Source organism: Microchirus variegatus (genome assembly GCF_963457635.1).
Source record: "Microchirus variegatus genome assembly, chromosome: 1".
NCBI lineage: Eukaryota > Metazoa > Chordata > Actinopteri > Pleuronectiformes > Soleidae > Microchirus > Microchirus variegatus.
This window is the reverse complement of record NC_139802.1, coordinates 9804774-9876862: the sequence shown is the minus strand read 5'-3', so window position 1 is coordinate 9876862 and position 72089 is coordinate 9804774. Positions and strand designations below refer to the sequence as shown.

General features: G+C 43.4%; 1 protein-coding gene across 1 annotated transcript; it reads right to left on the bottom strand.

The window, feature by feature from the left end:
• Positions 1 to 35677: 35677 nt before the first annotated feature.
• On the bottom strand, positions 35678 to 51033 carry LOC310932798 (zinc finger protein 516-like; the record flags this gene model as incomplete). Its single annotated transcript, XM_083896161.1, has 4 exons — positions 35678 to 35865; positions 40974 to 41078; positions 44823 to 46163; positions 49272 to 51033. The coding sequence occupies 4 exons, from the start codon at positions 51031 to 51033 to the stop codon at positions 35678 to 35680; spliced, it is 3396 nt and encodes a 1131-aa protein (XP_083752287.1).
• Between the last annotated feature and the right edge of the window lie 21056 nt (positions 51034 to 72089).

Genomic DNA, 72089 nt, shown 5'->3' with positions numbered 1-72089 from the left:
TTGATAACGTCCCTGTGTGCAGTTATCATTGTTTTGATAATGCTTCATCTCAACTTTTTCTTTTTTTTTTTTTTTTATCTTTCTGGGTGATTATGCAAAACGGAATATCGCCGTAATTATCGCAGACACAGGAGCCATTCTGTTTCACTCTAGTTAGAAAGCAATCTCACTGCAGATGATCAACACAAGTTCTCCGTTTAACATCCAGCGCACTTTTCTCTGCTGCTTTTTTTTAAAGAAACCAACCAATGACAATCCAATTTACAGCATGTTTACTGCGTGTGTCATAAGACAGCGGCCCCGTTTACATTTATTCTCTAATTTAGTGCTCTGCGTGGAGTGAACTTCCCACATGCTACTTCTCCAAATATTTTGGTCCAAATGAGATTTTGTTTGATAGAATGACAATGACTGGTATTAAAGGGAGCCAGATGATTCCCAGACGTCTGGGGTGCTTTGACATTTACTCGAAACACAATTAAAGCGCAGAGTTATGGCTTCTTTAAGATTCCACGCTTTCCCTTTGATCCCATAGTGCCCCCTTTTCAGTCATGGATTAGAAGGCCAAACTGGCTATTTAGGGAAAGGCCAGTCAGGTCCAAATGGGGCTGGTGGAAGAACACAGGCTCCACCGGCCTCAGGGAGAGCTTCGATATGACTGCAACAAATCTAACAGTTGAACTGCCTGCCCTCCAGTTCGTCTCCAACAACCATGTGATGCTTGGTGTCATTCTTTAAAAAATATTGCCGAAAATAACACGACGAACTCGCCAAAATTGATCCAATGATGACCTATGAGGAGACATTTCTGTTTCGGAGCTGCATTTGGGCGCCGGACAACTTGTCCCCCCGCTCTGTTTTGATAGTTGCAATAATTCGGCTCTGGCCTGATTCCCATCACCCCAAAGTTCCATCAAGTCCAAGATGCTGTCTGTGCTCCTCATTGATCCCACCTCTCTGGAGAAATACCACCAGCTCAGGAGGATTTACTATTGATCCCCCACTTCCTACAGGGTGATATACCTTCATCCACACACACATTCAATGTCGATTTTACTGACAAGGTGTGTGGCGCAGATATACTGGGGATATTATGACAAAACAGATAGACTGTAAGAGGAAACTTTCTCCCTGAGAGGCCACTTCCAGGAGAGTTGACCCTTCAGTCAACTAAGATTGAAACGCCTCAATTTAGTTTCCGTTTGAGCTGATCAATGAGTCTTTACGTTGCGCTGCCCTTTACAGTATTGTACTACCAAGCTCTTTATTTCCTTAATGTCTTTCCAGTAATGTCATTCCGAGGTCAGGCTTAGAAACAGAGGCTGTCATTGGAGTTATGATTGGCAGAGGCACAGCTGAGGCTTGGCCAATCGCGGCCCGGTGTGGCAGCTGGTTGTCATGAGAATGGGCAGGCAGGGGAGGGGCTTCGTTAGTGCCTCAGCCATGCAATGGAATCGATATCAGCCCCTGAGGCATCGCTGTGTTCCCTTGGCCAGCCGGCAGAGAGAGAGAGAGAGAGAGAGAGGAAGACGGCAATGCTCACACTCACTCCACAGCTCCAATACTACAGCTCACAGCCGCTAAATGAGGGGGAGGTGGAGGAGGAGGAGGGAGGTGGAGGGAGGTGGAGGGGGTCTGAGGAGAGAAGACAGAGCAGTCAAACATTTCAGGGCCCGCCATTCCGGAGTAATGAAGCATAGCAAGAGAATATACCTCTGCAACATTTGATAAAGATGGGCTGACACACCAGTCCAAATAGGTTCCTCTGTACACCAGCACATGTCTATCCATCACCACTCCACATTAAAGACGGGAAGAAAGGAAGGGAGCGGGAGGGCAGCAAAGGGGAGGGGGTGCGAATAGACAGCAAAAAGAGAGTGAAAATTGACTGACAGTGAGGGAACAGGTGGGGAAGAAAGGGTGGATAGAGAGAGTGAATCTGTGCATCCTTGGCAGCTGGTGGATCCTATCAAGGCCGATTGGTTGGTGAATGAGGCTCGGGAGGCCTGTGTCCTTGTACCCACCGCTTTGTTTTCCATTCACTCCCTCGCGCCGCTCCTGCAGCGAAAGACAATAAAGAAGCGAATGAGTAAACGTTGCAGATTTTACGTCCTCATCATCCCTGCACTCTGTCTCTCCATCTGTTACTCCCTCACCGGTGCCGTTAAAAAAGAAAAGAGGACTTGAAAGAAGTAAAAAAAAAAGAAAAAAAAAAAAGAGAGTACGAGAGAAAGAGCGTGTTTATGTTGTGAGCCTGGAGTCATGTGTCGGTGAAAGTTTTTGCTCAGGTTAAGCTTTGATAATCTGCGATTAGGTTTCACTCCTGAGCTGCAGCTGATACAGTGATTATGACAGCTCTGATGAAAGGAGGGTGACGGCGCATCATTAAGTACATGTGTTTCTCTGACTTTTGTTCCATTCTTATCCTGGTGTTTGTAATATAATTATGTTGAATATCTTAATCCGACTATCTTGACCGAGTATAACAATCTAAAATAAAAAAAGTGTGAAATCTTGAATAACCATCTGCAGGGTTCTCACACGAGTTCCGATCCGCACGCATCAGCACAAAATCATCAGCTTAATCAAAAACTTTGCTCTCTTTTCCCGAGGTCTTTGAAGATCTGCGTCATTATATGCGGCGACGCTGGAGAGAAAGGAACGAGGAGGTGACTTTGGAAATCACTCGGAGACCGACTGTGTCGCCACACAGTATACACTCACAAATACACAGTTATCATCTGCACAGAACGTAAACTGGACATTGATATAATCACAGACTGGGAATAGCGTTTTTTTCAAGGGGATAAAAAACATAACAAGTGAGTGACGTTGTTATAATTCATCACAAAGACATAAATGAATGATCATAGGTAACTGAGGAAACGCTTGGATACTAGTGTGTCCTTTCTTTCATACAGGAAGTGTGACCTCTGAACTTTACAAGCTGGACTAAAGCACTTTCAGATTCAGACCCGTCTTGTTGAGTGCGTTTACATGCACACTAAAAAAAAACGATTACTGGCAATGATCAGGTACCTGGAATAAACCGTTTAAGGCAGGGGTCTCAAACTGGCGGCCCGGGGGCCACATGGGGGCCCCCCAATCGATTACATGCGGCCCCCCCACTTAATATCATGTTATAATGAAAACATGGCCCACGACCTCACCGTCTTTTAAACACAGTGTGCAGCTGAGGCACACATATATGTTTCCTAGCAATGTTTTTTACAACAGTAATAATAAGACATTTGCTCATAATTATCCCATTATTAAATGTATAATTTACAACATTCAATTACATATATAAATACGCTTGTTAGGGCCCGAGCCACGGAATGGCAGTGGTTGAAACTGCTCCTGGTACGAATTTTAAGTAGTTGTCCACACTAGTATTTATGTAATTTAAAATAAATGTCTGTTTTTGATATTAGTACATTACGTACGTAATTTTGCATCATGAATAGTATTATAACGTATACGTGTGATATCATGATGCAATATTGTAAACAGTTGTTTTTTTTCCCCACTTTTTGTTCTCTAGGCCACAATAGATGCGCTTTGGCCCCCTCGGGTCATTTGAGTTTGAGACCCCTGGTTTAAGGTGTATTCATGTCTCTAAGAAATCAGAATATTGACAGAAACCTAGGTGTGTTAAACAGGTTTTTTTTTTCAAACACCGATAACGCCAATAAACCAATAATGAATATTGGTTTATTCCGTTTACATGAGCGCTCGAATAAGCAGATAATAACAAAAAACAGATAATAATAGTTTGTAAATGCACTCATGGTGAAATAAAAAAAAAATCCATGTTTGTTTTACAGAGACGACCATGTTGAGCACTCTCAGCAGCTAAGTGTATATAACTAAGTAAAATTGTTACTCTTAAAAAAAATATTGCCACCCTATAATCTTTTGAAGTTTTCACTTCGGAGCAAGATTTGTAGAACGACGAACGGCATCTCCCGTTTATGGCGCTGGCGTCCGTTATTATGCGGATCAGAATATTGAGTTTTAGAGGCGAAAAAAAAAAAAAAACTCAAACACCTGGCCACATAACGTTCGATATCGAGCCGCAGACACAACATGGTCCCACTGGTTGTTTTTGTGCGACTGGACAGTTCACAACTTTTGTTCCTTTCAGCAAGTTCATTCTTTGTAGTGAAACTGTGTAACTTAGAACAATGTATACAGTTAGACAGCAAGAGAGAGGAAGGAGGGAGGGAGGGAGGGAGGGAGGGAGGGAGGGAGGGGGGACAAATACAACAAATAAGCCTTGCCATAACATAACACAACATGGCTGCACGTCATCCCCTGGAGGTTGTATACAGAGGCCTGCTGCCTGCTGGCCAGCCAGGTATGCTGCTTTGCACTCAAGTCTTGGGGTGATTAATGAAATCTTAACGGCAGGCCAGACACAAATATTCATCACCTGGCTGCCCCTATTGTAATGCATGTGGAGAAGCCCGAGCGTGACAGAGGAGAGGGGAGACGAGAGCCGGCCCAGAGACAAAACACAACATGGGGCACGGGGATTATTACCAGGCCCACGGAAACAACGCTTTTTGTTCTCCGCAACAAAATGGAGGCATGTGATTTATGGACAGCCAGCATCTGTTTGGAGCAAGGGGAGACACAGATTCATGTCTGCTATTATGGGCTGTCCATGTTACCGGGGTGAGGATTTGAAGACGGGCGGGAGAGGGGTGGATTTTGGTTGTTGGCTGGGGTTTGTACGGGGTGGCGGTCGCAGCCGTTAAGAGCAAGACTTTCTGGGAAAGTACACGGTGTCAATTCCTCGTCGTACTGTGAATCTGTGACAATGCAGCGTGTGGGAGAGGTGTCGTATTACACTGTATATCACAAACAGATGTAGGCCTACGAGCCACCCGGGGGTGGTCTTTGGAAAGAGTGAAGTGTATGGTGGGTGGGACTGAGAGCGACACACACTCACACACACACACACACACACACACAAAAGTTTGATACACCAACTGATAATGTGTTACTGAGCAGAGCACAAGGGAGGATGAAATCTATTGTATCATCATTCCTGGCAATAAATACAGTGTTGCGCGCAAGACTGATATGATCACTTTGATTTATGACATGCATGCGAGACTTTTCGGGGATCGCCGAGTGTGTGTGTTTGTGTGTGTGTGTGTGAGCGAGAGAGTGATGATTTTAGAGTCTTTGAGAGGAGCAGAGACAGAGGGACAAAGAGACACACATAAAAACACAGAGACGGAATGAAATCGCCAAGCAGCGGAAGTGAGAAAGAGTGCAGTCGACAGTGAGGGAGATTGTGTGTCGTTGTGCTCACTGTAGCATTGACTCCTGCGTGCTCCCCGTGATAGATAGTGTCAGGTTAGGCTGCTCAGTGGCAGGTCTCACACTGTCAGTGCTGCGGCTGTGGCTGTGGCTGTTGGGGGGAAAAAGCAGAGACCCGAAATGTTTTACACCCATCGCTGATCCCTGTCAACATACACACCAACACACATGACATCGGGTGGCGCCGGCTGATACACGTTGTATATATGTGCACCTGAGTGTGTGAGTGTGTGTATGTGACCCCCCATATACGTGTGTGTGTGTGTGTGTGTAACAGCACACACCTCTCCTTCTTTAGTGCATAGCATTATTGTGTCTCCTCCCTGAAAAAAAACGTACCATTTCCAAATCACAGCCTTAGAAAATAATTATACCAGCCCCCCCCCCCCCTTTTTTTTGTTTGGTAAGGATCCCTCTTCTTTTTTTTTTTCCTCCAGGCAGCAACAGTGAGGGAAGAAAAAAAAAAAGGTCCTCATTGTTCCATTGTTCACATTGTGTCATTCTTTGCTTTGGAACAGCAATTGTTTGCCGCACAGTTAGGAACACAATGGTGTACACATAAAAATGAGCCACTTAGCTCTCACACTAAATTAGCACTGCAGAGGAGAGTCAAGCTTTCCAAATTCGCTTATTCACATTTTCCGCTCCTTACCAGCCCTATAAAAACCCGCCGCTTCTGCTGAGGTGGACAGAAAACGCTTGACAGTCTGAGAAACGTGTCTGTGTCTCCGGGTTTTGATAGAGAAAGAAAAGAGATATTCAATCACATTGAGGGAGGGGGGGGAGGGGGGGGGGGCATGTTATCATTGGCCATAGTTTGGAATCACAATTAATAGCCTGCTGCTTATAGCAAAACATAGAGATTAACACGTGCAGCACGGTACACAAGGTGTTAGGGGGGAAAAGTGTGACACATAAGTCTCCAGTGGGAAATCCTTTTTGTTCAGTTTGAGTCCACCTTTAGCAAAATGCATGCCCCCCCCCCTCGCTTACATAGCAAATGGCATGTTGCACCGCTGCAGCTTTAAATCTGAAAAGTGGCCGTGAGGTGCTCATGGTGACGAGTGACTGGAAAGTATTGTGTCATCTGTAAAGAAGTGAAAAATGTTTCACAGGAGAGGGTGATTTTTCCAGGCGCTGTTAAAAAATAGTTTTGCATGGGTGCCTTTGCTCTCCTGTTAGTAAAACACGTCTCGGAGCCCTCCTGCTGCCGTGACCAAGAATGAAGTACTCTCTTGGGCCAGACAAAATCAATTCCTCACTCGGGCAAATTTCCTCCTACCCTGCTTTTTTTTTTTCTGTTCGGCTATTTGTTTTTAATGCTGGCATAGACTTATGACTTGGGGAAGGCAGTTGTGCCAAACAGTATAAACTACACCTCCTGACAAACATTCAGAGCGGCATTGAACTTTCATTCATTTTTGGTGGTGTCAGCCTCAACTTTCCAAGGCTTTGTTATGAAGAAGTAGTGTTGTGAAGTTCACCGTTCCTCAACTGTGGCACACACCTTTTTTTTTTTTTTTTTTTCAAGAATGCACATCGGTCTTTGTCTGTCCAAAGTCTGCATTTATCATTGAGATCTGTTTATTTGAATGATCCCCCGGACGAATTACCTACGCTGGTACATGCACAGCATTTACAATGGAGCGAGGTTTTTTTTGTCCTGTGGGAAATCAGAGTCACTGACTCAGTACCCAACATCCCCGTTAAATCAAGTATAATCCCATGTTTACAGCCTAACACTTATCCCCAAATACAGCACTTGTTATTAATTGATGCCTCTCACTCAATCACAGTGTACAGGCAGGAAAATGTTTTCTTCTTTTTTTTTTTTACAAGAACGGATCAGTTAAATAGTTGATTCAATAACTGTCATGTGTTTAGGAAATCATTCAGATGTCATTTTACCATGTCGTGTGTAAGATAGTCCCATTCTACATTACATCATGTGCCAGTTTAGAAGCTATAGATTTTAAAATTGGCCTCCCACGAGACCCAAACGTTCTGATAGAATACAAATCCCCCTGTGCGGAGTCCTCGTCTGTATTTGGCCAGAATCTGTTTCACACGGTTTTCTCCCCTCTTTCTTCGTCGACCCGGGGCGATTTCCATGAGAATCAACGTGGCGATTAATCACAGTGTTCTTCCACTCCCAGATGTCATTCAGGGCCTTTTAAAGACATCACGGCTCTGTGATGTTTATGGGAGGAGAGAGATATGGGCTTGGCAGCTCCAGCCCAAAGACCCTTGTGCAATCTCCCTGTGGGACACTCATACAGTCAGTTCAGCAACTACTGTGCTGGATCATCCCAGAGACGGGGAAATGTCCTTCCTCCAGAGATGGAAACAATCAAATCCAGACCTGACCGACAGCTGTACTCACTCTGTGATCGATGGTGTTTATAAAAAAGTAATACAAAAGACTAATCCCATTTAAATCCCAGTATGTAACTGAGATGTGGTCATTTGAAGTGTTTCCCCTTTTCAAACATCAACCACTGATTTACTACAGTTACAGTATTAAAGGGATTATAAAAACACTTAGTTTGAAAGTTTTCAGTGGTTGAATGTAATCAGTATCAGAGTTTTAATCACCGTAACCTTAGTAACTGTATTTAGTGGCAGGAGAAAGCGGTGTTTTCCCACTTGATTTTCACAATCACTGCCTCACTGCTTATAATCAACTTTACATGTTGACATATTTACACATAAACCTTTGAAGTGATGTCTCTTAAACTGTAATGTTTAAAGGAATAATAAGGTTTCAAGTTGTGAATAAACAGTATAAAGGGTAAACAATAGTTAAACTGGTAAATATAATATGTCAAAATCATTGTGTGTGGTGACAGTGTAGAGAACCACCGACCCCGGGCCTGATGTGGCAATTAGTCTAGTTTTATAAGCTTTATTCTCATTTACTTTTCCGCCCAGTTCCTCCTTATAAAAATCACTTTAAACCGATGACATAGTCCCGCATGTTTGAGTACTACACATTATTTGTGTTTAGCAGCACATAATGCATGGTCAGCAGCAATATACCATCCGAAATACCAAACAACTCCAGTGGATTTCTTTTATTGGTCTTTTTATAAAAGTTTATGGAAGGTTTAATATGTTGACCTCTCTGGGATTCAACATACAGTAAATACTGCCACTATTGTGTGTGTGAGTGTGAGAGAGAGTGTGTGTGTGTTACCTCTTTAGGACCTTTTCTGGCATAAATGCTGATGTTGTCAGGACCAAAAGGGAGCAAAACGTGGTCCTAATGAGGCAGAACCTCATTTCTGAGGAACTGGTTAATTTTAGGGGTAAGATTTAAGCTGTGCTTAGGTTACAGTTAGGGTGGGAAATTAACTGGTTTATGTTACATCTGCAACCTTAAGTATTAAAAGAGCTATTTTTGTCCCTCTGCACCCAAATAAATGAAATCTGGAGCCGCAAAAATGCACAAAATGAAGATTAAATCATGTATACAGTTGTATATATATATTTATATAGGAAACTGTTGACATTTCATTACTGTTTTTAGCTCTTTGGAATTATTTGGAATATATAGTTCATGCATTAGGAACCCTGCTTGATGTGTACTTCTTCATGTACAAATGTCTTCATTTAAGTGCTGGGACTGTCTCTCAATATGTCCTGGGACGTTTTCAGAATCGTGTTTGACATATCGAATGTGACGCATATTTTAGGGGACAAAATATGAAACCAGGTTGCAGACATCTGGGTTAGGGATATCACTTTGTTTAGGCTGCCCCATTATTAGAATTTAATGCAGTTTCCCTAAGACAAGCAGATGCACAAACCTTTGTGAGTGTTCAAAAGAAAACAAGGTCTATTTATAAGGAAATACACATATTATTTATACATATACAGCCTTACAGTGACTCCACATAGTACTGAAATAAAGCCAATGTCAACAAAACACAAGAGATTAATCACATAACGTGAACTAAATGCAGCTAATTATGTTGATACGATAGGAAATTGTCCCACCTGCGTTTGGACCAGAAACATCATTAATATACGGCTGTTTCCGCTCCTCATTTAATGGACTGACAAAATGACTGCCTCCGCCGTGCGCAGATGTGAGGGCAACAAAAGCAATTGACAGGAAATTCCCCGACATGAACTGAGCTAAAAGGTTAAGAATCCCGAGCTCTAACAGGTCCCTGATAATGAAAGGGAAGGCGCAGGCTTCAAGTGACGTCTGAGTGAAGGTGGTGGGTGGAGGGGTGAGCTCAGTTTAAAGAGTCTAGTGAAGTCAAAGACGTGTTAATAAACAGTTATGGAGAGCCCCGGGGGTGGGGGGGGGGGGGTGCATGCAAGGATAGTAGAAAGGGTGAAAGGGCTGGTTAGGGCAAAGTAGGGTGGTGTAGGGGATGCTGGGTGCGGGATGAGCGAGGGGGGCAAGGATCATGGTAGTCAAACTGCTGTTTCCTCCTGGGGAGAAGAAAGGAGTTAATGACACCCTAGAGCTTCTCACCCCCACCCACTGCTCCTCCCTCTCCTTTATGGAGGGTGAGCGACACACACAGCCCGTACGGAGGTGAGGAGGCCTTGGAGAGACAGCGATGCCGTCCCACCGCCCCGTTGGCGGGAGGCTCGAACAAAAAAAGGAGGGAGAAGGCGGAGGAGGAGGAGGTGCGATAACTGTGATTATTATTACTAAATATAATATAAAACAGTCAGTGCGGGGGCACGGGGAAAGGGTTCCACCCCTCCGCCCACATGCTCACTATTGAAAACTCTGTTGAAGATGCAGGGACAGGTTTAAAGACAGCGCCTTTTCAATGCCACGGGAAAAGGGAGGGGTTAATGAGGGGCTTGGTGAAGGAGCTTATGGCAGGGTGAGTGAGTGTGTCTCTGTGTGTGTGTGTGTGTGTGTGTTGCGGGGGGTGGTGGTGGTGGTGGATGGGTGGCGAGGAAGGATGCCTAGCTGGCATGGTGTCAGTGGAGGAGATGGCGGAAACAGACCTGGAGACTAAGCTGAGACAAGGCGACAGTGAGCATGTCTTCTCCCCCACAAATGAGGGACAATCAGCAACCAATGTGTCACCATGTTTTGAGCCGTAATTGTAGCATCTTCTTTTTTTCGCCAGGAAGTGTAGAAAGAAAAGGTGAGGCACATCGTTCCTCTCCGTTTTGTCAATATGGGAGCCATATCACACACGTGACGGAAACGGGTAACAAAGCTTTCTCTCCCTGCGCGAATTCTCGAAACAAGACGACGCGGGATCCTGTTCTTTTGTGTCTGTTTATTTACCGTGATTTATCACGAACTGATGCATCATTTCCCCAAGTTTTCATACGAAGTGGAACAGTAGGGGACAAACCAGCGGAACAAACAAAGAAACTGACACAAAGTCTGTCTTTGATATGCTGATAAAAGAAATGTCTCGGTGTGCTGAGGTGGCAGAGCAATTGCAGCAGCCTGATGGCCGCTACGGATGTGATGACCAGCAGAAAGTCAAGCGTAGTCAACACTGACCAAAGTCAAGGTCACGGGAAATCACAAAAAAAAACCACACACAAGTAAAGTGCTGATGTGCTGTGGCAGCAAGGGGACACTAAGTATGGGACAGTCCAGGCTGCAGTCCCAGAGTCATAAATCCCTCCTCTCCTTGTCCAAAATTCATTAATGGCTCCACAAAGTGGCCGCTGCAACCAGATGGAGGGAGAAAACGGGCAGGGTGGGGAGATAGGTGTGAGCGCGCGGGCGGCTGCACGGGTGGGGGTTAGCGTCTATTCTTGAGACGCAGGTCCTGGGATAACTGGTTCCACTCCACTGTGGTGTGAAATTATAAAGCGTTACCTGCTTTAATTTTCCAAATACAAATTAAATCCTCAGTAAGCTGACTTTAAATCAATAGTTTCATTTAAGGGGCCATGTGATTTAACAAAAATGAAAACTAGCTGGTCTGGTCAATGGAGCCAGGTCATAAATCACAGGGCTTTGGGAGGCAAAAAGCCGATTTGACTTGTATATGGAGCGGCTGGTGGCCAGGGGGGAGTGCAGTGGGGAAATGAACTTGCGCTTTATTAGGACTCATATTGACCTGCCTCTCCTCCACCGGCACCACCTCCACTCTGTGGCATCATAGCGTCATGCTGTATAGAAAAAAACTGAAAAACATTCATTCCTAAAATCACATGTAACCCTGAGTGAATTTTCTGTTTTCGCTCTACTCGGGTGACTCTGGTTTGAAAGGAGACAAATAAGAGATAAAACAATAATAGTAATAATAATCAAAAAAAACAAAAAAAAAAACACCTTGGATGGGGTAAAACAAAAGCGGAACAGAAAAAAAACAAGTGTATTGTCAAATCGCGAGAAGAAAAAAAAACATGTCTCACCGGTGAAGTTTGTATTTGTACATCATGCCAACATCAAACATTTAATGTCAGCGTTCTTCAGAGACACAGACGAAAGGAAGAGAGAGATGCAAAGGCTCACATTGTCATCAAACAATCAAACTCTCATCTGCTTCTCTAAACAGCTTGCAGCTCAGCTCAGCTGGCACCAGACACTCACATTAAAATACACGGCTCTCCTAATTTTGTGCTTACAACACGCCATGCTTACATAGACACAATAAACGCAAACATAAAAAAAAAAAACTAGTCAGAGAGCTCGGGGGCGGGGGGAAAAAACGCAGTCAGGACGAGCCAAACCGATCTCTGGATAAAGTTGCACTCGCCATCAATACTTTGCTCCACGGTCACAGGAGGAAGGCCACAAATATTATGCTTGATCGTGAATGAGTGGTTCACAGTGCCACAATAAATCCATTAACAAGTTGTTATGTCATACTCAAATTCTCTCCCCCTCCAAAGTGTTCCCATATATCTTGTCAGCGCTTCATTAGCCGTTTGGACAGGTAAAGCTTTCTGTGTTCGGCCCACAGCTGACCCCACATTCTACCTCTGTGTTCCACTTAAAAATAATGGACATCCCTTGTCCCGCATCCATCAATCACGTGGCAAGAATCCTCGGGAAAATAGTATAAAGGGACAGGAATTACAGTTACAGTGGCTTTCTGACTGGGGATAGATTAGCCAGGCATTAGCAGAGTTTCATTAACCTTGCGTTAAGTGACATCCTCACATGATTAATGGACATTATTAACAAAAGGGAGATTGTATTTCCGAAAAATGAACCTTTTGTGAAATGTCTGCTGCATTGTTAATAGGTTTGTTTATTAATCATTCATGGGAGGGGGCCTTCATTTCTGAGGTAGTGATACATGGAATGGCTATGAGGGAGACTGACAGCAGCTCTGAGTGCGCGCCGTGCCGAAGGCAAGTATTTGTCTGCAAATGCATATACTGTTTGCATTTGAAGTGCTCAGCAGACAGTACATGTACTGCATATAGTGCGATGTCACAGTACTATGTACTTAAGTACTTCCTTGTAATGCTACTTTGTTTTTGTATCCCACTAAAGTACATTCAGTTTCTACTCTACAATTAGATTAAAGCGGACCTAGACCGGAAGTTCAAATCAACGCTGTTTTTTTGGTGTGTATCTGCGACATTATCTCGTTTATGAAGCCCTGGAGGTTCGAAACAAGCAGTTCAGCCACTGCTGAGAACACTGTGTTGTATTGTAATCTTGGGCTCAGCGAGATAAACCCGGTCCGGTTACGTAAACAGCAGTTCTCCTGAACAGCAGATCCTCCTGGTCCGGACGCTAGTTCGGGCAAATCCGGTTTGCGTACATTGAACCGCAGAAGAAGAATAATGTCCGACAGTGTCTTCTAACTCTGGGTCTGACTCTGGGTCAAAGTCATAAAAGAGATCGTGGCGCGGAGTCGTGATGAAGCTATTTTTAAACATTGTTAAAACAATGTTTTGATAATATGTAGCAGTGCATCCACCGTTCCAGAGGGGGGAGCTGCGCTTCTGAGAGCTGGTGTGCTAATTACGTCACTTCCAGGTATTGGCCAATCACAAGACAGTTGGGAAAGCTCTAGCTGGCTTGCAAATCACAACACAGTCTGTCTTCTGGGTGTGAGATTTCAGTCTGAAACAGTGCGACTGACGAGAGCTTCAGTGAGGAGAGATTTCTATTGGCTCATTTACAGCGACTAGGAGGTTTTTGACCATAAAAACAAGTTAATGTATGTAAGTAGACCTCCATAACTCATTATGTGCAACAGGACCACTCTATGTGAGCTTTAACGTGTTGTTACAAAAACACATGATTCATGTTTAGGATGATATATATTTAAAATAAAAATAATAATAATAATGATGATGATAAAAACAACTGTTCCCAGTTCTGATTTGTGACCTCTTACAACAAAAAAAGGATGTTGTGAACAACCTCACCGTTTTCACCTCCAAATTACTCCCACTGTTTCATCTAAATGAGTCTCCGAGGCCCGGTGAATTAAAAACTAACAAATCTAACACAGGTTCTAATCAAGAAAAGTGTAGTGAGTCCTTAGATGAGGCTCAGGTTGGGACTAAGGTCACCAACATATATGAACAGTTGCAGTGTGTATTTTAAAAATAAAAATCAACTCGACCAACCACACTGAAATGCTACAGGCTAATAATGTAGCGCTTAATAATATATTATAATATATTATAATATATTATATATTACTCCCACAGTCACTGTTTTGCAAAATCAGTACTTTTACTTTTGATTCTGTCTACGTACACTGTATGTGATTGACACATGAAACCACAACACAAACACAGGTGGAAAGAGTACTGAACATTTAACTTCAGCACAAGTAAAAGTATGAAGTTAAAGTAAAAAAGTACCTTGTTTAAAAAGTACTTGGGGTTGGGGTTCTTTCTTGGGTCGTGCAAAAAGGACAATGGGACACATACCTCACGTTAATTGTTCTTAATTAAAGGCTTTACAAATTAAAGTGCTGACAAAATAAAATGTGCAAACACATAATTCGTCAGTCAAAGTGGGTCAAAGGTCACGGATGCTTTAACTTTCTCACTCACTCGGGGATCTTAATTAGGGCCAACACAAAGCATAGCAACGTACAGACACGACTCACTTCACAAACTCGAGCATTTCCTCTTCCTGCTGCTCCTTCGTGCCACGGCTGTCTGTCCATGACGTTTGTCCATAGAGGGCGAGAGGTTCACACCAGAGACAATCTGTCCATCATCTGCTCATCCTGCGGGTCTCTTCTGTGGGTTGCTGTCCTGCACAGTGAGAGGGTACAGGTGAGGCTGGGTGGGGGCGGAGGGCGGCAAGACAGGGCAAGGACATGAGGAGCTGCTGCTGCTTCTGCTGCTGCTGCGGCCCAGGCCTCCTGTCCTGCTGTCTGGAAACTCTCAGGGCCACATGGGAGCTTGCAGCTCTGACAGTGCTGTCAGAAGACCTGACAAACCCGGGCTTCAGTCATATCTTCTGTGTGTTTATGGGAAGTATGATGTGCAGAGCGGTTTGCGTGTGGCTGTGTCTGTTTATGTGTCCTTGATTGTCAGGGGCATTTTAAGTGGTCCTTTATCTGCGTTCCTTCTGGCCTGACAAGCGGCGCTCCCCCCCTGCAGCTCTCAGGTTAATATATACATACATATCTATATACAAAAAAAAAAAAAAAAGAAGACGAAGCATGAAACGAAATAAAAATGCAGGACCAGCCATCAGGTCTGACAGGATAAGCAGCTCAATCACCAACTTGCCAGCTGTCAAAATCCCCCAAGCCAGACACAAACACACACTGACACACACTCACAAACACCCGAGCATAATTCAAGAGGTTAGAAAGCCACTTGAGAGTCACTTTAAAGCTTTGGATGAGCAGGAAAATTGTGTGTTTCACACTCCCTCTCTCTCACCTTTTCTATATTTGAATATTAAAAATCAGTACATGTTTGCATATTCCCAGATTCCCGTCTCCATGTTTTGAATTAATGCTGGGCTTTAATCCCATCCTTGCCACCTTCAAGTCAGCCTGTGGTAAAGGTCTAACCCCGGCACACACCCGCGTCGTAACCACCCCTCCCTCCCTCCCTTCTCTTCTATGTCCCACAGCCTGCTGCTGGGCGAGAGGATGACTGACGCTGTCATAATGTCTGGCAGTCAAACAGGCCCTCTCCTGACGGGTGGCGGCAAACGTAATGTGACACAGCCAGCAGTATCTGGTTTCTCCTGCGCTGACTACATTTCATATGGCTCAGAGCGGCTTAGAGCGGCCATGGGAGAGTCTCTCCGTGTGCGTGTGTGTGTGTGTGTGTGGCTGTAGGAGGTAATCGAGCAGATGTCAAAAGAGAGGGGATGTGTACACTGAGGAACGACTGAAACCTGTCACATAGATTTTCACTGGACTTATAGCGTGTGTGTGTGTGGGGGGGGGGTGTGTTTGTGTGTGTGTGTGTGTGTGTATGTATGTGTGCATCTGTATTTGTTATGTTTTAAGGAATTAGGACCCTGCCATAAACCTGGTCCTAATGATCATTGTTTGAGGAGCTGGTTAAGTTTAGGACTAAGATTTAAATTGCGGTTAGGTTGTTGGTCATGTTTTAGATTAGAATAACACAGTGTCCTATGAACAATAGCTGTGCACATGCAAGTCCATCCATCCATCCATCCATTTTCTACCGCTTTATCCTCCACATGAGGGTCGCGGAGGGTGCTGACATAGGGCGATAGGCGAGGGACACCCTGGACAGATCGCCAGTCCATCACAGGGTCACAGACAAACCAGAACCAGAATAGGTTAGTCAGGGTAGTGCTGGGGCTCACATCAAGGGATCATATGGGTAAGTTCCAACAGCTGGGCTGGCTCCCCCTGGAGGCTGGGGCAGTTCAGCTCCAGCTCAGGGTGGTCCATAACGTGTGCAATCACAAGTCACCGGCCTATCTTAAAAAAAAATCACTTCACAAGGAGTAGGGATGCCCATTGCTTTCCACACCAGAGCTGGTAATACAGATTTGTACTTTGTTAAAACAAACCTGGGTAAGTGTACTCTCAAATATAGTGGTGTGGTGAACTGGAATAATTTACCTTTGGGTATTAAGAGCATAGTCAACTATCATTGTTTCAGGTAAAATCCAGGCTCATGGAGAATTTAAATCCCTACTACCACTTCTGCCTCCATGTCAGTTGTTGCCTGTTGGTGATTGTTTTGTTTGCACATTGCATTTTAATACAGAACGTAAGGGTTAGGGAAGATTATGTTATATTTGCCTCTTATAGTCTATTTTTTATGATGTTTAATGTTTGAATGTGGACTTACAGTATGTAAGTCTTGTCTTGTAACATCAGGAACCATGATGGAAATTAGTAATCAAATCTACTCTCACACCCATGGTCCAATTGTCCCAATCCGGAGCCAGAAACTGTAGAACCCGGAGAAACCCCCCCCCCACACACACACGGTGAGAACATGCACACTCCATGTAGAAAGGCCCTTGTTCCAACCGGGCAAGAGTGCTAACCACTACACCAACCATGTGGCCCCTGTGTAAGTCTATGTGTGTCTATATTAAAAACATTGATGTTTGCCACACTGTAGGACTGTGAGACTATAACACTCGTCATATGCTCTAAAAGACAATAAAGGGGATATAATAACATTTCCATTTAAAAAAAGAAAAAAAGGAAAGTGAAATAATAGATCCATATCAGAGTGTGCTTTCAAAATATGTGAGAAGAAAAATTGTATTATTGGCACCTCATGAATCATGAGCCCTTCTTAGAGAACAAATTTCACGTGTATTTTTGTAACAATGATAATGTGATGCTTCCCAATTAACCCCCCCGGAAAAAGAGACGCTCCAATCCCTCATGTCTGGCAAAAAGAAATAGTTTTGGTACAGATTTGAAACAGACTCTTGCTGCACGAGCGTGAGAAAAGAGTGATTAAATGAAATCAGCAACCCCCATAAGAAGACAATTTTTGGCAGAATTAATGAGGATGCATCATGACAAATTTATTTTAGAAATGATGTATGAAGAGATCTTTTTCATTCCCCTTTCATATTTTTGGGGAGCCAAAAATATTAACTCATACGGTGTGTCCTACCTGGTTAGTTGATACATTTATATTCTGCGTGAGGCGCTAAAAACACAAATCATCGGAATAGCTATTATTTTTAGTCGTCTTGTCAGATTGCACAGTAACTCCACATGTTCTTCAGACAAAATGAAGTTGGGAGGGGAGTGGTGGTGGTGGTGGTGGAGGTGGAGGGGGTGGGGGGCTCTCAGATAAAATGTCACAGCTATATATCCTCAGGCTCATTTTAGTGTAAAAGCAGGCAGAGTGTGGCTTGTTGAGCAACATGAGCAGAAGCATGACATCCATTCACCGACCTAGCTCTTTCTTCTCTCTCCCTCCTCCTCCTCCTCCTCCTCCTCTACGAATCCTAGAAGCAGAAGATTCCCAGCAGAGGAAACACAGACGCTCTCCAGGTTCTAGGTTAAGTACAGACACCACAGCCGCCACAATGCTCCTCACAACCTTCCTCCAGCCATACATAGTGTGCCATCTTTTGGCCGTTCCCAGAACTGCTTCCTCTGCCTCGCTTCACCCTCTTTAATTTTTTTTTTTTTTTTTAACACCCTTTGCTGGCAAAGATCATAAAATCAGTGAAATAAAGTGAAATGGTTGTCTAGGGATGGATACGTCTCGTGCAACGTGAAGTGGAACTTGAGGAAATCGACGGATCTCCTGCAGCTTTGCAGAGGATTTTTTTTTTTTTTTTTTTTTGCTGCAGGGCTCCTTTTTTTTTTTTTTCCTGAAAAACCCTTACAATTTATGCAGACTCTCCAGCCGTAAAAACACACATTTCTGCCTGCTGATATCTCACACATGTTCGCCCCTGATGGGAGGATTGGGTGAACGAAGGAGGTGAGCGCGGAAAGTAATTATGGCAGTTAAAAACAATTAGACACATATCGTGTAACTTTGTATAAATTTATGGGGACTTGTGAGCACCGCTTTACGCCTGTATATGCGTGTGTGTGTGTGTGTGTGTGTGTGTGTGTGTGTGAATGGCATTCCAACGCAGCAAAATACCAAGAGAGATAGAGATATTCACCTTCGTAGGGTCATTCTCCTCTTCCTGGCTCATTAAAAACAGCCCCATTAGCAGTGTTCCTTCAGAGCCTGACTGCCGACAGATATGAGTGTGTGTACATGTGTCTCTGTGTGTGTGTGTGTACTGTGGATGATACAGACATGCAGTGTTTTGAGGCCTTTGGGCTCCTGAAGAATACATTAAACAGCAAAGAGCTCCTTTCCTCTTCCTGACTGACTCCTGCTGGGACTACTTAGCATTTCTGGGGTGAAAACTTCGCCAGCAAGGTTGTCAAACACTGTATACAAATTACGGCGGCACTAAATTGCTCCTGTATATAGTTATTTAACTTTTGTGTGTGTTTCTGAGGGTGTTTGTCTTGGCCTGATGAAGGCTGTATTCCCTCGGTACACACGGGGCCAACAACGTCTGTGGAGAAGAGAAAGCGGAGTGAGAGAGGAAGATTTGCAAAAAAAAAAAAAAAAAAATTGTGAAAGAGACGTTCAAAGCTACAAATCCCACAAGGGTCCAAAACAACTTCACAATCGTTAGCTCATGAAAATTCTAGCAGTTATAATGTGTTTTTAGGTCACAGATGGTAAGAGAAAGTAAAAATGCCCCCCCCCCCCCCCCCCCACACTCTCATTGTATAATGATCCGGGGAGAATTAAGCTGAAATATTAAAAGTTAAATTAAATGCTAATCACAATTACACCACATGCAAGTTTGTCCTTGTTGCTCTGTACGGCTAATGGGTAAGGTCTGATTGGCAAACGCTGTATATCAGATCAACGCTAGTAAATGTAAATGTCTCTTGTCTTTGTGTCCTTATGGGATGGTAATGTATGTGTGACGTTGTTTTTTTTGCCTCTATCTGTGAGTTTCTGAGGTGTAGAGATTAAGAGATTTTAATGTGTGGATAGAAGTCCTGGAATCCTTAACTTGGCAAAAAAAATAAAACTAGTGGTGTTATTAAGTGTCAGTGTAAGTAGATGTAGTATCTAAACTAAAACTTGGAAGTCTGGATTTAAAAAAAAAATAAATAAAAAAAAGTCTCCTGCGAGTGATTCCTATATTGGATTGTTAACATTGATACGTCAGTACATTTTACTGTTGCATGTGGTGGAGGCCTCAAACAGCCCTGTCTCAGATAAATGAAACCATCTGAGACGTTTAGAGGGGAAATATCTCTTTCCTGGAACAGTTAACAGCTCATAAACATCCGAAATGGGACAAAGGGTCACAAGCCAAAAAGAAAAAAAAAAAAAAGTTGGGAACCACTGCTTTAATATTTAAAAATGTGCTTCGCCTACTGGGAGATTTAGAACATGATCAAAAGTGTGTTCCGCCACAGCAGTACGTCACTCAGACGTCAACGCGGAGATTTTAGGTGAGGACATGTTTAAGGTAAGCGCGAGGTTATGTTTAAAATAAGGTTAGCGGTGAGGGTTAAGTAAGTAGTAAACATTTAAGTGTCCAGGATAAGGATGTCAATTATTCTGCATGTCCGTGTGTGTGTGTGTGTCTTGTAAGAGTGATAACAAATGGCCCCGCTGCTCAGCACCACCAGTCATCCATTAAGAGTGAACCAGGATTCAAATACTCGCCCCATCAGAGGTGCCAATAATGCGGAGCGCCATAGAAAATTACAGGGGGAATTTAAGTCTGCTGGCTAATGGCATTGGCACCGACATTTTGCCAATACACATTTAGCAGTGTGGTAGTGCAGCTGGCCCGGGGTGGCGGCAGAGACTGACATGTCTCTCTTGAGTCTGTCCAGGCGGGAGATTGGCCTGTCTGTCAGCAGCAAAGCCCCTGCCATTACCCATGATCACCCCCAGCTCTTCTGACCCATTTAAACCCCTTGTCCTACTCTGAAATACCCCCACTTCTCTCTTTGTGCACAACAATCCTCTGTGTTGTCTTTTCCTTCTGCTGCAACACTACCTTCATCCTCCACATGTGTGTTACAACCGCGCTGCCGATGACAAACAGCGTAGGTGCCGTCATAATTCTAGCACTCCTCGGCTCGGCTCGACTCCTCGGTTTGGTGTCGGGCACGTTGCTTTAATTTCTAAACTATAGCACCTCCTCAACGCGGGCCGGGTCGTCATAGCACGGCTGCACGAAACTGCCGTGACATTGTTTTATACGTGACACACACAGAGCAGTGACGAGCAAAGCAGTTCTTTTCCATGTACTGAAACATCAGAATCGGTTAATTAAAAAGCATTAGTTCAGTAATTCAGGCTCACGATCGCCAGCTTTCGGCACTGCTGTCGCTAAATACACCAGACTCATCTGTTAAAGATTGACATTTTAGAAATGTCCTTGCTAAATGTTGGAGCTTAACGCATGTTTTCTGTATTTTTTTATGTCTTCTTAACTGATCTACAGTTTGACATTGTTTGGTTTGACTCTTGTATCAGACGTGGCGCTCGTGACTCTTCCAGCGATGACGCTCTCTGACCAATCAGTGGCCGGCAGTCTGTCGACGTCACGTTTTAGAATCGACTTAGCTCGCTTGGAACCACCAGGAAAAAATTAGTAGAGTCCAGCTGAGCCGAGTCGTGCCGGAGCTATCGTGGAATAATGTGCCATAATAGTGAGACTGCAGCCCAATAACAAACGGGAGAGACTCCTCCGCTCACCCCTCCCTTTCCCCAAGTGCATTAGGGAACTACAGTGGCCTTGACGTACCAGACAGGATGTGGGTTTTCTTTGTGTCGTAAGCCTCTGCTTCAAAATATTAAACAAACACTTTGGCTGCTTTGCACATTCAAGCTGCTATAGAAACAAGATGGCAGCCATTGTAAAGCAAGGCCCTTGCCTAATGTATAAACAATAGCCTCTGCAAAAGCTAAACAAAGAGATTATACACTTATGCACACACAAATAGCGGTGGTATATTCAATACCTTATTTGAGTAGCACCGAATCCCAACATGCATTATCTCAAGGCACAGACAACATTATAGAGAGCAGAGAAACCCAATAATACGCACAATGAGCGATCACTACACTCTTCGAAATAAGGGTTCCAAAAGTGTCCTTCTACAAGGGCTGAGGTTCAACCTGGAACTGTTTGCTTCTGAAAAGGGTTTTAAAGGGTTCTTTGTAACACTAATGGTTGTTGCAGTAACAACCATTTTGATCCAGAGAACCTTTTAAAACCCCTTTCCTGAATAAAGGGTTTCAAAAGGATTCTTGGTGGAACCCTACAAAAAGGGCTGTTGGAACCCTCCAGGTAGGAGCCAAAGAGGATTCTCCTATGAGGACAAGCCGAAGAACCTTATATGGTTTTACTTAGCACTTTTATTTCTAAGAATGAATAGGCATCGGTGGAGAAAATATTCCCTTTTAACAGGAAGAAAACTCTGACAGAACCAGACTCAAAGATGTCAGGTCATCTGCCTCGGCCAGTTGTGGTGAAAGGAAAAATTGGGGTGGGGTACAGAAAGGGGGGAGAGACAGGACAAGATATAATATATTGATATGGTTGGACAGTGTCATTACAGGTAGAGAGAGTAACTGACATAGCATAGAATACCTGCAAATAACACAATATTGCACCCAATAGTAAATAAAATATGGGTGATAATGTACTTGCAGACATATCTATTGGCTAACAGTGACTCCACTGAACACATGCTGACACGTGGACAATTCTTGTGAGCCCAAGAGCTCCCAAGCTTCTTGTGTCTCCTTCTCTTTGCTTCCGCATACGTTAGAGATGTACAGGAAGTGCTCAGGGCAACAGGCGTGTGCGTGAGAGGAGCTGGATATCATTTGACGCCGTGTTGGTGGGTTTGTGCATATGGTTCTGAACGTGTTTGCAATGCTGAACAGTTTGAGCAGCGAGCACACGCAGCGGCAGTAAGCCCCCGGGGGGGGGGGGGGGGGTGGAAACGTGTCAGTCGGTCACCACCTGCAGTGCTTAAAGCTAAACTTTATCACACACTACTCAAGTGTGATTGCTACACCATTCAAGACTGTAAAACCGAATGTATATGGCCGGTAGTTAGTGTGGTAACATATAAAAGCTGAGTAGTTGGGGGGGGGAAAGTGAAAGCTTCTTTTTCTCTGGGAGTGTGTGAAGAAATGGTTATTTCCTGGAGGCGGTGTAGACCCGTGTAAACTGGACTTTTATTGATGTGGTGGGGGTTTGTCCAAGACTAAACTGTAACACTTATATTGTGTGTTAAAATGTTTCACTACCGGAGACACTATTGCTGAAATGATTTCTTAAATTTGTTCTATATCAGAGCGCTGATAAAAGATCTTGTCTGTCAGTTTACTTTAGCAACAAAAAAAAACATGATCTTACTGTGGTTAACGAGGGGTTAAAAGTCTTTCTTCTGTTTCCCTCTTAACAGCATCACGGTTAAATTACTATCCTGTCATGGGGGGAAATGTGTAACTGGCGAGGCTGATGTCGAATCACCTTTGTCACATGTTTGCTGCAGGACTGGGTGACCTCAGTGTAGAAACACATGGGAAAAGCTCACTGCCCTTGAACAAGGTTGGAGACCACCTCTAATTACCAGACAGGAGGACAGAGCGCTGGTAGACACGCCATACATTTCCATGCACAGACAGGCAAGCTGAGTTGTAGCTAGACTACACCTTTCATTTGGACGACTGGCCTTTATCCTATAGTAAACAAGCACTAGTGGGGAATCAATTTATTGAATAAAGTGTGTCTGCCTCCACTCCACTAGGGGGCAAAACACCTCCTTCCAGCTTGTTAGTATTAGGGGTTAGGGTTAGGATTAGATGGAGCTTAAAATCTGTCTATTTGTCAGTCTGTATACCTACTTCTTCTATTATTTCGAGGTATTACCTGGGACGAGAAGTGTGGCATGTGCAGAGCAGTTTGAATCGACTTTGAGGAATTTGATTTAGAACTATTTCAGATGAACAAACACTGTGATATGAGGTAGGGTAATAGCAGAGGTGGAAAGAGTACTGAAATATTCTACTCAAGTAAAACTACCACTATTTTGATACAATTTTACTAAAGTAAAAGTAAAATTACTGGCCTAAAAACTTAAAGTTACTTAGTTACTTTTTTTTTAACAAGGTTGGGGTTCTTTAATGTGTCTTGCAAAAAAGAACAAGGGGACACAAACCTCACCTTAATTGTTCTTAATTAAAGGCAAACCTTTACAAATTAAAGTGCTGGCAAAATAAAATATGTAAACGCATAATCATCGTTCACCTGTCCTCAACATTCACCTGTCCTCATCATCATTCACCTGTCCTCATCATCATTCACCTGTCCTCAACATTCACCTGTCCTCATCATCATTCACCTGTCCTCATCATCATTCACCTGTCCTCAACATTCACCTGTCCTCATCGTTCGGCTGTCCTCATCATCATTCACCTGTCCTCATCATCATTCACCTGTCCTCATCATTAACCTGTCCTCATCATTCACCTGTCCTCGTCATCATTAACCTGTCCTCATCATTCACCTGTCCTCATCATCATTCACCTGTCCTCGTCATCATTAACCTGTCCTCATCATTAACCTGTCCTCATCATTCACCTGTCCTCGTCATCATTAACCTGTCCTCATCATTCACCTGTCCTCATCATCATTCACCTGTCCTCATCATCATTAACCTGTCCTCAACATTCACCTGTCCTCATCGTTCACCTGTCCTCATCATCATTCACCTCTCCTCATCATCATTCACCTGTCCTCATCATCATTAACCTGTCCTCATCGTTCACCTGTCCTCATCATCATTCACCTCTCCTCATCATCATTCACCTCTCCTCATCATCATTCACCTGTCCTCATCATCATTCACCGGTCCTCAACATTCACCTGTCCTCAACATTCACCTGTCCTCATCGTTCACCTGTCCTCATCATCATTCACCTCTCCTCATCATCATTCACCTCTCCTCATCATCATTCACCTGTCCTCATCATCATTCACCGGTCCTCAACATTCACCTGTCCTCAACATTCACCTGTCCTCATCGTTCACCTGTCCTCATCATCATTCACTTGACCTCATTATTCACCTGTCCTCATTGTTCACCTGTCCTCAACATTCACTTGCCCCCATCGTTCACCGGTCCTCATCGTTCACTTGTCCTTATCGTTCACTTGTCCTCATCGTTCACCTGTCCTCAACATTCACTTGTCCTCATCGTTCACCGGTTCTCATCGTTCGCCTGTCCTCAACATTCACCTGTCCTCATCGTTCACCTATTTTTTTTACTCAGTAATGGCTGTGATTTAAAATCTATTGAAGTACAGTACTTCCAAATATTACTTCCAAACATACTTTAGTAGAAGTAAAAGTCCACATTTTAAAAATGACTAAAAAAGTAAAAGTACATAAAAAAAACCTACTCAATTACACTAAATGTAATTCATTACTTTCCACCTCTGGGTCATAGTAGTTTTCTAAGGTCATGGTAAGAAGCTGATAATCAAGTCCAAGCACAGATTCAAGCAAAAAAAAAGTATAGGCTAATATAACAACAGGATTACACTTGATGCGGATAACTGTAGCAGAGTGAGGTTAGAGAAGCTAAAGAAGGAGAGATGAAGGGTATCGGACAGCATTTGTTTCACAAAGAAGGGCTGAGGGTGACAGAACAGGCACTGAGCCAGAAAAGAGATGACCCTCTCCTTTTTTCCCCTCTTAATCTGCGGAGATGCTCATGTCAATTGTTAAAGAGGGTGTGACCGATACAATAGATTCCCAACTTAAAGGCGTCATAACGCCCACCCACCCCCACTTCTCCCTTCTTGTTGTTTTCTTTCAAAGGAGCAGTGAAAAGTGAAAAAAAAGGGGGTAACTGAAAGATTCCTGCCATAAATGTAACGTGAAATTTAAGCTGCAACAATCTGCCACCAGCATTAGCTGGTTTAGTATCAGCGGCAGAGAAGGGGGTAATGAATGTGGAAGGGGAGACATATGAAATGTCATTAATGTTAATTCTAATCACTTTTTGGCTATTAAGCACAAATTAGTGAAGGCGATGTTAAATGTCATGGTCTGTCCTGGGATTGGTGTAAGAGAGGGGTGGGGAGCACAGAATAGGTTCTCATTTACATACTTAAGATCCAACTTAATTCTCACAAGGGGTGATGGAAAATGAAGCTGAGCCTTAAACCAATGATGATGACACGCAGGCTCGGCGAAAAAAGAAAAAAAAAACACAAACGTTTTCTTGCGGCTGATTCTTCATTGTTCGCGCTCAAGGTCATTTTCCCGAGCTTGACGTCGAACGTCATTCCCTTGAATAATTCCGCTTCGGCTTTTTCCTCCCTCTGGCTTTATAGTTTGCACTATTTAAGACCAATCATGTCAATGTGGAAAAGAATTAATCCTGCTTAAAAATATACTACATGACTGGAATGTATGTTAACATCCCCCCCCCCCCCCCGATTCTGTCTCTGGATATAGACTTTAGTTTGGTGCAGCGGGAGATAGTTGGAGTAAATAATCGCGCGGGCCTGATATCAAGAGGAGTTCATTGTCAGGTTCACTTACGTGCTTACAAAGGCTTGTTTTCATGTAGGTGCTCTGTATCTGTCAAGCACTCGGATCTCGGAAGAAAATCAAGGCAAGTGAGCAGTGCCGCGTTTTAAAAGCAAGTTGAGCTCAAGCCGCCGCTAAGTCCGTGTCATATAATTCACTGCGATGGATAGATTAACCTCAGTGCACCACAGAGGCCTCTGCATTCTTGTCCACGCTATTCTAATGGCAGCCCACGGTCTTTGGGAATATCCTGTTTTGTTTTTTCCCCTTTCTTTTTTATTTTTTGTGTTGCTCCACTCTCTTTCTATCCTCTCTGGCTACAGTTGACTGTGGGAGAGTAAATAACATTTGATATGCATAAACAGCCCCTTCCTATTCATTACTGTCAGAGCATCGGAGTGCAGGAGGCGGAGGTCAGCATGTGAAGGTCCTCCTCAGGCAGGAGAAACGCCTGTGGTAGCTGTCACTCCTGTGCCCCCCCCCCCACTCCACCACTCCACCAACACAACCGAACCCCCTCCATCCTCCTCTTCCTCACCCCCCCCCCTCCCTCACTCCCCTATTAGCACAGGCTCCAGGTCATAACCTTTCCGTGGCATTTTGCGAATCCACCACCCTTTGATTAGTGCAATATTTACATATTTCACAGTGGAGAGGGCGTTCTTGTGTCGCAGACACTTGAAGTGTTGTAAATGCATTTGGCCTTTTGCCGAGGAAAATGCGGAGGAGTCGGACTCTCTGGTGGTAACTGTAGTCAAGCCTGCGCGCTGATTTACTCTGTAGTATGTTTTTAAGTCTGTTTACCCCTCCGTTGCCCGCACTGCAGCAGCTACTGTGCGTGTAAGTGCCAGTCGGTCTGTGATGTGGCCCTCGTTTTCCTGCGGAAGGCCGTTTAGCAGCCATTAGAGAGGGATAGTGCTCCCTGGTGGCAGATATAGATCATGCCCTCTGACTTACACTCCACACAGCAGGGTTTTCAAAGGGTTATGTGAAAGTGAAGAGAGGAGCCTACTCCAAAGGAATGACCGCAGTTCATTCTTAGATGCAGCAGTAATACGAGGGATCCTGGGGAGAGACACGGATGAAAGTCGCCTTGTGGAGCATTACGTGGCTACATGAGTTTGTTGGTAAATAATTTAAGTATCCTGCTGATTTGATATGCATGCACGGGTTCTTTTGGTGTAGCTGTGGCGATGAAGAGAGGATACAATAATCAGATGAAATAAATCAAATCAAATAAATAATTTTCAGTGTTGCAATGTACAAATACAAAATCCACATATCTGTACTTTACTTTGTGATATATATTTCTACCAGCTTTTACTACATTTCCTAAATAAATTGTGTACTTTTACTCCGCTAAATTTCCTCTAACTATCTTTGTTACTTGTTACTACCAAATAAAATCAATAGAAGAAGAGTTGGTAATGGTCTGTCTTTATATAGAGATTTTCTAATCTTGATGAGCTGCTTTACACTACAGTGTTGCCATTCACCCATTCATACACTTGAACATGGGGTTAAATATCTTGCTCATGGACACACAGTATGGACTAGCAGGGCCGAGAATTGAACCCACAACCTTCCAGTTGAAAGACAGGAAAACTCACCCTACCACTGAGCTACCACCATGGCTCAAGCCTAAATGTCATATACTTTAAGACTTTTACTTCTGTAGTAGTATATTAATATTAATATTATTAAGTGACTTCAACTTCTACCAAAGTAATTTTCTGGTACTTTTACTTAAGTATCCATTTTATGTAGACTGATAATTTTACCGTAATATGCCTTTGAAATGATTTGTATACAGTAAATCATGGTGAAGGACCGAGTACTTTAAACACACTTTAAACTGTGCATTGCTTTTCTGCTCACATGTACAATGATGTTTTAGTTTAGCCTCATACTGAGAACAAAACTTCAGAAACAATAAGTTTTTTTTTTTTTTTTAAAGTCACATGTACATCTGCAACCTTAGTTTGACTTTAATAGATTTCAGTTTCCAGTTTTTGCACTAATCAAACTGTACAAAATGTACTTAAACTTACTGCAATAGTCAGCTAGTAATAGTATTTCCTAAAAGTAAACAACTTCATAGTATACTGAATTAAGATTTAAATGCTGTCCAATCATGTCTAAAGTTAGATTACCTTTTCTTACCGTAGAGAAGTCCACGACACAACGATCGCTGCAATCTTCAGCATTTTATTCAGGTCTATGTATTGTATTAACCTTTTCCACTTGGTCGGAATAGAACTCGGACTGAAAAACATGTTATGGTCATGTAATATCAGAAAGAATGTGTCAGTCGTCAAAAAATACCATCCCAATCTGAATGTGTCAACACGGAACGTCAGTTACAGGCAGGCATATGAAGATACAAAGACCTCGTGTGCAGTGGCAAAAGTAATCTGTTGACACCTATACGGTGACATCTGTGTTAAAGCTTCTAAAGAGAAGAGCACCTTTCCCGTACAACGTATAGAGATGGGCTGGGGAAAAAAAAAACGGAAAAATCACAAACTCTGTTTTCCAACACACCTATCCATCAAATCCGAGTCAGTCTGACGTTCAGCAAATTTTCCACCTCAGTCAGTCAGTCAGTCAGTCAGTCAGCTTCTCTTCGCAGTGTGACAGAAAGAAAAGATGTCAGCGAACAGGTTTTCCTGGGAGCTCAGGGCCGTCACATCTGTCTTTGCAGTGACTGATGAGGTTGCGAAGAGTGACAGGCAGCTGCAGTGTTTTCTCAGCCTGCAGGCCTGCCTGGCATTAACGTCATGTGCCATGTTCTCAGAGGGAACCCGTCATTCAGCCGTCACTCAACACCGACAGACAGATGGCGCACATAGACACCGAACATGAAAGAGACTGGCAAAGTAGCAACGAATCCCTAGGTGGTCTCCCCATAGTTGAAGGGTGAGGGTTTTCTCATCACTCGACTTCAACTGCACGGCCACACATGGACATCAAGGTGCCAACGGGCCCCGGACAAAACATCAAAGTCACTATCCATCAAATGTGTCACATTCTGTGAAAGCGAACAGCTTGCAGTGTGGCTGAGGTCTGATCTGTTTCCAACTCGTGTTCCTGAATCATGACCATTTTCACTTTCTTATGGAATTATGTGTGGGGCTCAGTCAGAGCCACGGGGCACAATTAGAGACACCAGACTATATTGAAGAAGCAGGTCAATGTTATTGAGTTTTACTCAAGTAAATGCGGGTTTTTGTCCCCGGAATCAGTTTATATACGAGAGGGTTGGCACACATTTGGTTAGTTGGTTTGCAGGTTGGTTATTTACTCTTTGTCTGGCTACTTGAGTTACTGCTAAACACCACACAGGGTGAGGATTCAATGCAACGTATCATGCCTATGTGGGACTGGTTCAAGTTGGTTCAGATTTGGTTCTACAAGGTGATAGTTTGAGCATCATACCCCTTAATGGTTTCAATAGAAATGTATTACATTTACATTTAAGCATTTAGCAGATGCTTTTATCCAAAGCGACAAAAGAGGAATGAGCTAAATATACTCAACAAAAATATAAACGCACAAACTTGAAATGGTGAACAAAACTAGAATGTCATGACATTTTGCTCAGATTCTTGATGCATTTGTTTATGGAATGGTCACTTGGCCACTCCTACTGACTATAATCTCAGATTAAGTATTTCAACCCACGAGAGTCATGGAGCATGGCAGAGTGGTGGTAAATATGTGTGACCAGTACACAGACACTCCTTATGGTCTGGTCAATAAAAGGACACACCAAAATGTGGACTTTTGTCACTTGTCAATATGCCACAGATGTCACAAATCATGTGAGAGCGCAGTATTTGCATGCTGAGTGCTGGGTTGATCGTTACAGCTGTGGCAACATAAGTGAACGTGCATCATTCCACGATCATTCCAGGCCACGATGGACAACCTGGTGATGTCCATGCGTCGCCGGTGTACCGCTCTGTGTGAGGCTAATGGTGGACACACACGTTATTGAAGTTTGTGAACTTGGATCATTGACCCCCATTGTGTTCTTCCTGCCATTACTCACTTTTGTTTTGAAATTGATCCTAATGCTCGCAAATTAAAGCCACTTTATTGATAAAGTTGAACTGTTATTTTTGGATAGTTACTCTGTTTTGTCACATAACAATAACTACTAAGTTTTTCTTTGTGCGTTTATATTTTTGTTGAGTGTAGAAGTAGTCTTGGAAAGAACTCCACTCAATAGGAACAGTGGACTGATAGAGGGTGAGAGTGCAGAAGTGAATCCAAGTGCAGGACACAGTGCTATAGGACAGAAGATGCTCTCGCAAGAGCTGGATCTTCAAGAGATTCTTGAAGATAGACAGCAACACTCTGTAGGACACACAAAAAGAGTCTGGATTGTCTTGTGCGGGGTGCGGGCACCGCAATCCTTTGATGAATGGAGTAGTCGAGGAATAACTTAAGCCTTTACGAGAGCATGTACTGTAAGTGGGTGGGAGCAGACCCATGGAGCACTTTGTGGGCTAGCATCAGTGAGTGGAGCTCAATGAACAGAGGAGTGACATTGTAGACCAGACACACTGTTCTGGACCATCTGCGGTGGTTTCACAGAACAGGTTTGGGAGGCCTGTTATTTGGGCGTTGAGGCAGTAGATGACCCGCCTGGAAAGGTTCCTTTTGTTGAAAACCAAAATTGCAGACAGGAATTATGTCACTTCAAGGTAAAACAACACCAGACTCCCTATACACAGTTACGTACACATATATGGATCAACAACCTTTGCAGTGACAGTGGTTTAGGACATGAATCTATTTTGATATCCCAGTTGGATCGGCCAAAAGCTATGCAGTGCAATATGTAAATTCAGTTTGTTCCACTGTATGTTCGTGTGGTATGTTTATAGCTTGGGACACATCACCCCCGACAGTCAAGTGACTGCAACTAATGATGACCAACTGAGATGCTGCCTGAGTTGGCATTTGTCAGGGGGGGAAAAGCTACACTCGCACATACAGTATCCCATCAACTATAGCTGACAAGTACCTAACGCATACGTTCTGAGAAAAAAGTGTCTTCCTTATTAGCAGGTGGCAGCAGGCTGTATTTGTCTTTGAAAAATAAAAACTGGAAGACAAAGATTTGTCATGAGTGTATTGTATATTTAGTTCAGTCTTGGGCCGATCTGCATTTGTTTGGACTGAGTAAGGAAACCAAGACAAACACTGGGCAGCAAATTGACTCCATCGCTGAGTTTACGTTATAATACAATGTTCTTCCTATGATTCACAGGTTTTTTTTGAAAGTCCTGTGGTGAAGGAATGTAGGCTACAGCACAGCTGAACATCTGATGACCGCAAGGTTGAAAGCAAGAATAAGGTGCGTGCGAGACACTAAGGGTCAATTCCAATTCCTATGTTAACCCTCACGCTCAACCCTTAATCTTAACTGGCCCTCAAAACCAAGTGTTGAGGGTTGTTTTGTCACTTGGGACACCCCTTAAATCCAGATACGTCTTCAGACTGTGGGGGGCAGAATAACACGAAAGCTGCGTCCAGTCTGTCAACGAAGAAGAACGCATTTACGTCACAATTATTTATCATTGATCCGTTTGTCAGTCAAGTTATTAGGTTGTCAGTTAGTTATAAGACGATACTCATACAAATAACACAACCACGGACATATTCAGCTGACAGTTACCACACACCACGACTTATTGAAAAGTAAACGATAGCAAACGATCGCTTGTCCGCACCTGCCGGCTATTGACAAAAGATCGTAAAATAAAAATAAATGTTACGCAAAACAATGATGTCAGTAATCCATAAAATGGGCCTAAACTAAGATAATACAATGGTTTTCATAATTTTTATATCTCTATTAACAAAGAAAATACTTAATTTGCTGCATACTCGTTTCGCTGCTTTTGGGCGCCATCTTTGTTCTGTCAAAACACACAATGCATTCTGGGTAGCCCTTGCTCCCAAGGGTGGTCTCAGAAAATCTCAATATTGAGGGCGATACAGCCCTTAAACTTGCCCCTCGACTTAATTTTTCTGAGAATCGGGACAGCACTTGCACTAGAGGGAGCGCGCATTGTTGAGATTGAGGGTTAAGATAGGAATTGGAATTGGCCCTAAATCACGCTTTTGTCAGTTTCTAAACCTGCCATTATCCTGAGATTTCGCATAGATGTGTTCAGTCACAGCGACTAAACAAGGGAGGGAAAAATACATGAAACATTGCAACAACAGGTGCCATTTTTGTGTGTCTTTATTGTGGACATGACATTACATCTTTTTGAAATGATGTACAAAAGTGTAACAGAACTGAGAATGGCTCAGACGAGGTAGAGCTTTCACATGGGCTTGCTGGCTTGAAAACAACACGTAACAAAACAGAAAAACAAACAAAATCAAATCAAATCAAATGCTCCCGTCTGCCTCTCTCCTCTAATCCTCTCCAAAGTGATAATAAATACAGATATCAACCAAGTACATTTGGAATAATAATGTTTTCTAGGGTAAATTAATCATGAATTTCATTACAAATCAAAATAATAATAATAATAATAAAAAAAGCAATACAGACACAAATAATACAATTTAAGAGGCATGTTTAAAAACCCAACCAAAAAAAAGAAAAGAAAACCTGCCAGCACCTGGGAGGGCAGCCATGACTAGCTACTGAACAAATCCTACAGTTTAGCAAAGATAAAGACTAAAAACACACTCTTACATCTTCATGAAAACAAATAAGCACTGCTGCAACCTAGCATCATCAAACCTCCCACAAGGAAAACAAAGCTAAAAAGCTAAGTGCCACACGGCCGTCACAGGACAAATCATTTGTCAATAAATTCTATGGGATCACCCTAAAGCCTCTAAAGCAGAAATGACATAGAAAGTGTGTTAGCCGGCACCAAGAAAGACAGTCTTAAAGAAACCTTAGCTAGAGCTGGACAAAATGAGAACGGTTAAAGCAGTAACCTAGTCTAAGTGCACTAGTAATGCCATTTGGTTTCTACTGCTGTATATAAAGGGTTTGGTAAAACTGGATTACAGATATAGAGTTTATATAACATACACTCAACTCCCCGCTTCATAGTTTTTTTTTTTTTCTAAGTCACACTTCGGAGTACAAATTCATAACTGAGGAGTTCATCTTAAAGGGAATTCTGTACATTGGTATTAGTAGTACACTACCACAAAGGTTAGAGTATCCATTTCAAGTATTTTCACTACCCACACCTTAAATACATACACATTATTGTGTATTATTAGGCATATTCAAGCACACAGTATTATTTGTATGCATATCTAAACGACCCTCTGGTACAGCAACCATTTCATCATTGTGTTAAAAACGTCTGAGGTTTCAAAATAGACGGGGAGTTACAGTACTCGCCGTCTGCTCCGTAATCTTCCACTGGTGTGAATTTTGATTTTATGTGCACAAATAAAAGCAAGGATCGACAGCTTTTCTCTCGCTCGTTTTTTTTTTCTTTCTTTTCTTTTTCCCAGCGTGTCAAAGCATGGCTTATTCAATCTCGGCGACGGCTGAGGGGGTAGAAAACTAAGCACAGGACCCTGAAGAAAAGCACATTTCATTCCGGTAAAGAGCCGTTCTACACTCTTAGAAATAAGGGTTCCAAAAGGGCTGAGGTTCTACGTGGGAACCATTTGCTTCTGAAAAAAACCTTTCCCTAAGAAAAGGTTCTTGGTAACACTAATGGTTCCAGTAAGAACCATTTTGATCCAGAGAACCCTTTAAAACCACTTTCCTGAATGAAGGGTTTTAAAGGGGTTCTTGGTGGAACCCTCCAAAAAGGGTTCTCCTATGAGGACAAGCCGAAGAACCTCATATGGTTCTACTTAGCACTTTTATTTCTAAGAGTGCACCTTTAAACCCAAGCGACAAACTTAAAACACGCTTTCATTGCAGAGGAGGTAGGCTCGTACACAAAGCGTCTAGAGGGAGGCTGGAGTACACAGTATAGTAGCTAGTCTTCTACACTATGGAGAGGTTTGAGGAGGATGCACGTACACATGCATCAGTACACACTCTCTCACACACACTCGCGCTAAGGCTGTGACAGATCTACGGTGTGTAGTAGGCCTCAGAAGTTTGTATTTACCCTGGATGTCTCTGGAAGCTTGACCTCTTTACCTCTGGCTGCTCTTTCTCTCTCTCTGTCTGATCTCTTTCTTCCTTCCTTCTAGAAAACAAACTCCTGTTTATTCCATCACATACAGTTCTGCGCCCTAATATGCAGAGCACGTGTTGATTGATACTCGGGTGTCAGTTTATCAAGACAGCTTTTCAGTTTTGAAAGCACTAGTTTGACAAGTTGGGAACATGCATACTTAAGTATTATAAATTGTTTTGCAGGAAGAAGCTCAAATTTTTTTCCCCCCACACAAACTGCGTGATTTGAATAATCTGGATAATATACTAGGAAAACAGACTTTTTTTTTTTCTTTATAAAGTAGTATGTGTTTTCTCATATACCCTTATTTAAACTGTCCCATCTTCTCAGGTTAAAGAGCGCTGTGTTCAGTTGCCGCGTGTCGATTTCATCGCATAATGTATGTTTTTTTCAAAGGATCACAAGGCCATAAAGTTGCAGTGGGTTTTTAGTACCGTATCCTCGTATGCACATACAGGACATGCACTGGAGATTAATCTGTGCAATTAATCTTGTCACTCCCACTGTTTTGGTTGTCTGTCAAAGTCAAAGTCAGAAGTGTCAGCGCGGAGGGGGGGGGGGATAGTCCATAATATGATGGAGTTGCGGAGGGGGGGAAAAACTGTCTCCACTCAAGTCTGTTCCTCTTAAATGGACAATAATTGAATGACCATAAAAGTGGTATGCTCATTTATATTGGCTATTAAAAAACGCACACTCTTTTTAATGAGCACTAAAGCAGACACCCCCATTAGCGTTCTCTCTCCCTCTCTGTAATCCTTCCTCTCTCCAACACAGTCTCGCTCATCAACTGTACAGCCTCAGAGTAGTCACTGCAATTTGGAGTGGAGGGAAGTGAGTTTAACACGCTTGTGCACAAACACACACACAAACACACAGAGAAGCAAGTCTCATCTCCACGTCTTGGAGCGCTGAGGAGAGGAGCTAGCAGTTTGTCAGTGGACTGTTGTCGATGTGCGGAGCATCTTCTCTCTCCTCTCTCATGTCACCACCACCACCACCGCGAGACTACTGGTGTCCTGAGAGACGAACAAACGTCGACAATAAAGCTCGAAAACAACGGGATAAAGAGGCGGCTGCAGCAACCACGCATTACCACATTATCCTTGATTCAACACCCCCAGCACTGAGCAACTGTACTTGCTGGGATGTCCCAAAAATGATCATCATGATCATATCTGAGGACCCTTTATATTCAGAAAAAACTTTACCATGACGTCAACTACGCACAGGGTCCTTATTATTACACTTCAAAAAAAAAAAAAAAAAGACTAAAACAATTATATCTCCACTGTCCACTGACAATTGAATATTAGAATTTCACTCAGCGTATCTTCTGTGGCCCTATTTTTTGTGATTTTACAATTGCCTAACACAGCTATTTTTTTTTTTTATTATAGCTTCTTAAACATAACAACAAAAAAACAACAACAACAACACAAGAACCTTCGCTGATTCTTCTAGGATCATTGGAGAGTGATTGGTGGAGAGGCTCAACAAGTAAATCCCGTGTGTTGGGTCCTACTTGCAGTTCTCTGATTTCTTAGGAATGGCAACCGCGTTGTCTTGTGCCCCCCTCGCACCCCGAGTCTAGATCAGAGTCCACCGGAGAGTTTGTGGTTTTTTTTTATTGTGGCGTCGGTGGATGTTTGGCAGCCATCGCTCCTGGCTCCTCCTGGCTCAGTAGTAAGCTCCGTGTGTCTGGGTACTGGCTGTTGTCAAAAGGCATATGGTGGACGCTCTGGACGTGCGTCTTTAGGTTCCCTTTCTGAGAGGCTCGGTATGGGCAGAGCTGGCAGCAGAATGGCCTCTCCCCTGAGGAACACACACACACACACACACACATAGAGTTAATGTTTCAGGAAGAGGACACAGGTAACATTTAACAACGGGACATTTTAGTGAGCCAAGTTAAAACGACACGAACAATAGAGCGAAACTCGCCGCAGAGGAATCGACACGAATACAGACAAACAAATACCACAGACACATGGTGGCATTCAGCGAGAAGTGGGGGGGGGGGGACATTATGCAGGTCAAGAACAGCAATCACATCCCATTCTTTACACCTAATTACACGATAAAAGTGAACTCAGCCTCTCTGCGCTGACCCAGATGGACTAACTCTCCCTTTCTGTTTCCTGCCATCTGGAGAGAAGTGCCACACTTCCACTGTCTGAACAGTCCTACTTTTCCTTTCCGTGCATTTCTCTCAATCATCCAAGCCAAGTGACCCCCCCCCCACCACCACCACCACCACACACACACACACACGGCACTCTCTTTTCTAATTAGACTGACCTACAATGGCACACACACCTCGGCAAAAAAAAAAAAAAAAATAATAATAAAGTAAGCAACAAGCACCTGAACAAAACAAATGAGATTGCCATTTAATTGCACCTAATTATCATTTTGATAAATGGAGGAATATCAAAGCAGGAGAACAAATGAGTCCCCCTCCACCTCTTCCCCGCACCCCTCTCCCTAAAGAAGAAACAGGGAAATATAGCTGTTATCATACATCATCAGTAACACAACAGAGCGAAAGGAAACGAGGGGAGGTGCGGGAAGAGAGAGATAAAAACGAAAAAAAAAAAAAAAAAGATATAATTAATCACACAAAAATCAAAAGGAAGAGGGGGAGAAAAGAAAAAACACACACACACAAAACAGAGAAACAGCTGGAAAGATGAGCGAGGGTGAGACGTGAGAGGAAAGCGAGAACCTCCGTGACACCATCCTGCGAGGAAACATCGCTGACAGGACCGCTGCACTACATTATACTAAAGGTTATCGTCACCGTAAAGCAGCGTCAACACTACATCTAATTGGAACCCTCCGCCGCGCCTGCTCCCATCATTCATAGTGTGTGGTAAATCGGAGTCCGTGTGGGGTGTGTGTGTGTGTGATTAATTAAGACGGAGGTGCAGCGTGTAGAACCCAGGTCTCTGCGAATGTCAAATCAGAAGAGATTTACGCCTCTGTTTGCTCTGCCTTCAAACTTGTCTCCATCACTGACGCTGGACGTCGTCGTTTGATTAAAAATTATACTTTTTTTCCAGTCTCATATACACAGAATTCTCAGCTTTAGCTTTGTTATAGATTATTGCCATTGAGTGAACTAGATTAACAATCTAAAGCTAGTGCTGGGTGCACACCAGGGTCTGTGCAGGTTTCAATAAGTCAAATTTAAGACTTTTTAAGACTTTTTTAAGACCATAATAAATACAATTTAAGACCCATTTCAAATCCATACTGGCAAAAAAAAGTGCAAAAGACATGACGGAAAATTGGAGCCACAAATTGTTGAACTTACAATTCGGCTTAGCTGTGGGCTTTCATTAAGGTTTCTTTGCAGCATAGGCAGTTATTGCCGGTGCTGGAGTAGTGATCTTTCCACTAAAAGAAACTGTACATAGCATAGTTTTATCTGACACCCTCTTTCCCTGAACTGCCCTGTGATTGGTCAAAGTATCCAATCTTAGAGCAGATCGTGCCATATGTAAGAATGTGGCCAAAAACGGTTACTACATTCAAATTCAAAATACCGAGGTCTTTTAGGTTTAGTTTTATGACGTAACTGGCAACCCGTGGTTGCTCGGCAGCTGAGACTCTACTGACTGCAATGATTGGTAGACGGCGGTAGGTGGCGCCACATGCCAAAACATGATTTCAAAACATAAACATGATTTTCAGTCTGCAAAATATTTTTTTTAATGCAAATATTTTGTCTGTACTGTTGTTGTTGGTGAGTTCAGTTTGTTATATGAACATTATTCCTGAGTCTCTGTGACATATTAGGAGGATTTTATGGCCAGTTGCTTTAGATTTATTACATAATGCACCTTTAAAGATAATTATTTTTGATAAAAACACCAAAAACGCCTGCCTACTCTATGTTTAACTGCTTTTGTAGAATAAATCATCTGTTATTCCATATCTTTAATTTGGAAAAGCAAATATGGTTAAAAATGGTTAAATGCATCCAAAATGTCCCTAAATTAAACTAGACATTGTTAATTTTGTATGAATTTAAAGTAGTTTAACTGCAGACAAAGACTACTGTGTGTCATAATTATATTGTCTATTGCGCATCTATGGCTGTTGGCATAGGTGTGTACATATATACACTACACATTAAGTGATGAAATGTTGTCGATTGATTCCTTAATTAATTTCAAGGAGAAGGTTTAAACTTCTTCTCACTCCTTTTCATACATAAGAAGAAATGTAAAAACAATTTGATTTGTACGTCTGAGTTTTTGCTCTTTATGTTTGAAGTAAATAAACTAAAACTAAAACTAGTCAGAGACAAATCTCACAGCTTCAGACTTTACCCAAAAAGGTTTGACACCTTATTTTTAGTGTCACGGTGCTGCTTCTCAATTATATATATATATATAAAAAAAACTGAATTATCCTAGTGTAAACAAAACATGAAAGCAGACCCTAACCCTCTCAAAGACACCTGTAATATGTGCACTGGATACACAGGCTGAGGATTTCAGGTGTGATCCAGCAACAAAAAAAAGAAAGAAGAACATTTCAGCTGTGAGAATGCCAGGTGTTAATGTCAGGTGCAGACAGTGCCACATGTGACTGTTACACATGAAATTGTATAAAAAAAAAAAGAGATGAGCAAGACTGACACAGACACGCACATGCGGAGGCGAAGCAGTACGAATAAAGAGTAGAGACATGCAGAAGCCATATGGGGGAGCCCAGTGATTAGCCATTGTGCCACATACTTGTTTGGGAGCTTCAGAAGCGGTGGTGTGAGCGTCAGTACCTCTGTGGAGTCCGTTAAAATCAAACCCAACTGTGAGGGGAGAAGGAGGGCGGGGAGGAGGAGGAGGAGGAGGAGGGGAAGGAGGGGAAGGAGGGGAAGGAGGGCATTTGGTTAAAAGCTCTACCAGATCCACACAAGCATATATTGTTTTGTTTTTTTTGGGTTTTTTTCCCCCCAGCCTTGTCTTCCACCATCATCCACACACGGCAACATTTGCCACCAGCACCCTTTGCTAATAGAGGGAAGCTGGCAGTGATGATGATGGTGATGGTGATGATGATGATGATGATGATGATGATGGTGGTGATGATGGCGACGGAACCTGGTGAAGGCAGGTCAGTGATTTAATATGACGCATGTTAATGGAGGCCTCGGGGTGGCTGGCCTTTTCTTGCGTGCGCACGTCCATGCTGAAGACGACTGCCGGTGACAACATTAATTACAGCCTTGGCCAGTGTTTACAGAGCTGGTGCATCGGTGTGTGTGTGTGTGTGTGTGTGTGTGTGTGTGTGTGTTAATGCAGTGTGTGTGTTTACAGCAGGGCTTGGGGGGAGGAGGGGGGGAAGCTGAGCAGTGCATCACTTACCATTTGCCCTCTGTCACTTAGAATCACTGGCTGTGCCACATATCATTCACACTCTCTATAAAGAAGCTACTTAACTCACTGTCTACCGTGATCACTGCCAACTCGGCTGATGGACGTGACAGGAGAGGAGAGGAGAGGAGAGGAGAGGTTGGACAATGGAAAAATAAGGTTATCTACCTTATTTTTCCATTATCCAACCTTGAAGATGGGACTATTCAAGATGGGATAAGATTAGAGGTACAAATGGGGGAAGTAATACTGTAAGATACGTGAAAGGAAAATAAGAGGGTTAAGAGATGGGAAGAAACAAATGTAAAGGCAGGGAAAGGAAAGAAGTAAGACATGAGAAGTAGCAGGGGTGAAGGATAAAGTGGAAGAAAAGGTAGGTACGTCTAAATCAAGCTGTTTGGTGAATGGCATCCAGACGCATGCAAATGGACTCGCGGCGCTGGCGTGGACAAATGCTGCTCTGCTTCATTAGAATGCACAATTCCATCTCTCTAATTGACATGTGATTAATAATGTATACAATTTGTCACAGGTCAGTATCCGGGCGCAAGTCATGTTTCAGTTTAAAAAATAGAGACAGCTGCCCAGCCCAGGGCGGTGAAGGACTCACAGACTGGCTGTCACACTCAGCTGAACAAAAAAGATCCGTTTTGATTTATCTGGGAGAAAGCGCGAGCGCAGTCGACGTATGGGGAAGTCGGACGATGAATTATTGTCGAGGACGTGAATCCCCGCGCATTTATTCTCTATATCTCACGTGAGTGTTTCTGGGTGGATAAATTGCCCCGTGTGGGCGATGATGTGTGTACACGTGTGGCACAGGAATGACTGACTGTTGAAGGAGTGGCAAAAAAAAAAAAAAAAAAATGGGACCATCTTTTTAATACATGAATAACAAGTGGCTAATGAGGTTGTTCCACAGGTTTGGGGGCCTCGCTTATGCACTGTGCAGTCACTGGCTCTCTCTCTCTCTCTCTCTCTCTCTGCTAATCCCATTTGTCAATGTTTGTCATGCACTTTCAGTGACTGATGGTCCTGCAGCTCGATCACTGCCTTGTGTGCCTTTTTTTTTTCTTCTTCTTCTTCTTCTTCAGAACTTCTTTTACAGTTCCTGCAGATGACTTTGATAACTCACAGTAAAGCTACGGGCTGTACGTCCGGGGGGGAAAAAGCTATCAGGCGGCTACACTTTGACAAAATGCGGCCGATACTTCCCACCCACTCCCATCGCTGTAGAGGGTGAGGGGAGTTTTGGCTGCACACTCTCTCGATCATTTCTCATGTTGTGAAGTCTCTGGTCATTTTTTATAACAATATATATACTGTAAAAGGCCTGAAAACAACTTTATTTATTGATGCTATCGAGATGTGATGACCAAAAGCTAATGTTCTGTTGCCATTTTCAACACACTGACACAGTATTGACAATAGTATTGATTTAGAAATCCCAAGGCTGGTCTATGATCGGTTAAGCCTGTATATGTACACAGTGTGTACACTCCTTTTAGTGCGTTTTTTAACGTTGCTCGTATTTACCTGTATGAGACCTCATATGAGTGCGCAGGTGGCTGGGCTGACTGAAGCTCTTCCCACACTCCTGGCAGACGTACTGGCCCTGTCGCATGAGGGACCTCAGCATTCCTGAACACACAAACACAGAGAAAGGGAGAGAAACTCACCGTTAGGAACAAAAGAGCAAAACTGAGGAAAGCTTTAGAGCTCTTTCTGTTTAATTGAGAAAATCTGTGTATAAAGGGAGGCCCAATAATTGAACATGGATATGAATATTCCTTAATTTAGGACCAGTATAGTCAAAAACAGGCTTGCAGAATTATTCTTAGTCTTAAAAGAGTTTCTCTTGCTGCACCCAGGGGAGGATGTTTTCCAAACTTTATGTTTTTTCCGATTAGATGTGAACTGAGAGCTTTTTTTTTTTTTTTTGAAACATGCATTGAGTTTATACTTTGAATTTAAATGTATGGATCACAACAAGCCACACGGCTTGGTGAGGTGGTTAGTTCTCTTGCCTTTGCAGCAAAAAGACCCGGTCAGAACAAGGGCCTTTCTGCATGGAGTTTGCATGTTCTCCCCGTGTGTTCGTGGGTTTTCTCCGGGGTTCTCCGGTTCCTCCCCCACCCCCCACAATCCAAAGACATGCAATTTGGGGATTCGGTAAATTGGACACTCTAAATTGACCGATGCCTCTATGTTTTGCCCTGCGATGGACTGGCGATCTGTCCAGGGTGTAGCCCGCTTATCGCCCTGTGTACGCTGAAATTGGCACAGCACACCCACCAGTGACCCTCATGTGGAGGATAAAGCGGTAGAAAATGGATGGATGGATGGAAGAATTTAAGATTTCAAAGGTGGACGTTATTATTAGTTTTTCCAATGTAACATGGCAGTGTGTTTGTGTGTGTGTAGATCGAATGGCGTCATAAAGGTCAGCGATGGTCAGAAAGCGAGTGGGTGTGCGCGACGTGCAGGACCCGGCTGAAGTGGCGAAGGTTGGTAAGCGCGAGTTGGTGGACTTGCACAAGCATCATTAGTATGTCTAATGTGTCATTATGAGCGGCTAGCTCCAGGGGCTGGACTGCAGCTGTCACACAGCATCATCTCAGAGGCTTGACAGCCAGACACACACACACCCTGCATAAATTACAGGCAATTAAAACGCCCCGGCTGTGATGTGCCTGCTCCGCTGCCCGTGTGTCACATGTCAGGTGTGTGTGCGTATTTCAAGAATTATACTTTATGTGCGTTTTCATCGGTTGTGGCGGTGCTCACATACGCACACACCCACAGTGATGCAGCAAAACTCACACACACAAGTCAATTTTACATTTTAATGCTTCTAAGATGTCCAAAAAAAAAGCAACTAGTTGAATTCTGTTGGCATCAAAGCTCATAAATCCTGTCACGTGACACGACGAAATGTAAATTCAGGGGTTGTTTTTTTTTTTTTTTTTCTCTTAATCATTTTCGTCCAGGGTGGTGAAGAGGTTTAGTCATCGTTGATGAATATAACTTTCCAACTTCCTACCTGTACACATTCTCATGTGTCATTTCACTTAAGTTATTCTGAAAACCCTTTTCTGCATAAATCACGACTAAAGCCGTCCCATAAATCTAAAACCTCCATGATTTACCATTTCCTTTTACACAATGAAAACACAACTTGCACGTCTATGTCCCGATACTTCGCGCAAACCAATACAGAGGATGTCTTGCAGGTGACCAAAATTAAAAGTAAGAACTTTAAAAAAAAAAAAAAAATGCTTCAATACTACATGGAATTTACTATAAAGTCCAGTTAAAAAAGGAAACTCGGGCAAAACCGGCCAATTTCCAAGCGACCATACTTAATGAAAGTTCTGAAACTATAATGAGGCAGTAAAAGAAAAATGTCACAAAGAAATTAATTGTTAAGGGACGTGAAGCCCAACTGTGTTTAGTAAAGCAGAAGGAATACATACTGAGCATCTATAAGAGGGGCCATTCTGCATAAGGAGACCTATTGTTGAGGATGTAATGACTCTAATTCAAGACATTTACATTTTTATCATTTCAATGACTGTTTCGTTAAGACCTTCAGCAGGAGCCGCAGGAACAGCAGCGGGAGGAAAAGAGCATTTAAGGATAAAATAAGTAGCATTTCTGCGTTAAAGACTAATGATACATACAGTATTTTGTTGGGTAACAGTATAGCACTCTTGAACACTGTTTAAATTCATAGATATCCTTATTTCTATTCAACCAAACTAACCATTTCTGCTAGGGCAAACCCATATGAAGCATGAGAGAGGAAGAAAATATTCACTACTACTAGTTTGCAGGTTCTTTCCTTCATTTGTCACTAATAGATCACGACTACTCATTGGCCTTTGCTGTGTGCTCTGCTGCCGTAGTTCTCCCTGTAAGGCACAAACAAAAAGGACAACAATTCCCATGATCCCACGCTGCTTCCTGACATCGTCATTCTCTTTCGTTTGTTTTCAGTTTGATTACAATCGTTGGTTGCAGAAATTACACAGTGTCAATCCAAAGATTACTATTTTTTGTTCGATGAACTTGAGACGGCACATTCATATTATATTCTCTTGCACACATGCACTTCTGTAACCTCTCTCACTGACAGATAAGGGGGGGGGGGGACGCTTACTAGTCAAACCCCCACCAGACACATCAGCACTGTAACCATCAAGGCCAGCACACACCTGGACAGTGTCCTACCCACTAGTTGTGTATATTTTTGTGCGTATATATGGCGAGTGTTGGGGGGGGACGCGGTACGACAAGGAGGACAGGGAGGAGGAGGAGGAGGTGACAGAGAGTGTCTCTGGCAGCCCGACTGCTGGCCTCTGGATACTCTACTTCTACGCCGGGCCGCCAGCCCTTCTCACTGATGCACTAATGAAAGACAAGACAAAGCTGGACAGCAAACACAAGCAGACGCACACTCATACACTGGGAAAAATATTACACGAGAGAGAGAAGAGGGAGAGGGAAAGACTCAGTTGCTCAAAAAAAGGTCACTTTATAAAATGTGACTCAAAGGGCTAAGGCAGATCTTGACGATATGTGCCTGGACGGGTGACAACGATGTCACGCGTCTGCTCTGGGGCTGTTGTCTTTGACCCCTGGCTTTGCACAACCCCACTTGACCTTAGAGACACAACTGAAAATGGGCAAATATATACCGAATGTTTGGTAATGACTATCTGCAAAGCAGCTGGTGGGGTAATTATTCTGTCTCGTCGCTCTCTCTTTGCCTCTCGTTTCTCCCTCTCTCCCTGTGTTTTTGCCCCACTCCTTTCACATCTGTGCGAGTCTCTCGTCAGGCAATGCGCTGTGACCTAAACAGACCGCGACAGCTTTCTGGGAGAATGGAGCTGGAGACGAGGCATGCCTTGCAGACCTGAGCGTAGGAAAGGTTCTCTCACGTCTATCACGTGAAAAAATAAAACACGCACACACACACACACCACTTTTGCATCTAGAAACCTGAGCACATACGGACACACGTGTACAGACACACGTTTCCCCTAGATTTAGTCTTGTAATGTACCAGTGTCACTCACTTGTTGCCAGATGATGAGTTAATGTGGTAGAAAGTGTGAGAGTGGTTAAATATTTAAACCTGTTTGAACGTAGCTCATACTGTATAATAAGTGGCTCAAAGCAGCTCAAAGACGAGATGCTCAGTCACAGGAAAGCCTCTTGATATTTGGCATTTTCAGACCTTTGGGTATGTTATATGTGAGCTGATGATGAGTGCTTTCACAAGACACAAGACTCTCTCACAAAAAGGCGCATTTGATGGCTATATATATATTATGCTAATTGGCAAAAACTAGTAAAACTAAACAAAAAATGACTTCTTACCAGTTGGATCCAACATGGTGTTGGCGGCACCCCAGCGGTGGTAAAGGGCGGCCAGCTCATGGGGGCTGTAGTTTTTGAGGAAGTTGAGGATGTCATTTGGCATCTCCTGTGTCTCTGCGATTGGCTCCTGCTTTAAATCTCCACAAGCCTCAGAAGGCAAAGAAGAAGACGCCGTCGTAGAAGAAGGGGGACTCTGCAGAGTTCCTCTGTGCCCCTGGGACCCTCCGTAGTTATGTCCTGCTGTGGAGCTATGGGTGATGGTGCTGGGCCTTGCTATGTTAGCTCGGCCCTGGCCATGAGAGTTAGGAAGCAGTTGATGAGAGGAGCTTCTGGCACGACTGTACTCTGCCAGGCCGTGTTTGCTGGACAGCATGAAGCCGAGGCCCTCTTGAGGTATCACATAGCGGTCAGCCATCCTGGAACCTGTTGCAGTGCTGGGGCTTGGGGCTGGGGAGTGTGAAGGGCCACCACTGCTCTTTTCTAAGTTGCTGAAGGATGAAAGTGATCCTCCCCGGGGGTAAGAATCCACTTTGGGCCTGAAGCGTGAGGGATAATTCTGGTCTTCTGTGTGCCTGACGGTGCTGCTGCTGCCTGGTCGTACAGGAACTCTCGCAGCTTGGGCACCTGAGGAGGATGAGGAACCCCTTGAGAGCAAGGAGGAGGGGGTAGAGGATGATGATGATGATGATGAGGAGGAAGGCATGGCTGCTTGACTGGCTGGCTTGCTCTTCTTTAGCACCTCACTGGAGTTTGTTGGGGAAAGGGTTCGTTGGGTGCGCATGATTGGGGCCAGTGGTGGACACTCTTTTCCCCCCAGGACTGGTGGGGGACCAGTTCGTCTCCTGAAGGATAACGAGCTGTCTCTGTAGCTCTTTGAGTTGTTCTTAAAGGCCCATTTAGGAGCCAGGTTGGAGCTACTGCTGTTGATGCGGTGAGCCACAGTCTGGTGCATCCAGAGTACCTCAGGGTAGTGGGTGGAGTGGGCGCAAAAGGAGCACTTGTGGCTAGGGAGGCTCTTCCTGTCCAAAGTTAAGGAGGCTATACCTCTGGCGCCATCAGCCCTGACACAAAGATTCACAGGAGTCATGCTGGGGTCGAATGGGAATGACTGAGCAGAGTGGTGAGCTGGAGGGGATGCGGCATTTTTCAGCCCTTTGAGAAGAGCTTTCTGCAGCTTGGGGTAACCACTGGGAGTGCCTCTGTCCGAGCTGGAGCTGGGGCTGGGAATTGGACTGGGCCGATCTTCAGGAGCAGGCGGGTGTTGGACACGGACATGAGTCAGAAAAGCCTGCGACTCCGAGGTAACAAAGTTACACAGGCTGCAGATGTAAGGCTTCTCTTCTGTAAGGGAGAGATATGACAACACAAAGGTCAGTATTTGCAAAAGGAGCTGTCCAGAATACTTTCTTTCTCTACCACCAGTAGACAGTGCTCATGAACTCAGTGCATATTTTTTCCAACCTCGTGTAATTACGGTGAACAGCCACCAGGTTGCAGTATTGTTCACTCTTCTCATACCATCTTTTATTTCATTTTACATCTAAACCAAACCTTGTGTCACACTTGAATTAAAACATCTACTAGTACCAGAGAAAAATCTAATAATAATATACAAATATTGTGTTTGAAGAATATATATCTGAATACAGTTGGATCATTTTCAATGATCAATTATTCATTTATGAATACTTTTTTTGTAATAATGATATTTTATAATATGTAATATTAATATTATAATAAGTTTTTACAACACGTTCAGCTGTTAAAGACAGATTCTCAAGATTGTGTTGATCAATTTCTGTGGTAATAAGGGATGTGCAGAATTTATCACAAATTTCAAATAAATATATATTTATTTGAGTTGAAGAATATTTGACATCGTGATCGATAAAATATTAACATGTCCTTATGTACTAGAATTGCAGTTGATAATATATTATTGTATTTACTCCTTGAAATATTGATTCCAACCATGTACGTCTATGAATTCTCCACAAGGGGGCGCATTTGTCCCACTTGTCACTGGCAAAGTCTCATCTCCCACAATATCCAAAACAGCAGGAATAATAGTTGAATAATAATAGATAACTCATAGTTGTTTAGGGTTCAGTGGCTGTTAAAATGACTTTCAATTAAAGTGAATGAAGGTGTTGAACATGAAACCATCATATCAGCCTCTGATCATGTAGACAATTTAAACACACAAAAATACTGCACTTACAATACAATACAAACCAATAGATCGGATGCTATAAGTAGGGCATTATTGTACTCTCTACTACCTCACCCAGTTTTTACAACAACACCAGTAATCTGCCATCTGTTTTTCATTTGGCTTCCTGTTGGCAACACTGGCCAACACTCACAGCTCAAGCTCTGCCAAGATGAAGTGCCAGGACTGGGCAGTTTAGCAGGCAGGGTGGTAAGACTGCTGTGTTCTGTTTATAAGGCGCATACTGTTCTTGTAATAATCAATCAACCACTCAGAGGTAATTAAAGTGCAGGATGAAACAACTCTCCGGATTCTCACAAATTCACACATGCAAACACGCATGCAGACACTCTTGTCATAGCAGTGATGCATCACTTGGATAAAAAAAAACAAAAAAAAACAGGAACACGGATCAAGTGTGTCACAGCATTAAAAACTGGTGTGGGGCTGTATATTGTACATACACCAACGTTTGCACAATGGCAGTCATGAAAGTCTCTGTTTACAACAAAGGAACATCCAGTATAATGTCTCTATTGTTTGATCATTATAACTGGTCATAACTCAAAAACCATAGGCCTGTTTGTAGAGCACCCACTGCTGCCTCTCATTTGTATTCCCAAAATGTAGCTAAACGGCAATAAGGAAGTATTTGGGACCAGAGTGTCCTCTGAACACGTCTTTCCCCACTGCTTGCATCCCTCTCCATCGAAAGGTGACTATAAATAACCAGTCCTTCAGACAACAGGCAGCCTGGCTGGCTCAGTGGTAAGAAGAGTGGATGAGTGACAGTGGAAGTGTCACAAAAGGTAACCTTAGAGATTAGGGGAAGAGTCAAAAAGGACGGGGAAGAAGACAAACAAATCCACAGGGGTTGATAATAATGTTCTTTGGGGCTATGCTAAATTATTTTTCTTAAATCAAGTGGCCTTGTCACTGACATTTTACTATTTCACTTCTAATATATCTAATATCCAACAAACTACATTTATGTTCAGTTGGGCTACAGAGAATGCAATTACTCTAAACAGACAGCAGGGTGTCTGGAGACAATACATAGACTCACGAGAAAAGCTAACCACACCTAGGACTGGCATGTTTCTATTCTATTTCTAAGTCAAATAATCGCATGTAGTGCAATAAACAACATCAGTGAAGACTAAAGGGAAACATACAGACAGATTTCCATGGCAAAGGCAGAAGAAGAAAAAAAAAGATAAGGGGGGGTGAGGGGAGTTTCCTGAGACAGGAAGACCTGAAATAGCACACACTGCTCGATCAGGCCTGAAGAAATGTTGCTGCTATTTTTGAATGTCTGCACTAACAGGGAGGAGTGGAAACGATCACTACAATTCTTTACAATCTTGTCCCTTAACCTGTATAAATGTTTAAGGTCTGTTTGAAAGTTGAAAGATAAAAGCCAGACATGCTGCATACACAGGAATCCTCCCTTTATCACATTTCAAATATGATTAGCGAGTGTTTGGGCCTTGCATGGGAAGGTTTTTCTTTTCTCCTTTTGTTTTTTTTGTTTTTTGCTCTGCAGTATTTATTGATTGAGGAGGTGAAAAAATGACAGGCATTCCAAAAATGCCCAGTGCTCTGCCTCTGCTGACGTACCACTGATAGGCACACACAGTTTCACCTCGCTGATACCGCTGTGGCTCTGTGAAACGGGATAATTGCACTGTTGTCGACAGAATTTCCAGTGGCGGTTAAGGTTGACCATAGTTGATGGGATTTGTGAGCAACACTCGCTACTAAAGAGCTGAAGTAAGATGTAATGTCTATATTCTGCCACATGGTGGCTCCCATCCCCACTCCACAGAGACGGATGAGCCGAGGAGCTGCTGCACCTACACAATGCACATTTCATCAACAGATGTTTACTACAGAGAGTGACAGAGCCAGAGGCCTGAGTGGGAGGCTTGAAAAGGGCTGGTCATTTCTGCCACTAAAAATCTCTACTTGTGCCTCTACAGTATTCCTTCACATAGAAGGCAGTTATGTGTTCTGATTGTTGTGTGCTGCTAAGTTAATTGAGTATTTGGAAGATGGATGTCAAATGGAGGCAGGAGTGAGTCAAATAAAGCAGTAATTAGAGATATGAGATATCATATGATTCCCGAAAGCAATACTCATTTGCCAACCTCACGTTTAGTTCTCTAACTGACATGTTTAAAGATTCGGATGGCACAATCAGTAAAGACAGTAATAGGCAGATGTTGCTGACTAACCTGAAAGCTCTCCAGAGTCTGCAGTTCCCATCTCTGAGGCGTGATCTCCAAGTGTGGAGGCCGGTGGAGAGTCTCCGTACCCCGGGGTGCAGGGTCGACCGGGAGAGACCGACTCTGGCTCACTCGTGGAGCCCCACCGGTCGTCCCTGCCGCTTCTGTCCTTGTCTCCCGCAGATGCCCTGCCTCCATCCTTCCTGTGGACTCGCTGGTGGACGATCATCTGGTGGCGACTGCGGAACACCTTCCCACACTCGAAGCACTCGTTGGACTTGGAGGAAGACTGTGACTGGGATGACCGTCGCCGGTCTTGACGAGATGACGGCCGATACTCTGAGTCGCTGAGGTTCTCTGGTGTCCGGTCCCCTGACGAGGCATGGCTTCCCTGCCCGGAGCTGCTGCGTCTGCCTGAGCCACGCTTCTCCTGACCTTGCAGGACATAACGACTGGTCTCCTTCTCAAAAACCACAGCGGCTCCAGCGAGGGCCTCTTCTCCCATACCTCCTCCCCCATATGATGCCTTGTAACTAGGCTCCACTGGCTCCACAACCCTTCCCTTGGTGGCTAAATGCCATGCCTGGTAGCTACAAACTGGATCTAGCTCCGGGATTCTTTGACCCAGAATCTTCTTACTTTCCTTTTCTTCATGCAAGGCCTTTTCTTCAACAGGCTGAAGATGTAAATAGTCCAGAAAGCGTCTCTTAGCAGCAGGTGAATCCTCATCATAACTGGGTATGCACGGACTCTGAGACTTCTTGCCATAGCTGAGATTATGAACCATTTCATGGGCTTTCAGGCTTTCTTTGCTGTGAAACAGGTTCCCACATTTAGCGCAAATGTGATAGATCGACGTAACAGAGCTCGTAACAATATCAGGATCCTGGGCTACATCGTTGATGGTGGCTGGCTGTTCGGCCAAATCAGATTTTGACCGTGACCTCGATTTGGTGTTGTGTGTTTTCATGTGAGATTTAAGAAACCAAGCTTCGCGGAAGCGTCGTCCGCAAATACGACAGCAGTGGTCCAGGATCCCTGCGTGTTTCTTCATGTGCGACTTCAGAAACCAGGCTTGGCTGAAGACTTGGCCACAGGTCTCACATGGGAAAGACCCGTCACCCTGTGTTTGGGTGGCATCAGGTTCAGTCACAGCCTCTTCCTTAACGGGTGTCTCATCCTCAGCGTCTGCTGTGATGTGGACCTTTTCAATGTGGCTGAGGAGCTGGTCTTCTCGCTGGGCCTCGTAGCCACAAAGGCGGCAACAGTATGGACGCTGGTCTGTTAGAGACTTGACTCTCTTCATGCTCCTTGCAGGTACTTTCCTGCGGCTCTCCTCACCGCTATCCCCATTGATCATCCGGTTGCAAGCAGAACTGCTTTTAGTTGGACTCGTACCTCCATCGAGACCCTCCGAAACGCTCATCTCTTCCTCCTCAGCTACACCCTCTTCGTCGTCATTCGTGTGATGGCTCGAAAGCGTGCCCAGCTTATGGCTGCGAATGTGGACTTTGAGGTTTCCCTTCTGAGAGGCTCTGTGGTCACAGTAAGGGCATTTATAAGGACGTACGCCCGTGTGTCGTCTCATATGCTGCGACAAAGAGCTGAGGAACGGGAAGCTGCGTCCACACACGTTGCAGTCGAAAGTCCCGGGGATTTTGTCGTCCTCGCCCTCGGTCACATTGCCAAGGTTAGCCTGGTCTCCAACCGCCTTTTCCTTCTGACCTAAAGTCTGCGTCTCCATCACCTCCACACTGTCTCTAGGATTCATGATCTGAACAAATCTCCCTGATCAATCTGGCCTTGCACAAGCTCAGTAAAGTTGAAACTGCTGCTATCTGCAGTTGCACATCTAGAGGTGTCTGATGTGCCTTTTGTTAATTACTTAAAATGCTATCTGCCCTCCGTCATGCAGAAATCCAGCTGCTAACACAGCAGCTCATTTACTACCCTCCTGTTACTGGGTGCCACACCATCTATCCATCTTCATCTGGCGCTGTCATGGAATCAACGGCTGAAACTCTGTGTGCTTTAACATTTGCTTGGATTACCCGAGCAATCTTGTAAAATCTTCTTTGGGGCTAATTAACACCGCGTTAATAATATAACACAGAGATTTCTTTTTCTCAGTACGAAGAGAAAGCTTCCGCTGAATTTCAGGCCATCATTGTGTAGCTGGCACAGAGAATTGAGAGGTTTTTCTGTCAGTTATTGGTGTCTGTTATTCGTTTCACGGGCTCCTCCGTTTTCATGTGTATCAGCAGCTTTCAGGTCATGTAGCAGTGAGCTCTCTATTGCGCAGACAGCATGTATATCATCCACCTAAAAGTAAAAAGGAAAGACACAGAGATGGAGAGAGAGAGAGATGGTGGGAGAGATTGGGAAGGAATGTGAGGGAAAAAAAGAGACAGAGAAACATATTAGTGATGTCATAGATTGGCTTTATACAAAAAAAAAAAAATATGTTTCGTATTCAAAGTCATTTGTTGTATGAACATATCTCTCCCCAAATCAATAGCTCATTCAGTTTTAATGCACTCTGTATCTGAGGCTTGCACTGCACGCCACGTGCACGTGAGCGTGTGCACGAGTTGTGCAGGGCTTCAGGGGTTCTGATACCACGATGGCTGAGTCAACACTTTACACAATCAGAGTGGTAGTGGAGGGGGGGGGGTGGTCATGTTCACATCAGCAAGATCAGCAGTGCCACCGTACTCCCTCCCCTCCCCTCCCCCCCCCTCCCCCCATACTGGCCTCACACACTCGCCTCAACTGACAATATCACATGACAGGGATCTTAAGTACACAACAGGAAGTGGCTCTTCAGACAGTTTGCTTTGTTTTATATTCTCAAAGCGAGAGTTGAATGGGGTTGGAGAGAGAGTCAGTCAGACAGCGAATTGTGTCAATTGTATACATACGTTTACATAATGGGCATATTTTCCAAAACATGTCGCGTGTCAGTTGTCAGTGACACCAAGCTTCTGCTATATTTCTTTATTATGGCTATTATGTTCTGCGTTCCACTAAGAAACAATGAGGTTAATAATATCCCTCGTCTTCGTTTCTGTCGAATAAATTGTCTTTTATGTACAGTATAATATTAGAAGCGGCGTCCTAAATTCCTTTCAGATTCAGATCAAAACTTTGAATCGTGAGAGGAAATTTCCAGTGGGAAGCTGGCGTATTAATGTCAGCAGATGTTAGAGCCTGAAAGTGTGAACTATATGAAATGTGAGTGACAGCATTATTACAGGCTATTATATGAAGTGCCAGAGCCCATAGGCTGAGTTACTGCCAGGCTCTAATTATAAGTGGATAATTGATCATAATCATAAGAGGATAAAGTGGTAGAGGAGGGAAGTTAGCACAAGAACAATCATATGTCTTGAAAATGACTACCCTGCGCCACAGCCACCTATCTATCTCGAGTGATTTACACCATTGAATTCAGCACAACCTCCGTGGTTCACTCGACTTCTTTCCTGGAGCACTTATTAAGCAAAGGCTTCCAGCGCGCACACGAGCACTGTTCTGGCCCGAAAGTGCAGCTGTGTCTGACACGACTTTGAAACAAGCTGTATTATCAGATCCAGACTTCTTCTTCTTCTTCTTCTTCTTCTTCGAATCTAAACATAATCGATGTTCATCTACAAAGTACGGACACACTTTCTGCTCGCATTTAAAAATCCTTAACCTTTTCACAAATCCAGTCGCTGTACTGCACTGGATGGACTAAAACTTAAAAGATCCCCTAACTTTTCCTCTTATGCAAGGGTCGGGGGAACTCCAGCCTACATATATATCGTCTATGACAGTTAACCCAAAAATACAAACGTTTCTCATGAAAGGAAGTAATAGAAGTCTCACATTGTCCTTCACTGTCATGCCTTCTAACTGTCAGTCTCCAGGTGAATGAAAGTATAATACACAGGGAAGGGCCAGATCAGAGACAGACATGGAATGTCATGCTTACAGAGAGGAACGCACAAATGTTTACAGACTGAGTCGTGCCGCATAATAATATGTTCACTCTGACAAACAAGGTCAATCTCAAGCCTCATTACAGCGAGAAAACGTGTTAAACTGGACGAGCAACAAAGAATAAATGTGCTTGGACACTCCTAACACACTCCTCTGTGAAGTTTTCCCACATGTTGATATGGAACAAGATGGTGAAAAAAAAAAAAGAAGCTTGACAACACTGCAAAAAATGCCTAGTATTTCCTCTCTCTGCATACAATTGCCAAATTAGCCTTTTTTTTGCAAAGGCTAAGTGCATGAATGGTTGTATTTGTGAGCCAAGGTAGCTCATATTAGTACAGGTAGGAGTTATTTGAGCATGATTTTTTTTGGCTAAGCTGTGAAAGGCATCATCATCATCATTATGTGTCACATTAGAGGTTTTTTTTTTTTCCAACAGGCAGACTTTAAACACATGTGCTGTATGAAGTGAAATAAAACTATTGAATTTGACTACACTGTGGTGCACACATTATTGTCCCACTCAGGATGAGTTGCAAATATTTAGTGGGAGGGGGTTGGGATTTGAGGCAGTTACAGCAGTAAGCCTGTCACCCACCAGAAATGTAATGAGATTAGCCACAAGGAGGGAAACAATGCAGGCTTCCTCACCAGGGCAAAGTGGAAAAAAAAAAAAAAAAGACAAATTGGCTTAAGGAGGGAGAAGCTGTCCTGAAGTGACGGACAAGATTACCAATCATCTAAATCATCAAAATAAACGAAGCAGCATCAAAGCTCTATTAAAGGCCAACATGGTACAATTAATGAATGTAAAATCTTCCTGAAGCTCGCAGGGACATTCCAGTTTTTTTGTTTTTTTTTAAGCCTTGACTACCATTGACATCCTCCTGCTCATTAGCCACACACACACACACACACGGAATAATAAAACTGGAGATGGTGGGTGGCTGAAATTGGAATTGACAGCGGCTTTTATTTCTTAGTTCATTGTATGCTCGGTACTGTGCAAACCACATTAGGTTTGCTGTATTACCGATGCTATAATGACCATAGGGTGTACTTAATTCTCAATCATGTTGGAACACATCCAGGTTACACAGGAAACATGTATGCAGTGTGACCTTTCCTTACACTTAACATTAGCACGACCGCGACTCTCTTAAAAACTAGAGTGTAAAAACATCTATCACAACTCATTCACAGCTTGCTAATAAGACCGACTTTCATTCTCTTTGTTATAATACAAATACCAATGAGCACCGAATTTTACAGACATAAAAACAACCATACAACAACATAAACCTTTTTTTTGGGAATGACACCGTTCTTATATCAGACTTGCCACTTAATGGACAGCTGCGCCACCATGAGTCACTGGGAGTAAGTGGCAGGCCAACACTCAGCTGATAATGACTGCAATGCCAGACACAGAAAGAACTATGCTTTTCTTCCCCCACCCACCCCTCTTTCCTTGAATGCTCAACCTCTGCTGTTCTCCTAATTCTGAACCACGGCAGCTGAGGTCCGGCAGAGGGAGGAAATCCGCTCTTATTTTCCCATCCATGCACAACCTCTGCAGCGCTCCGTAGCTATTTCTGTATGCTATGGACTTCTGAGGTCCACATCTGGAGAGAATCGTAAAAAGCAAACAGTGTCGAGCTGTGTAGTAGCAGCAGAAGGCCAGTTCACAGATGTCCCTTTTTAATCTGTTTGTGTTTATTTTCACACTTTGGTACTGGTAATGTAGTAGCAACATGTGGGCCTGCTCATGTGTATAATTTAGTTTTAGAAATCTACACTCTAGACTAGACTACACTCAAGGGTCGTCATTGCACTCTGCTCAACTGCGCCCTCTAGGGGACCATGTATTCATGATTCAACACATCTGGTGTTAAGAATGTGAAACAACTATGTTTAGATTTGGTTACAAAATAGAGCTACTGCGATTCTACGATTGCCATTTAACAGGAAATCATATCGATGTTGAGCAGGAGAAAACTGCCCCTTTTATCACAGCAGTCCTCTCAGAGGCAGCCATGACACAAAACTGCTGCACCCGAGGGTGCAGAGATTGGTTTTCATAACACACTGACTCACTCACAGACTGTCACCTTATAGCTGATAATAACTGTGGGTCATTCTCGTGCGGGACATCCTTCAGCCCTGGTGGGATCTGTATCCCTCCCTCACAGCAGCATGGAGACAAGCATGTGAGGTTAAGAAGGCAAAATACACAGTGGGGAAAAATAAAGAGTGGACCTTCTGTCTAAATACACACACACACACACACACACACACATGCAGGGGAACTGAGGAATCATGAAGCAAAACAGAAGGGGCTTTTAATGTCGTACACACACATCTTTTCAAAGTCTCCATGAGCACACAGTGGGCTTTTAGCACTGTTTTATACAGGCAGCATTGAAAGCTTAACAGCCCATACAGAGAGCTGTTCACTCTCTCACTCACACACACGCACGCACACACACACACACACTGCTTCATGGAGCATTTTACACAACACAAAAAACCTTGCTATCCTCTGTACAGTTGCTGATAAAGTGGAGACATTCAGTGCTCAGAGTGCGACAGAGGGGATGGTATGGAGTCTTAAACACACACACACACACACACACACACACACACACACATACACACAGTGCAGAGCCAGTGTATTCTCAGACCAATCAATAATCCATTATGAACAAACTGCTCTTCACCTCTTCACCCTGCTCTAAACTGGCATATAAAAATGCCTGCTGTAAACTCCACAACGTATAGAGAAAGAGGCTGGATAGTACATACACACACACACACACACACACACACACACACACACATACACATGATGTCCAATGTGGGACACTTGTAGGGTGACACATTTGTCACATGTTCTTGCGAACTTTGTGGTTGAACGACGACGTTCTACGTGTCGTTTCGCTTCCCATCCCACACGACACGGATTCCGTCGCACAAATGCAAGACCACAAACAGGCCGTTGGCCGTGCGCTACTACTGTACATGCGCTCGTGTAAATCAGCTATATTCTGCTGTATATACTGTTCTCCATTGTTATTGCTTCACTGTCAAAACGTACGCCTGCGTTACAAGATTTACTTTGAATACCTGCACAGGACCACATCTGGCAATGTAAGCACATGTGTGCATCCAAGCTCGGGGACGACAACCCTTTACTTTCGAGACAAAATGCAGATGGTCGCGGAGCAGCCGTGAGTCAAAGTGAGTTTTTGACCAGGCTGCTGGCTCTGATTCCGTTGGCGTACGCGGTCATGACTCTTGACCAGAGTTGAGCTTGTTTTTCCACTTTGCTTTGACTCAATTTTGGTGCTCAGGTATGACCTGATTTGGCAAAATTGTTGCTGCTTTTTTGAGTATAATGTGGTAAAGAGTGGTTTTTACCGCATTAACTGAAACCATGATGTTCAACAGGTTGGCTCCACTTTGAGAGCTATGACTTTAACTTTCGATTAGGTTTCATTTACAAGCAATTTACAATTTTTTTTTTTTTTTATTGCTAACAAGCGTCGGTCAAAACAGAAGCCTCAGTGTCAAAACTACTCACACAGCCAACAAAACAACAGCCTGTGTGGAGAAAACCGTGGATAACTTTTCACTCCGCTTCGACACAAAATTCATCCAGCGACCACAGTTGCCAAAATTCATGAACTCTTTCTCAGACTCCAACGGCTGCAAAGCACCACACTTCCAGCAGCACATTTTTCGAAATCCTAACACACTTGAGAACATTTAAAGGTGCATTATGTAATAAATCTAAAGCAACTGGCCATAAAATCCTCCTAATATGTCACAGAGACTCAGTAATAATGTTCATATAACAAACTGAACTCACCAACAACAACAGTACAGCCAAAATATTTGCATTAGAAAAAATATTTTGCAGACTGCAAATCATGTTTATGTTTTGAAATCATGTTTTGGCATGTGGCGCCACCTACGGCCGTCTACCAATCATTGCAGTCAGTAGAGTCTCAGCTGCCGAGCAACCACGGGTTGCCAGTTACGTCAGAAAACGAAACCTAAAAGACCTCGGTATTTGGAATTTGAATGTAGTAACCGTTTTTGGCCACATTCTTACATATGGCACCTTTAAAAACACAATGAAAACAGAATGAGACATGATGAAAACGGCACTGCCGCTGCAGCCACACTGACATCTATGGAAAAATAAATACAACATAAGCAAGTTTGCAGCTGAAAACCTATAGTGGTTTATCTGAGAACTTAAAAGATTAAGATGTCTTTTAAGCAACGCTCTCTGTTGTTGGTATCTTTTTCTTTCTTCAGTGCTTGCTTCCTGAGTGAGAAGTGTATGATATGTGTTTTAGACTAATAGTGATATAAAACAGCTTCAGCATTGGCCGACGCTTGTTAGCGGATGAAAAAAAACCCCACCTCTTTAAGTCTAGTTTGTGCTATTATATTATTATTATTATGTTATGTTATATTTTCCCCGTGGTCAGGGTCTGTCCCTGGTCTGTCAGAGCAGCTCATGCTCATAAGCAGGAAGAGCAGTGGGGGGCTTTGTGGCATTGTTGGGGTCTCCAATTCCCATCCTATCCCAAGTTCCATCCCTGCCCCCCCCCCCCCCCATCCCTTAAACCCAGTCAGAACAAAAGAGGGGGTCCACACTGTCTATCCCTTCACTCAAACCCCCCCTCCTCCCTCTGATAAATAGACTGAGAGGGGATCCTGCCTACTCCATTTGCGTGAGAAGGGCCTTTGGACAGAAAGGAGTCCACTGCAGTCCGTGTGTGTATGTATGTGTAGGAGGTGGCAGGTGTTCGGGTCAGTATTGTCATGTTACATTTCAGTGACCGGTCCATGCTAGTGGGATTACTGGATGGTTCCAGAGAGGAAGCACAAAGTTGTCACACCAAAGTTTTTCAATATTGGTATTGGCTATTGCATTATTTCACTATCATCATTATTATTATGTTATTATTATTTAAGAAAAAGGTTGGTATTAAATTAGTGACTCCAGTTTCATTAGAGTATTAACAGAGACCCACATCCTTTTTTTTTTGGTCCATTGTTTTTCTTAATAGCAGCTCTTAACTGACTTAACATAGATTGATACATGCTGCTTTTTCCCCACTTGAAAGCTGACTCGTAGCTACTCTCATGGGCCCAGCCATCTCCAACTTCCTCTGGGACTTTGTGTGTGTGTGTGTGCTTGTATTCAAAGCTTTTCTGGCATAAATCCAAATCATTTAGGACATAATTTCTGAGGAATTAGTTAAATTTAGGGCTTCGATTTGAATTGAGGTCAGGTTAAAGGTAGGGTTAGGCATAGTGTGTCGGTGTGTCTGTGTGTGTGTGTGTGTGTGTGTGTCCATTTGTTCCTCCCCCCTCTGAAATTTCTCACAGTGCTCGTTAACCCCTGGGTGCTCCTACACATAGAACCCCCTCCACCTCCTCCTGAATCACAGCAGCATTCCTCCTCTGCACACACACACACACACATTGATATACACATTTACACATAGCTCTACTCAGTTAAGAGTTCCAAACAAGATATTCACATGACATAAACACCATTTTGTACAGGACTGTATAGGACTTAAATCATTAATACCCTAACCCTTAAACCCAACTTCAACCTTGGCCTAGACCTTAATCTGATCATAAATCTAAATCCAAATCTTAATCCTGAACTGCTGGAGTAGATGTAAGGATGATCAAATTGTGCTTACATAACAAGGTCTTGCTCATTTTCCTTGGACGTGACATTTAAGGACACTCGTGTGTCCAAAGCTTTGATCAGGACACGATGAAAGATGTCATTGTTTTATGTCCAGATCGATGCAAATCGCCGCAAAACCGCATGTTCTGCTTTATACGTGGGGAGTGTGCACGTGCATGGTAAATACTGCTGCTACCTGTTGCTCAAAAGTGGAGAAAGCAGCAGCATAGAGCTGATGGTTTTTTTTAGTTCAAGTCAAAAGTGAAACTCCTCCCTATCTTTTCACCTCGTACCCCGACACTCCTCTCTCAACTCTCCGGGGCCGTTCACCCCCTCCCTGCTCTCCCTCTGCTCTCTCCTCCATCCATCTGCAGTTCAGAGCAACCTCTGCAACTGAACCGATATCAGTCTCTCTGAAGTGTAATTAGACCGGTGACCTCAAAGCTGGCGGCCAGTCCTTCACACCGCCACACATTCTGATATAAGCATTTTAGTTTTGCGGCTCACTGCGACGAGATGGTGACGCTTAATTACACACACACATCAAGGAGGGGGTTTGACCCCCGTGGTCCTATCATTTGCCAAAACTTTAATGGAAAAAAACATTTCATCCTAAACGTTCACTCCAGACAGCAGTAGCAGAGAGAGAACACGGACTTACACGTTGTGATTGAGCTGTATCACAGAATTAACATTTTTTCAGCTTAGAGAGAGTATCTACCACATATAGCTGCCATTTCACACCGCAAGATTTATGTGAGCAGTCTGTGTCCTATACTCACAACACCAGCTGGCTACCAGAGGGGGGGGGGAGAGAGAGAGAATGTGAACCTTTGCTGCATATTTAAAAGCATCTCTTTACAACAAAAAAAACTGGCGTATCATCAGTGACCCCAAATATCCTTCACAGCATTTGCCAAATGCACATTATTACCTTCCAACACAACAGTGTTTACAGGAGAGAACCAAACGGGATTTTGGTGTCTGTCATCGCACACTCTAATTGCTAAATTGACCCTCAGTGCATTTTTAAGGGATAGTATTTGGAGTACACAGGCACTGTGAAATGATTTTTCTCTCTGTGTCTGTGGATTTTCCCTGCCTACTCATTTACTCGGCTACTTGCTTTTTTGTACTTGCTGAGAGCCTTGTTTTTAAACCTGTTTTTACCTTGAGGCAGAATCTGAAGAACACATCCCGTAGTGTTGTCAAGAGGAGATATGAGAACATAGCAGGGCAACAGATCTCCTATTGACTCTTTCTTGCCACACACACACACACACACACACACACACACATGCACACATATGCACACACTAGCACTGGCAAGCAGGATTCCACAGAAATCTCTTGATGGCTCAACTACAGAACGAGTATGTGGGCTCAAACAAACAGTTGGTTTTGTTTCGTAGAGAGTCACACACACACACACACACACATGAACAAACATGATGAAGAGAATACACATACACACTCTAAGAAACACACACAACACCAAACAAAGTAACCTGTTGGTAAAATCAAATTTTGACCCCTGGCAATAAAGTTACTGTGTATGATAGCTGCATCAAGTATTGAACTCACCGCAGCTCACCTGCAGGTGCATACTGTTCATGAAGTAGTGCCATAAACATTCCCTATGAATTGCTTTGTAGCACTACAATGACACAACAAATCCCTAGAGTATTAAGAAAACTACACACATTCCCAATGGCAAAAAAAACAACTGGGGTTTGACCAGTGTGAATGTGTTTTTCACTCCAGGATGAAATGGCTCTGTCATGCACACAGGTTTTTATGCGCCAATGTGAATCCGTGGGAACTTAAGATCCAGGTGAACATGATAATTGTTCTTTATTCTTTCTTCTTTTTTTCCCCTGTGCAACATTGCACACTCTTCCAGCTGTTAGCATCTGCATTAACATTAATGTTTGTAATTCAGTACTTCCTGCATGACCGGAGTGCAGACTCTTCAGACGTCTGACACGGTCACTGAACTAAAATCTGGTTGTGATTTTTTGGTGATTTTGTGGACTCCACTGCTAAGTTGCAGGATACGCACTTCAATTTCCCGCCCGATCAGTAGGTGTCGCTACGCGTGGTTGTTGTGCTTCTGGTTACAGTGAGCAATGGCGTCCGAGAGAGAAAGACTGTTGTTGTTGTTGCAGCTGAATAACATTGAAACCATTTCTCACCTGAAATAAATATTTTCTATGTCCCGGAACACAGTTTTAAGATCATTTGAGGCGAGAAATTAGCCATTTAGAGTCCAAACATGTGCTGTGTGTATTAGGATATGACGTATTTATAGTTTTGTAGCGATGTTGTCGGCGGTGATCAGCTCCGCCTCTGTGGACGCTCGGTGCGCCCAGTGGCCGGGGCAGAGCAGCGTTATCTCGGCCTGTCCTGAGGACCAGTCGCAGCCCTTGCCCTCTCTGTTGTCCCATGACGGAGCGACGGACACTTAAAAAATATTTTGTGCACCCGGAGGGCGACGTAGAGCACTTTACGGAGGAGTATAAATTGGGCTTCTCTGACCAATCTGTGGCCGTCAGTCTGTCGACGTCACATTTTAGTGTTGGCTCAGCTCACGTGGAACCTCACCAGAGCTGGTACTACAAAAAAGTACCTGGTACCAGGTGCTATCGCTAATGGAAAAGCAAACTAAAGTGAGTAGAGTTGAGCTGTGCCATGCTAATTTTCATATTTGGCCCAAAAAATGTCTGGTTTTTGACATTACAGGTAGTCTATACCTTGTTTGTGATTACCGTGCAATTAGGGTTATAGCTGGTGTCACCTGTAGTGTAGCCTAATGCTAAGCTAAGCTACTTAGCTTATGTTGTTAGCTTCTGCGCAGATGACAGCAGTGTTGGTTTTATTCCTTTAAGTGATTGAATAGGAGTTATTTTATAAAATGTCAAACCTCAGAAGACATGTTGTAGTGAGGTCCAAGTAAATTCTGTTCTACAGAAATACTGCGTGTCCCTCAGGGCTGATTACTGGCATTTGACAGTTCAAGGTCTTCATAAAGTCATGATTGACCATCATAAATCCCCAAAGAAATATTCTCTCTCTTTGTTTGAGTGTGCAGGCCAATGCTTGCATCTGCCCAGAACTTCATGTCCAGAAATAATAATAATAATAATAATAATAATAAAAGGAACAGGGGCTGCCAGATATGAATAACAAATGTTGTAAGTCTTTTATACGGAGCACAGGAGGTTTTTTTTTTGAGAGAGTGCTCTGAAGCTTCATGACACATTTCTCTCATACGCAGGCTGACAGGCATTACCGTGAGAGAGAGAGCTTATGGGGGCTGCACAGTCATGATGGATGGCTGTACAAAAAGAGCTGGAGATCCCATCTGGGTCACGTCTTATCAGACCGACTGATTCACATTAATGAAATCATGACGGCCTGCCAACTCGCCCGGTGGAGAAACCCTAAACTAACACTGAGGAAAACAAGGCAGAGTCTGAGGAGAGATGCATGTCAAGGAGAGTAGAAAAGGCAGAGAAAATAATGAGAGGGGGAGGGGGGGGGGGGCAGCAGAGGGAAGATAAGTGGTAAATAGTGATGTAAAGTCACAGCAGGAGATGGATTGGGATAATAAGAGCTGACCGACAGGGAGAAGTGAGAGATCGAGGCAGACTGGGAGCAAGAGAGAGAGAGAGAGGGGAAATGCAGGCCATGGGCTGCACGGTGCAGAACATGTCCGTCCACGGCGAGTGCAGCGATTGCTAGGGAATTCAGATTATTGATCACCAATGTCTAATGAGAAGATCGGTGCCAAAAACAAATGTGTCTCTGTGGTTATTAGCGCCGTCTGGCGTTTTCCTCACTCACAAGTTTCATTAAGAGGGCACATCTGAAACACTCAATATCCAACTGCACGGCCTGTTATGACACATATTCTTTGCAGTGTAACCACAGCACAGAAAACTGGCTCGGATCCACTCGCTCAACATTCATCCAATTGTCCAACAGAGACAATCTGCTAGTATACGACGTTACACTGTCGTCCCCTCCGACACCACCCCCCCCCCCCCATCAGGTTTCAATGTGCAGCGTAACTGTATGTGTTGGTGTGTGTGTGTGCGTGTGTGTCTTCACCAGGTTTTTTTTTGTGTAGGTGTGTTTGTGCAAGGGCGGGTGGCTGTGAGTGGGAAATGGTGAGTTTTCAAGAGAATTGTGACTTACTTTTTCCTATGCTTTGTTTTAGTTTAAAAACATTTAAACTCAAACACCTAGCCAACTAAAGAGGTAGGTGTACCAAATCCATGTGAGGATTTATATATATATATATATATATAAAAAGGACTAAAAGTTGCGAATGCAGAGTGCTACTAATGGCGCCTGCTGTTTGACAGGTTTCCTTTCAAAATACTGACAAAGAATGAAGAGAAACAAGCATCTTAGATGCTTAGATGACACAGTGAGTTATAAATGGAAAGAAATATGTGGATGACTAAGTAAATTACATTTGAGACATGTGATTGAAAATCATGTGCTTAAGGATTTAAGTGCATCAAAATAAAGGGTGTGTAAATAGTTCATTATACATCTGAATCAGCCCTTCCTATGATCCTCCTTTTATTTTTTTTTCCAAAACCAGTTCATGACATTCTGTCAATGAACAAAAAGCATCTCTCCACCCCATCTGTTTGTTGTAAAGCTCACTGACACAACCTGATCTGCAGCAGTAGCCGTGTTTAGGCAGTAGTGGGGTTTTTTATCAAATCGACATCTGGAAGCACGCAGCACTTACACTGGGCTGTCATGAATGTCAGGCTAACAACCTGGTCTGGTAATGGGCTACATAATGTGAGCTGGATTTGTTGCCGTAATGGTGAAAAATTACTGTCAAATAAAACTTGTCCCAGTGTGGTTTCACAGGGCATGTTCATGCCTGACAGAAAAAAAACAAAACAAAACAAAGAAGAAATAAAAGTCCATGTCTTTATTGCATCCAATGCATTTGACCAGGGTAGTTTTGGCTTCACATTACCAGAGAGGTGTTGCAGAGTTAAGAATTCTGGATGACATACATATTTCATAACCCTATCACCTGCATGATCTGCATCTACCTTTGATTGGTTTGTAGATGGGGACGTGTCTGCCAGTCGAATTTCCAATTCAAATTCTCCACTGCAAATGAGTCAATTGTCAAATGCTTCTATTCTGCTTATTATGTCTTCTTCAGTTATTTAATGTTGTTTCAGCTTCCTGCAAATGGTCCGAAAGTCTTTGAGATTTCAAACTGTAAACAAACCGAACGATGGCTCAGTTTGATCTGGACTTCTTTTAGTCTGACTACACTTGGGGCTGAGGCACCTCACGCACCCGGCTATTTTAGTTTGGGCTAAATTAAAAAGTCCAAATGTCTGGACGAAATGGGGAAGGTGTTAAAGTTCCCACAGTTGCACATAATTACAAAGTAACATCATCATACTGAGCCAATGACTTTCATTTCAGTCGAGAAGAACTGTGGAGTTTTGTAAAACTTGTTCCACAGGGGGGTTTTCTGATGACTGTGTTTCTATTTGTCCCTTTAGTTATAAGCTATTAATGGAGCTGCTGTCATTTTGAAGGTGTGAATTTGTAGGAAATAAAGAATGGAGTATTATTATTGACACCAATGTCTCCCTCGGGTTGAATTTTAAAGACTTCTCCATAATTCAGTTCCCTTTCTCTGTTCATTTAGCATCATTACATCAAAACAATGTATTTGTCCAATACTTTGGTAAACACCATGAAGTTGTCATGTCATTGTGGCAATCGTTACATTATCAACGATCAATTATTGTGGAATGAAAACCAGCCACAGTTCGAATCAGTTGTCTTTACTAGTGACAGTACTAGTATTGAAAACGTCTATGGAGAAGCCAAATAATGCCAGATTCCTGCTGAAATCCACTTAATGTTTAACTATTAGTTCAGTGCAGCAACAGAGTGTAATACAGGAGAAAGCAAAGGTTGCGTCAAGCACTCATGTTTGCTCAGGTTCCCCCAGAGAGAGCAGGGTGCTTCCAAAGGGAGGTACCTGCATCAGTCAGGCAGCAAAACAGCCATTAAGCCACCCAGCTAACCAGTCAGCGCTGCTAAAAAACCAACAGGCCTGTTACACAAGAAATTAGCAGCAGAGGATTACACGCTGTCATTCTCTCCACATCGCACCAGTGGACAGCTTTGCACGACACACTGTGCCGAGCACAGGCTCGACCACTTCTGGATGGGGTTTCTAAATATGGAGGCGACTCACCTCTAAAGAGACACATACTGTAGAGAGAGAGAAAGTGTCTGCTGTTTAACTTGTATGGATTTGTAAGAAACAAGGATCTGCAAATTAAACCCTGCAGTGGCAAGAAAAACAGGAGGAACATATTTGAGGTTCAGAGAATATTCCCAAAGATAGAGAAGGACTTTCAGTGTAAACACTGTGGCAAAAACACAAGAGATTTATCGTTACAAAAACATGACAGTGACATTATAGTGCAGATTATGTATCCGATAATTAATTTATTGAGTGTAGACTTCATAAACGCCACATTGGTCCAAGTGATTCTAATTTATGCATCTTGAATTTGTTCCACACAATAAAAGCAGGCATTTTATCGTTTAAATACTGTGTGTTTTTCATTGTGTAATTCCTCAAAATAACTCTATGGTTGACTTTAAGAGTTGGCAGCGCCTTATCCAAAATGTTCATTCATACATAAGTATAGCACACAAAATGACATCTTAGATGTATCTGTGACACTGATGCCAGTGGAGCCTGCTATCTAGATATTTAAAGATATAAACTCACCAGCTGCTGGTGGGACTCCTGATTTAAACCTACTTGTGAAATCAGAATGCTTTAACAAAAGTCATATCATGGTCTGCACCATGACAGCTCCAGGGACATTAGGAGATATTGCACACGTATGTGTATTTTGGGGGGTTACGTGCATGGTTCCCCCTTGTTTGCTTGATGAGGAGACGTCAATCTGGTTAGTCTGAACACTGCCTGCCCCCATTAAAGACTAAGTATGAGATTAAGACTTTATAAATAGGTCAGATTTTTTCCGTGTGTGCTTTATTAGTGCGTGTTTTTTTTTGTTTTTTTTAGGGAAGACGGGCTTTTGTGGCCATTCTTCAGACTGTCAATGGGTGATTTTGTGGAGTTGGTCAGGTATAATCTGATGGGATTAACAGCTATGCACTTTAAATAGAGTTCTGCAACCAGGGATTAGATGATCACAGCCAGTCGGTGTCAAGAGCGTCAGATTTTAATCTAGCTGTTTTTTAGATTAAAAAAAAAGTCAAGCAATGACTATGGTATTCCCATGATAGATGTTTGTTTGTGGCAATGTGCACAACTCAGAACATGATGGGATATTGAGATTAAAGCGTACAATGTGATTATTTGTTTCTCCTTTTTAGTGGAAAGGCTCCATCCTTAGGGTGGTGATGTATGTTTGACTTGGATGGTGTGTTTGGAGCTGGGGGTTGGCGAGCTGTGGGTGTGTGTGTGTGTGGGGGGGGGGGGGGGGTATAACCAGGGGCCTCTACCTTCCTTTCCTTAACTATCCTCCTCACATCTGGATACAATGTGGGAACAGGGCACTGAAGCTAGAGGGATTGCTGAAGGGAGGGTGTGAGTGTGCTGGGGGATTCTTTACAAAACATCAAGAGCCAATGGGAAAAGGTGGTGCTGCTGGTGGATACAGAGCGGGTGAGGTTGTGTGTGTTGTGGTGGTGTGGAGGGGGCACTAAAAAAGCTCCCTGTCTTTGGTCTCTTCCTCCCTGTGTAGTGGACTGCAAAGCCCCCCCGAGCAACAGACAGGCAGGGAAGCAGCTGGGAAATGAAGTGAGTAGCAAAACAGCAGCCAAGGAAAACACAATGAGAACGCACGGATGAGGTAAAAAAAAAATTAAAAAAAATGTGATGCTGCTGCTTCAATGGAGTAAATACACTGAAGACAGGACAATCACTTTGAGATTAGACTGTCATAAACACCTTTAAATACAGCACGCAACATGCTGCTGTGCATCAAAAGAGGACATTAAAACTTCTTGGCCATAATCTGGCCTCAAGACTGCAGCAGAGAGGAGGGGCAGACTACTTAGGTCTGGAGAGCACACGTCTTTTTACCCACACACTTCTGACTTCGGTGAGCGATTAATCACACTTAATGCAGAACCCTACAGAGCCACAAAAGTCTTTATACTACTTTTTTTTTTTTCACACAGACAATGGTATTCTCCATAACCGTGACCTGTAAACAACCTTTGATGTGCAACAACATGAAAGCATAGCCTCTGTAATTTAGCGTCACAAGACGTAAAGGTGATCAACAATCATTCCCCAACATTTCTGACTTGTAAAATGTGCCCAAATATATGAGATACAGATGGAACCCCCCCCCCCCCCCCCTTCTCTCTTTGAAATGGAAACCCTCAGAATAGATATTGGATGCTCCTGCGTGCAGCTTGTTCGGTGTCCAGCTGTATCTCTAGATTTGAGGTGAGGTCATTAGCCTCTGGGTGAACCCCCCTCCTCTTCACCTCTGTCCTCAGAGACTCTAAGAGCGAGCTTGACCCTGGGAGAGGTGCTTCCATTACTACTTCCTAAACGTGCTCCCTCATATCCCACTCACTACAAAACTGAAAAGACTATGGCCCCCGTCCCAATACCTCCCCCAACCCTACAGTTTTGCCCTAACCCTAAATTGTGCGCGTTTTCGCGTAGGGGAGAGCAAAGGGGAGTGCGATTTTGCCCTTATAATCAACCCTCAAAACGAAGTGGAAGATGAAATTACCCATGATGCTTTGCGAATTCAGCGAGCCGGGTGATTTTTTTTCAACAAAGATGGTGGCCACATCTGCAGAGGAACAATTTCGTTGTAAGTATATTTCCGCAAATAAGCATGTTATAATGTCCAAATGCGTTGGAATATGTTGGTTTGATATACATCCAAAGGACCGTTGAGCTTTGAACGCTAATGTATGAAAGCAGCTAGCTAACTAGCTCGCTCCACCAAGTAGAACTGTCAACATTCGTCAACGTTCGTTATGTTCACTGCGCTAATTTGCATATAGTGGAATTTAAGGTTGAACCAAGTGGAAATTTTAAGGGGGAAAAAATGGGGTGGGATGGTGATGTTTCATTGATTAGGGTTAAATTCCACTGCACTGCGCTTCACAGCGGTCTCAGGTGACCTCAAGAAATCCCCACATTTGTATTTTCCAGTACTTCCATTTGGCTGATAAGTTTTTACGCTGGAGTATTTTCGGTAATAGTTCCTCATTCCTTTGACACATTTTGAGAGAGCCACCAGTTTCCAACAGAAAAGGAGAAGTCAAACTGACCTTTTTATTTCCAAGTCAGATCCTTCTGACTTTTTTTTTGGGGGGGGGGGGGGTTTAAGCAGGAGGAGTCAGAAAAGTTACCACAGGGATAAGTGGCTTGATAATGTCACTTTTTGATCCCTCAATGTCAGTTCTACCTTAAATTGTGAAGCGGGATTCACCAAGTATTAGTGAGCTGGGTTTAGACCATCGTGAGGTTAGTTTTACCCTACTGATGATGTGTTGTTGGAATAGTATTACTGCCATTGTCTGACCTGACCTACAAAAAACGGACTTAACAATAGTTAATATTTTAGAAGAAAACCAAAAATACAGCGTATTTAAAAAGTAACGTGATCACCATTAATTGGTGTTTTTCTTAAAGGGGAAATAAGTAGTTTATAGTGCCATCTAGAGGAGAGGCTGAAATTTACAACAAAGACCTGCTGCTCTGCTCACCCCCTCCCTTCCCTGAGCGCTACGGTATCCTCAGCTGGTCAAATGTCGTCCTAGTTGTCTTTCTCCGTGTCAGCAGATGAGGTTCGTGAGGTGAGGGAGAGGGCGAGCTACCGCGGCCGTAGCAGACGAAGCGGAGAGAGAGGAGGCGGGACTTCCGCTACAAGTAAAGAGACGCTTGTTTTGTTCTCTCGCGTTTGTCCTTACAGGCTCCGGTAGAAACATGGCGTCTCGCTGCTAACAGTGGCTATGCAACCGCGGCCCGCAGTCATGTTATTTAACATGACTTTTTGAAACACTACGAAAATGAAACAAAAACTATTATACAGCGACTAGACAATGCAGGAGCACATAATATGTATAAAAAAAAGTGGATTTTGGGTTATATAAACCCATAAATACTACATATTGTACCTTTAAAGGGGTCATATTATACCTTATTTCTCCAAGTTAACCTAGTTCCCTGGTGTCCTAATGAACATGTCTGTGACATGCTTTGGTCAAAATACCATAAGGATGAAGCACCACAGCAGTTCAATCACTCTGCCAAAACAGCCCTGTTCAGAACACTCTGTTTAGTAGTATCTCTTTAGGTCCACCTTAAAAAAAAGTAAAACGAAACTTAAGGGACAGGAAATGACATCAGCCACAGAGGCTACTGGGAGCTAACAGCAGTTAGCATTTGGAAAAGTGATCATTTGCACCGGCTCTAGCAGGTACATTTCTGTCATATATAACATGTATCCACTGGACAGATAAATCCTCTGAGGCTGGAAGTTTGTGTAGGACTCTGTGCTGCACTGTGGAGCCAAGAATAGAACTTTTCACGGGCTTCCGGTTTTCAGATACTGTTGCCCTCGCCAGCACTCTTGCGTGTTTTGCGGACAAAGTAGAGCTCCGCGAGACAATTCCAGGAATTTAGCGCATAGTGACGTCCCAATGACAACATTGCACGTTTTATCTCCTGTACTTAGACTGAGGAGGACCACAAAAACATGAGTGAGTCCTCTTTTTTCACACTTTTTCAACTGTTAGGGCCTCTAGAGTCCCAAATACAAGGATTTAAATGATTAAAAAGTCGATTTTGCATAACACCTCTCCTGTAGAAGGATCATAAAAAACTGTCCAGCGTTGCCGTCATCTCGACCCCTCTCTTCAACACACACAGGCCCTCAGATAGACAGACTTCACTAACATGCATCGTGGCAAGGTTAGGCTGACATCAGTGGCTAATGATCAGTTCCTCTGTGGGCTGAATGATTAGCTGCAATAGCCCCGAGACATTTCCAGGCTTTTTTACTCCCCTACGTAAGTCGGACACACAGCGTCACTGGAGTTTCAGTCTGCACTAACTACATCCACTCTCTTTGACTCTGTACAAAAAAAAAAGGGAAAGACTTTTATAAACTGATCAATCGTGTTAACAATGTAGTAAATGTGGGGCGGTAGATGTGAAGTATGTGACATCATGACATATGAGGCTTGTTTTCATACTCAGCTGGAGTAACAACAGCTGATTCCTTAAGGGAAACACTAACTGTGTGTGTGTGTGTGTGTGAAACTTTCTGTTTACTTGTTTGTTTGGAGGTGAAGCCCTGACGTCCTCGAGCATTAATTCTGCTTCCTTCCTCCCAGAAATCCCTTATCTTTCAAATCTTAGGCTATTCTTGTATGAAAATAATTACATTTTCTATCACTTGAGCCTTTTTTCTTTTTCTTTTTTTTTAGTTGGACAGCCTTGTTTATTCTCATTTGTAGGGTGTTTATTAGCAAGAGCAGGATGGTGAATACAAAAAAGGCAGCCTCTCTCTCTGCTTGGGAAACAGCTCACCCAACCCCCACCCCACCCTTACAGCCCTCTGGACTGCTGTGAGTTTGGATTAAGTTTGGTTGCCATGTCCCCTCCCTAACCAAAGCCGGACTGTCACCACTGAAAAACACACACACACGCACACACATGCATGCACACACGCACAGACACCTCCATGCTAAGTTTGCGGCCTATCAAATTTGAGGAAGGCCACAGTCTTGCAGAGAGATAAACAGAACAGAACAGATAAGTCCGAAAGAATGCAAAGAACGAACAGACCTTACTGTGTTGGATAATACTGCTCCACCTCATTTGTTTAACATATATTTTTTTTTTTTTTTTCACCAGTCAATGTGATTTGTATGAAAAACAACCTGCAGTCAAATGTGTCTATGTAACAGACTTGACAGCCCCCAGTCTTAAATTTCCACTTTGATGCTAATCAGTTAAGGTGTGTTTGACTGTGTGTGTGTGTGCGTGTGCGTGTGTCTGTGTGTGTGTGTGTGTGTGTGTGTGTGGGTGAGAGAGAAGCAGTGGATCAATAATGGTAGTCTACTACAGTGACATCTGGGCTGGACAAAGAGTGCTGTTCCTTCCCCCACCATCTCTCTCTCTCTCTCTCTCTCTCTCTCTCTCTCTCTCTCTCTCTCTCTCGCTCTCTCTCTCTCTCTCTCTCTCTCTCTCTCTCTCTCAATCCCTGATCACAGCCACGTGGTTCTCTGGGCTATTTCTCCGGGCTAAGCTTATTTCCCCTTATTTAATCCCGCAGCAATCACAGCAACAATGCCAAGCAACGGTTTCGTACACACAGGCATAAATCTATTAACTATGATCACGATGTCAGCTCAACCCCCCCCCCTCTTGAAAAGCACTGCTAATGAATCCGGCACATTGGACTTGGCGCTGTGTGTGTGTGTGATTGTTATTTCATTGGATCATCAATAATGTGTAAGATGGGAAGGCAACGTGAGTGACGCTGATGGATAATGCAGCTTGTAATGTGTTTAATGTGCTTCCATTTGAACTGAAGTGTGATACGATTCGCTGAAAAACTCCCGACACATCCTGTTCAATTTCACCGAGGCACTGACAAGGAGCTGGGAAGCTGCAGGCCCACACTACTACTGTGGGGCTCAGTAAATAAATAGAGTCGATATCCTGCCATGATTAACAGATTATCAGCCACTCAGTGTGGTCCACCTTCTCGCCTCTACACGGCTACTGAACTTATTTCTCATTAGTTACAACCAGCACTGGAGTCTGACCAGGCAAATAGTCATTAAGTGTCATTTGCACTACGGTAAAGTATTGTAAATAAAGTAGACTCACGCTCGCATTGTGAGATAATCATGATCAAGACCCAATACAAAGGCAATTCTTCCCAATGGCTGGCTCACTCGCGGACAATGTTTACAACGTATTTGTTCCTCTGCCTCGGTTTTGCTCTGAATAAACACAGACGGAAAACTAATTAGGAGGAAACTGCTCGCACTAATACTGAACCTCAACTGGTTGTTTT